The following is a 72,089-nucleotide window of genomic DNA, read 5'->3' as shown; positions in this document are numbered from 1 at the left end:
ATCAGAGGAAAGTAGAATTAAGAGAGGAAAAGAAAAAGCAAGTAACATAAAACCATCAGATTCAGTGAGTTTCTATATTCAGCCCCATTTCATCTTCCTAAACCATTAGAATGGTCAGCCACCTAAATTCAGATCATTCCTTTTCACTGAGTCCAGCTTAAGTTGAAATTTTGCTTTGAGCAACCAAAGTCCTTTAACTAGTTATACTCAATGCTGGGTAGAGAAAAGATGGCGGGGCAATTGTAAAGAGAGTAGTGCTATGTAGCCACTCCTTTCTTCTTCTCCAGATGACAAAGAAAACCCACTCTCTGATTGTCTTTTTGTCTGTGAACCCCAGTTGGGATGAGAAGTAGTTAAATGAATGTGATATTGCAAGTCTATCAATATTTGAAGTATTCTGCCTTAGGACATCAGAGAACAAGTCTTAGAGGTCAAGTCCAGACCAACTGCTGATCGATCATTGCTTCATTTTACTCATGATAAAGGGATCCCGAGTCAGGTTACCCCTGACCCATACACACACACAGCGCCCCCCTTGCTTGTGCCAGAAGAGGAAGTATGGAGCAGAGAGAGGCAACCGAGGCTGCCGTCCCCTCAAATCATGACCAGGACCCTGGGAAAGAGTTGGCTACAGAGATCAAAGAGAGCCTCCCCCTTTTTCTGATTTTTTTCCCCATATGATTTAGCATATAGCTACCAGACATGGTAATATTCACAATGGAAACAGTGCATGCTTGTCTTAGTCCTCCTTAGTCTAATCCTCATTTCCCACAGGTGGACACATTCAGATTATTTGGAACTCATCAGCATCCTTCTGGTGCTAGCTTTGAATTTTCCATTTTGATTATTTCCTATGAAATTCCAAGCATGGGTAAAATGTACCTCTCTTACCCCTTTCCATCATTCAGATCTTTTCCCATTATGGTCTTTCCAGCTTAGTTATATCATAAGTTGGGCTGAATTAACTTGTATGCCAGTGCATTGTACTCTTTCCTAATTTCTTTGCCTACCACTGCTGACTATTTATTTCCCTTGGTGTCTATTACATGCTTGCTTGGTTCATTTTTATATCAGGATTGGGAATAGTATAATTCAGACTCCCATGCAGAAATAATGGAAAAAATAATGTCAATTCTCGCCATCTTAGAAACAGAAGAGAAATTCTCCTTTTCTCTAAATTTACTTGGAATTTGGTGGGGGAAAACCAAGGGAAATTTAAGGGATAATAGTACATCTTTTCACAACTTATTTCTCTCTTTATTGTTTTAGATTCCAAGAAGGCATCTCCTATCACCAACATCTTTCTACTAGACACTTCTCACCCGTCCACATTGGGACATACATCCCCAAGAGTGTGTGAGAAAAGTGTCTAGTTTCATTTTCATTAAGAACCAGTTTGGGATGTGTTTTATTTTGTTGTCTGATCAAGTCCCAAGCTCCCTTTTGCAAAAGGATGTGCCCACTTGCAGAATGGCATTTTACACTGAGGCTTCCCCAATCTAGTTGATATTTCACTTTAAAGAGCATTTCCTCCCTTTCGTGTTAGTTATGACTTCAGCAAGAAAATATTGTATAAATAACCTCTGCTTTTAATTATGCAATAAAACAAAGTCAAAATCTCATCATCATGTAGGGTTAAAAAAATAAACATCAGGAGCTGGAGCAATAGCACAGCAGTAAGGTGTTTGCCTTGCATGCAACTGATCCAAGACAGACCTTGGTTCGATCCCCAGTGTCTCATATGGTCCCCCAAGCCAGGAGCGATTTCTGAGTTCATAGCCAGAAGTAACCCCTGAGCATCAACAGGTGTGGCCCAAAAAAAAAAAAAACAAAAAAATAAATAGATAGATAAGTAAGCAATCATTAGTAGATCTTGGCTCTAAGCCTATACCAGATGACTTTATTAGGAATGATCAATAATGAGCACTGGATTTTTTCTCTCTGGCACAGCTATCCCATGTAGATTGATGGGGACATCAAGTGGAATAATAAACATTTAGACATTATGCCAGATACAAGATAAGTAGTTCAAAAATTAAAAAAGAATATATGACAATTTTCAACTATACAGTTACTACTTTTATGACATAATAGCAGTTCCTTTTCCAGAAAATATATAATCTCTGAAACAATGTGTTTCTCCCATGATGACTATTCACTTGCAAGAAATTGTTTTTCTTTACAACAAAGTATGAAGACCTATATCCAGAGAGGGAATGGTGAAATCCAAAGGGAAAAGAGAGAGAAGCAAGAAACAGCAGTTGTATTAGCTCCCTACACTTTGTTTATAAAGGAATTCTGGTTTTCTTGGTGGTCATAGAGGTATTGAGATGATGTTTTCAAACAATATGAAGATTACTCTTATGTAGGTTGTAATTTTATAGCAGGAGACCAAGAGTTTGATCCCAGCATTGTCCATATGCTGAGTCATCTCAGTGTCATTTTAGAGATATTGCTGTTTACCAGACTCTGTTCCTAACTGGTTACCATATGTGTGAACATTGCCAGCAAGTGTGTGATCCCCTGGTCATGGGTAAAAAAAAAAAAAAAATCCAAAGGAAAAAAAGGATCCCAATAGACTTCTAGTAATCTTGATTTTATCAAGATAAAATTATTTGGGGGAAAAAAAAAAACATTTGCCTGGAATGCAGCAAATCCAGGACAGATGGTGGTTTAAATCCTGGCACCCCAAATGAACCCCCAGCCTCCCGGGGGTGATTTCTGAGTGCAGAGCCAGGAGTTATTCCTGAGTGTTGCTAGGCATGACTCAACATCCCCCCAAAAAAAGAACAAAAGAAAGAAAATATCGCTGCTTCAGAGGTGGTTCAGGACGTACACACACTGATTCCTGCTGGTTTCTGCTGGGAGTCAGAAGGGTGCAGAAGCCATCTTGGGCCATGTGGTTTCCAGCTGCCTGAGACTGGATTTCATCAGCGTTCCTGCCAGTGATCCTGCCTCCTTCAGAGTGAGAGACAGAATTGAGGAACTCTGCTGGAACTCAGATGCCAGCACCTCTATCTGCCTGTTTTCTGTGCTGTGCTCCATTTTCGGCCTGATTTCATCCTGTGTGTGGCTCATCTGTGGATGGCTCGCCTTCCCTGAAGCCATCCCTGGAGGTGAGCTTACACGCCCAGAAAGGGGAAGCCGCTGAACTCTGCTGGAACTTGGATGCCAGCACCCCTATATGCCTGTCTTCTGTGCTGTGCTCCATTTTTGGCCTGGTTTCATCCTGTGTGTGGCTAATCTGCGGACAGCTCACCATCCCTGGAGCCTACCTTGGAGGTGAGCTTACACGCACAGAAAGGAGAAGCCACTGAACTCTGCTGGAACTCAGATGCCAGCACCCCTATCTGCCTGTCTTCTGTGCTGTGCTCCATTTTCGGCCTGATTTTATCCCGTGTGTGGCTCATCTGTGGAGGGATCGCCTTTGGATGGCTCTCCTTCCCTGGAGCCTTCCCTGGAGGTGAATTTACAAGCACAGAAAGGGTGGAGCCAGAGAATCACGCCGCTCCACTTCCCTTCCCGGTCATGCACATCATTTAGCCAATGAATACAACCACAGCATGGAGAATAACCCACAATACAAGTGTGACAATGGGGAAACAACACAGACCAGCACCAGACATAGAGAATGACGATGGCAACTCTGATGATTTGAACATGACCAACCAACTAGTCAGTCTCTCAGATAAGGAGTTTACAGTCACAATATGGAAGATGTTCAAAGAACTCAAAGAACGTATAGAAGAGAACACTACTAAGAATCAAGAGAATATGAAGATAGAAATCAGAAAACTCCAAACTGAAATTCCAGGTCAAATAACAGGTCTGAAAAACTCAGTAGATGAAGAAAAACATGGTTGAGCTTTCTCATGGGTTAACAGCAGCTGAGGATAGAATTAGTACACTAGAAGATGAGATGAATAACAATTCCATACAGCAGAAGAAATTTTTAAAAAAAGCCTTAAAGCAAATGATCAAACAATGGAAAAATTACTCAAAGAATGGGAACAAATGAAAATAGAAGTCGATGATAAGCTCAACAGAAATAACTTAAAAATCATTGGAGTCCCAGAGACCCAGGAAGAAAATCTCCAGGAAAAATCAACGGTCAAGAACATCATTAAAGAGAAACTACCAGAGCAAATGAAAACTTGCGATCAAATCCTGCATGCCTGAAGAGTACCACCTAAAAGAGACCCCAGAAAAAACACCCCAAGACACATCCTAGTCACAATGATGAATCCCACAGATAGAGAGAGAATTCTGAAAGCAGCAAGATCGAAAAGAGAAATTACATTTAAAGGAACATCCTTGAGATTTACTGCAGACCTGTCACCAGAAACACTCAAGGCCAGAAGGCAGTGGTGGGACATAGTGACAAAACTCAATGAAATAAATGCTTTGCCTAGAATACTGCACCCAGCAAAACTCACTTTCAGGTTTGAAGAAACAATAAATACATGGTTTCACAGACAAACAACAGCTCAGAAACTTTACAGACTCAAAACCATTCTTAAAAGAAAAACTGAACGGCCTACTTTAAGACAAGACTGACCAACAGACACACCAAACTTCGATATAAAGATGGCACCAAACCCAGGACAATTCTTTCTCTCAAAGTCAATGTACTAAATGCACCATCAGTGGGAAAAGCCATCCCCCGCCTGCTCAAAAACCCCTGCCGCCGCTCCCTTCTCCTACGCCTGCACCCACCACTGGCCCTCGTACCCGGGGCAGGGCGCGGCGCGAGGGAGAAGCACAAGCCGCTGCAGGCGCTATTGATGCTGCGGACCAGCTCGCTGCGGCCGGTTCTGCCTCCGCCGCTACGGTCCCACTTCCAGAATCGAGCTCTGATTCAGAGGGGGAAGAAGCTCAACCCAGCGGCGCTGGATCGACCAGGGGTGAGGCACTGCAGGAATTGCTCCTGCGTTACGAATCCATAAATAGAAAAGATCTTACTGAACTGCTTCAAGCAGTCAGAACCTATGGCACTCAGGCTCCCTATACTATCTCTTGTGCCATGTGCAAAATCAGGCCTCCCCTTGTCATTACTGTGGGAGGCAAGCCTTTTTCAGGCCTTCTTGACTCTGGTTCAGATACTACCTGCTTCTCCCCTACTGACTGGCCCCCGGATTGGCCCACCACAGCTTCCTATGACTCCATCTCTGGAGTTGCAGGCACCGTCAAACAAGTCCTCGTCAGCGCCAATAAATTGGTGTGGCAGGACGAGGATGGAGACACTGGCCTTGTTTGCCCCTATATTATCCCTGATCTGCCCATTAACTTGTGGGCAGAGACATCATGGGGCAAATGGGTGTTTTTATCATTAAGTGCAAAAGTGGCCACTGCCAAGTCAGTAGCCAACACATCAGAGTGAATATGGATCAAGAAACTCAATCCAACCCTCTGCTGCCTACAAGAAATGCACCTGAATAGTCAGAACAAACATAGACTCAAAATAAAGGGCTGGAGGAAAATCATCCAAGCAAACAACACCCACAAAAAAGCTGGAGTGGCCATACAAATATCAGATGATGCAAACTTTATACTTAGGAAAGTTATAAGGGACAAAGATGGACATTTTGTATTAATCAAGGGATATGCACAGCAGGAAGAAATCACTCTCCTGAACATATATGCACTGAATGAGGGAGGGGCCAGCAAAATATTTAATAAAATTGTTGACAAATCTGAAAAATAATATCAATAACAACACAATAATTGTGGGAAACGTCAACACGGCATTGTCAACACTTGACAGGTCAACCAGACTGAAACCCAACAAGAATATACTAGACCTGAAAAGAGAAATGGAAGAAAGAGGCCTAGTAGATATATACAGGACATTCCACCCCCAGAAGCCTGGATACACATTCTTCTCTAATGTACATGGGACATTCTCCAGGATAGACTACATGCTAGCACACAAAACATACCTCCATAATATCAAGAGGATAAACATTCTTCAGGCTACCTTCACTGACCACAAGGCTCTAAAATTATATGTGAACTACAAAGGGGCACAGAAGAAAAAATTTAATACCTGGAAGTTAAATAGCCTAATATTGAATAACCAGTGGGTTTGTGATGAAATCAAAGAGGAAATCAAAACTTTTTTTTACAAACAAATGACAATGGAGACACAAACTATCAGAACCAATGGGACATAGCAAAAGCAGTACTGAGAGGAAAATTTATAGCTTTGCAAGCACACATCAGGAAAGAAGAAGGGGCATACCTGAATAGCTTAATGACGCAGCTCATAGAATTAGAAAGCACTCAACGAAAGGACCCAAAAATAGGGAGACAGAAGGAAATAACAAAGCTGAGAGCAGAAATCAATAAAGTGGAAACCCAAAAAACAATCCAAAAGATCAACAAAAGCAGAAGTCGGTTCTTTGAAAAAATAAACAAGCTTGATAGACCACTGGCAAAACTAACAAAGAAAGAGAAAGAAACTTGATAACTTGTATTAGGAATGAAAAAGGAGAGATCACTACTGATATGGCAAAGATCCAAAGGGTAATCAGTAACTACTTTGAGAAACTCTATGCCATTAAAAATGAAAACCTGGAAGAAATGGATAGATTTTTGGACTCTTATAATCTTCCATGGTTGAATGAAGAGGATGTAGCATATCGAAACACACCCATCACTATTGAGGAAATTAAGACAGTAATCAAATGTCTGCTCAAAAACAAAAGTCGAGGCCCAGATGAATTTACTAATCAATTCTTTCAAACCTTTCAAGAGGAACTTCTACCAGTCCTGGCAAGACTCTTTCATGAAATCGAAAAAACAGAAACACTTCCAAATAGTTTTTATGAAGCCAACATCACCTTGATACCTAAACCAGACAGAAATGCTACGAAAAAAGAAAATTACAGACAAATATCGCTGATGAATACAGATGCAAAGATCCTCAACAAAATCCTGGTAAATAGGATTCAATGCCTCATTAAGAAGATCATCCACTACAATCAAGTAGGTTTCATCCCAGGAATGCTAGGCTGGTTTAACATCCGTAAATCTATCAACATAATACACAACATCAACAACAAGAAAAATAGAAATCACATGATCATATCAATAGACGCAGAGAACACATTTGATAAGGTCCAACACCCATTCTTGATCAAAACTCTCAGCAAGATGGGAATGGAAGGAAGCTTTCTAAATATAGTTAAGACCATCTACCACAAGCCAAAGGCAAATATTGTCCTCAATGGAGAAGAACTGAAAGTCTTTCCTCTAAATTCTGGCACAAGACAAGACTCTCCTCTCTCACCACTCCTATTCGACATAGCACTGGAAGTACTTGCTATAGTGATTAGGCAAGAAAAAGATATCAAAGGAATCCAGATAGGAAAGGAAGAAGTCAAGCTTTCATCGTTTGCAGATGACATGATACTCTACCTAGAAAACCCTAAAGTCTCTACGAAAAAGCTTCTAGAAACAATAGACTCATATAGCAAGGTGGAAGGCTACAAAATTAACACACAAAAATCAATGGCCTTTCTATACATCAATAGTAATAAGGAAGAAATGGACATTAAGAAAACAACCCCATTCACAATAGTGCCACAGAAACTCAAATATCTTGGAATCAACTTGACTGAAAAGGTAAAGAACCTATACAAAGAAAACTATAAAACTCTGCTCCAAGAAATAAGAGAGGACATGCGGAAATGGAAGCACATACCCTGCTCATGGGTTGGCAGAATTAACATCATTAAAATGGCAGTACTCCCCAAAGCATTGTACAGATTTAATGTGATCCCTCTAAAGATACACATGACATTCTTCAAAAAAGTGGATCAGGCACTTTTGAAATTCATTTGGAACAATAAACACCCTAGAACAGCTAAAGCAATCATTGGTAAAAAGAATATGGGAGGAATTACTTTCCCCAACTTTAAGCTGTACTACAAAGCAATAGTTATCAAAACAGCATGGCATTGGAATAAAGACAGGCCCTCAGATCAGTGGAATAGGCTTGAATACTCAGAGAATGTTCCCCAGACATACAATCACCTAATTTTTTATAAATGAGCAAGAAATGCTAAATGGAGCAAGGAAAGCCTATTCAATAAGTGGTGTTAGCACAACTGGCTAGCCACTTGCAAAAAATTGAACATAGACCCCCAGCTAACATCATGTACAAATGTTAAATTCAAATGGATGAAAGACCTCGATATCAGACCTGAAACCATAAGATATATAGAATAACACGTAGGTAAAACACTCCAGGACATTAAGACTAAAGGCATCTTCAAAGAGGAGACTGCACTCTCCAAGCAAGTGAAAGCAGAGATTAACAGATGGGAATATATTAAACTGAGAAGCTTCTTCGTCTCTAAAGAAATAGCGCCCAGGATACAAGAGCCCCCCACTGAGTGGGAGAAACTATTCACCCAATACCCATCAGATAAGGGGCTAATCTCCAAAATATACAAGGCACTGACAGAAATTTACAAGAAAAAAACATCTAATCCCATCAAAAAATGGGGAGAAGAAATGGACAGACACTTTGACAAAGAAGAAATACAAATGGCCAAAAGACACATGAAAAAATGCTCCACATCACTAATCATCAGGGAGATGCAAATCAAAACAACTATGAGGTACCACCTCACACCTCAGAGATTGGCACACATCACAAAGAATGAGAACAAGCAGTGTTGGCGGGATGTGGAGAGAAAGAAACTCTTATCCACTGCTGGTGGGAATGCCATCTAGTTCAACCTTTATGGAAAGCAATATGGAGATTCCTCCGAAAACTGGAAATCGAGCTCCCATATGATCCAGCTATACCACTCCTAGGAATATACCCTAGGAACACAAAAATACAATACAAAAATCCCTTCCTTACACCTATATTCATTGCAGCACTATTTACCATAGCATGACTCTGGAAACAGCCAAGATACCCTTCAACAGATGAATGGCTAAAGAAACAGTGGTACATATACACAATGGAATATTATGCAGCTGTCAGGAGAGGTGAGGTCATGAAATTTTCCTATACATGGATGTACATGGAATCTATTATGCTGAGTGAAATAAGTCAGAGAGAGAGAAAGACGCAGAATGGTCTCACTCATCTATGGGTATTAAGAGAAATGAAAGACATTCTTGCAATAATAACTTTCAGACACAAAAGAGAAAAGAGCTAGAAGTTATAGCTCACCTCATGAAGTTCACTAGAAACAGGATGAGTTTAGTTAGATAAATGACTATGTTTTGAACTATCCTAATAATGAGAATGTACGTGGGAAATAGAAAACCTGTCTAGAGTACAGGCAGGGGTTGGGTGGGGAGGAGGCAAATTTGGGACATTGGTGATGGGATTGTTGCACTGGTGATGGGTGGTGGTGTTCTTTACATGACTGAAACCCAAACACAATCATGTATGTAATAAAGTTGTTTAAATAAAAAAAGGAAAAAATAATGTATGTATACATTCAACTGATATACAAATGTGAATGATTTAATGAATAAATGGAAAATGGAGGTCAGTTATCTCCACAGAAGACAAAAAAAGAAAGAAAGAAAATATCTATAAGAATGTGGGGCATGGGATATGACTTAGCACCTCCGTAGAGTGTTTGCCTTGCATGTTGAAGACCTTGGAATCCAAGAAAGCAAAGAGAAAGAAAGAGAATGAAAGGAAAGAAAGAGAATAAAAGAGGAAATAACGAAAGAAAGAAAGAAAGAAAGAAAGAAAGAAAGGAAGGAAGGAAGGAAGGAAGGAAGGAAGGAAGGAAGGAAGGAAGGAAGGAAGGAAGGAAGGAAGGAAGGAAGGAAGGAAGGAAGGAAGGAAGGAAGGAAGGAAGAAAGAAAGAAAGAAAGAAAGAAAGAAAGAAAGAAAGAAAGAAAGAAAGAAAGAAAGAAAGAAAGAAAGAAAGAAAGAAAGAAAGAAAGAAAGAAAGAAAGGGAGGGAGGAAGGAAGGCAGGCCAACATATCAGAAAAAGTTTGCTAAATTGTGTTCAATAATTACAATTATTGAACTAGCTAACAGAAAGTGACTATAAACTATTACATTGTTATGTAATAATTAATAAAAATAAAAGCATTCTATCTCCTAAGCACTGTGCTAAGTACATAATTTTGTTTTCTTTTCTTTCCCTTTGTTTCTGACGAGATTAGGGATTACACAGCATACCATTAGGATTGCACTTGAGACATCTAGCAATTCTGAGGATTGAACTTGTTATGTCAAGCCTCAAGGCAAGCACTCTTAACATTAAACCAGCCCTGCACACCAATGCATTTTACCTACTTTTTGTGTATTGTTTAATTTCTAGTACTTTATGAAGGAAAGAATTGTATTTAGCTGAAGAACTTTAGGCAAACAAGGGATTCTCCCAGGAAATCTAAACAGAGCACAGATATCAATGAATTCTCCTGGAGAAACACAGCTGCTGGCCATTACCTGAGCATATCAAGCCCTCTGCTCTTTGGATGTTGGTGGGAAAAGAGGCAGAGGAGATGGGGTAGGCTGATATTTTCCTTTTCTTTGCATTGGAAAACCCAAATTCAGACCTTTTCACCCTAGCATTTTCCCAAGCATCACCAGAAATGATCTCTGAGCACAGAACCAGAAATAATCCCTGAGTATTGGTGGACCCCAAAGCCACAAAAATAAAAGTTTTAATTATCATTTTACAAAGGAAATGTAGTGGGGCCAGACCTGTGTTTGATCCCCAGCATTCCATATGGTCCCCCAAGCCAGGAGCAATTTCTGAGCACAGAGCCAAGAGTAGCCCCTGAGCGTCACCAGTTATAGCCCAACTCCCCACCCTCCAAAAAAGGAAATGTAGAGTTTCCAGGAAAGTTGAGACATACTGCTTTAAATAGTTTGTGTTCTCTGGTGGACACATGCTTACAGGCTAGAGTACATGCTTTGCTTGTGGGAAGCCAGTCATTGCCTGGTTCCCAGAGCCCACAAACAAACCACTTAACACACATCCAGGCTAGCCCCTGAGCACCTCCTGGAACTGCCAAAAATACAATTAAAAATAAAGAGCTTGTAATGTGGTCCTGAAGACATAGTCTTTCATCATGGAACTTCTCTCCAATTATAGAATAAGAGAATTTAATCTTAAAATATCACCTGTAAGACAACATCCAGCTATTAACCCAAAACAAAGGCATTCCCCAATCTTCCTCTTTCCTTTGATATGTAAAAGTTCACCTGGATTGCTCTTCCCTGCCCTGCCTTGGTGGATTTTGTTCTAGAAGAGTAAAGAAAGAGCAATTTTGGCTTGGCTCATACAGGCTGTCCACAAGGTGAATATCAAACTGACTCCATGATTTTCTTCTGACTGGCTTGGTTTATTAATCCTTCACCACTAACCTGCTTCTTCAGACACATTTGTCTGGGAATAAAAATATGGTGCATGGGGTGATCTCACAAAACATTGGGATTTATTTTACAATCATCAAGTCCAGAAAGTCTTAGATGATCCAGGCAGTCGTCTAAGAAAGCAGAGGGAGGCCCTGGAAATTAAAAGGGAAACATTAACAAGGAGGCAGGTCTGAGGCTCAGAATAAAGGAGAGGACCATTATCCCTCACACCCAAAAAAAAGAATTGGAAAAACAAAGATGTGTCAGGCTAAGAGTCGTAGTGTTCAACAATTTTCTCTCACTGAGAAACTGGCTGGAACTTTGGGAGGAAATAGCCAGCAGTTGAAATGCAGCTGTTGATTTTTCAGCCCAAGAGGGACAGGTGTATTTGAACGTAATTTAAGCCACATCAACTAGAAGTATTGCTCAGGATCTCGATTTTATGTTCATTGCTTTCAGTAGGATGCGTGCTTTGAGCCACCAGGAGAGATTTGCCCTGGGTTGAAAATTCTTGCTTTAAAAAGCCATTTTGTTCCATTTTGAAATAAAGTGGGAGTGAAAGCCAGACCTCATGATGCTGGATAGTTCATCAAACTGCAAAGGCATCACTGCCTGGGCCCAAAGGATTATTTTAAGCATCAGCTACCATGCTCTGCGGTTACTAAGGGAATCCTGCCTCAGCTTGGTGGTGCAGGCAAGCCAGTTGCCATGACAATCGGGGCTCGGTTTGAGACTAAATGCCCACATAGCTATTGCAGGAAGGACTCCTACAAAGCCCGGTCCCCATGTAGCTTTGCCACTCATCCTCCTGAACCCCCTCCACTGCCCCAGTCCTCGCCACAAGCTGTGTGGGGTGGGAATTTAGGGTGTCCTGGAATCAATGGCTCAGACCTGTTTGATGGCCAATCTTCTGTCTCTGAAGGTGGTGTTCCTACTGAACCATGGATGGCTTTTCTTGGTGTGCATAGTCCCCCAAGCCTTCCTTGGATCTCTGAACTAAGGGAATTCTAGGTATGCTAACTATACCCAGAAGTAGCACTAGAAACAGAAAAACATCTGGAATCAATCTTATTTCATTTCCCATTAACCAACCAGACATAATGTTTAACTCTTTCCACGATGGCTGTAATTTTTCTATTCCCACAGTTACATAGATGTAATTCCGTCTTTTAACATCCACATATACTTGATGTTTGTGGCAGATTCTTCCCACACCTTCTCCTCACTCTGTCTGAGACCAGGCAGGCAAAACATGAGCCATACTGATGAAGCACCTCCCTGGCCTCATCTGACTGGAAATTTGTCTTATTCTTCCTCTGCTTTTCTTACAATGAGGCTTTGCCACATTCACAGTGACAAATGGGGCTCTAATTCTCTATCTGGGGTTAGGTCGGATATGAAATGGACTCATCAAAAGCAATTTCTGACATGAGATGATCAAAGTGGACACTGCTTGCTGGTGTTCTTGTAGAGGTTGCTCTTATTTCCCTGATCCTGTGTGATGAGGAAGACCAGGCAGACATCTGGAATGACCACATCTGGGTATTGTAGCAAACAGCCTTATGATGGTCCTGGATGGCAAACAACATCAGCCACAAGGTCTGATATGAATTAGTCTATAAATGAGTGGTGGGCCTCAGCTGCCATCAATTCTGATCTATGAGTCATCTCCACTGAGACCTCAAAGATCACAAAACAGAAATACATCACCTGCACTGTACCTTTCTGAGTTCCTAACCAATAGAATTCATCCAAATAATAAAATAAAAATAATAATATGGTACCTTGTGTCTGGAAAAATGTTATAGTTGGCCTATTCTGCAGCAATAGTCACTGAAAGCTGTGATTAGTATATTCTTTAAACTTACAATATGCTTTTCACTACTCTGCTCTTTGACATTTACTCTTCTCTCAAGGAATAATTCAGATGTTACTTCCTTTATGTGACTCTGCCACCAGGCACTTAGTGCAAACACCCTCAGACTCTAGCATTTAAAATTTGGGCTGTTTACTTCCTCTGTCTTGCCTGCTATGTCAGTGGAAGCTCCTCAAAATTTGGTTTGTCCTGTTACTTTTCAATGGAATCAAAGCTTAATTGAGTATGTGGGAAACAGGCCTAGTTTTGAATTATAACGGGGTTATTAGCTAAGTGGGAAAGATACTCAACTTTTCATTTCATTGCATATGTATAATGGTGAATGCATCAATCAGTGGTATCAGGTACAACATTAGTGTTATCCATTCTAAGTTCGGTATTTAGCATATGAAATGCTTAAAATAGCCATTTTATTATTTTAATTATCTTGTATTTTATATAATATCATTAACTTATTCACCCTATATTTGTTATCTATTCTCTGCCAAGAATTAGTTATTTCTTGGTGCTCACTTGCATGGTCTCAACAGGTTGGAAAATAATGCAGTTGGCAGTGACTATGAATTGTCCATGAATCTGAACCACATTACCAAAAATTCTTTTTCTCAGAACCCAAGGTAGACTTGAAGACTGGAGCAATAGTACAGTAAGTAGGGCACTTTCCTTGCATGTGGCTGACCTGGGTTTGGTCCCTGACATACAACAAGTCCCTGAGCCTACCAGGAATGATCCCTGAGCTCAGAGCCAGGAGTAAGCCCTGTTCTCTGCTGGAATATGGCCCCAAATTAAATCCCCAACAAAGTAGATTTGAAAAAGGAGTGGTGATTTTATTTATCTAATGACTCAGCTCAAAATGCCAATATTTAAAGCTCTGAACTTAAGGTTTATATTAGTTTTCAACTGTTTCCATAACAAATTACCCTAAGTATGTTATCTAAAAATGATACACATTTATTATCTTACAGTTACATGGGAAAGAAGTTTAGAGTGATCTTGTTGGGTAAATATACAGGTGCTGGCAATGTTACACCTACTTTAGGAGGCTCTGAGGAAGGATCCATTCCTTGACTTTTGCATCTTCTGCTGGCCACCCATGTTCCTTGACATATGAACCTCTTCTTCATTGTCCAATCCATCAGTGACAAATTGAATCTTTTCTTCATTAGAGTTATCTTCACTTCTTCTATCGTGATGGCCAAGAAAGTTGTTTTGTTTTAGGAGCCCATATGATTACATGATTACATGCCCACCCAGATAATACAGATTAATTTCCACATCTCAAATTCCTAACCTTAATCACAGCTGAAAAGTTTCTTCTACCCTGTAGCAGAATATACTCACAGCTACTAGAGAGGAATTGGGGTGTGAATATCTTAATGTGGAGACCAATATTCTGCCTTCCACAGAGAATGTTAGTAAAAATGTCTAAAAGGACCAGACTAGAAGCAAATCTGCTCCCTGGTCATCTCCTTAATGAAGAGATGGTTAAAATCAAGCTTTCCTCAAACTAAATCTCTTGGTCATTTATTGGAACCCAAGTATAGTGGACTGATGTAGAAATAGAAGCATTATATTGAAGTTGAAACTTACAACCTGAATTCATCTTGTAACTGAACAAGTCATTTGTGGATTGTGCAATATGGCTTTTAAAGTACCTCTTCTGGCTAGCCACGAAATCTCAATGTTCAAAACTTCTTAGAGTGTATTATACCTATGCTCCCTTAGATTCTCAATTTACATTTATAATATCTAGGCTATTTTAAAATATGCTAAATTCTCACAACTTTAGAAAACTAAAGGCCAGGGGAAGTTAATGGAAAGTCTGGAATGATTTTTGTTGATTCTTTGAGGCCTTCCAAGCCATTCTCAAGAGGCCCAAGGACTCCTCTCTAGAACAATAAGTCCTGCAGTGCTCTGGAAGCACATCTGGCAGCACCAGGAGACCATGCAGAATCAAGACTCAAACCCAAGGCCTTCACATACAAAACCTGTACTCCATCCCTTTGAGAACTCTCCCCAGGTTTCTAATAACTCTCATTAAAGATTTTGTTTCTGTACATCAAATTGAGAGTTTCACATTTCCAAGATATATGCTCAAAGTCTGCATCAAATTTCCAGCCTTTTTAAAGTCATTAAATTTCAAACACAAGGATTGTTATTATATGCCATCAATAAATATAAAATGCAGGGGCCGGCGAGGTGGCGCTAGAGGTAAGGCATCTGCCTTGCAAGTGCTAGCCAAGGAAGGACCGCGGTTCCATCCCCCAGCATCCCATATGGTCCTCCCAAGCCAGGGGCAATTTCTGAGCGCTTAGCCAGGAATAACCCCTGAGCATCAAATGGGTGTGGCCCAAAAAACCAAATATATATATATATAATGCAAAATAGCCAACAACAAAAAATTGATCATTCTGTTAAGTAGTCAACTCATACAGAATGTATCACAAAATAGTTTAATAACTAACTGACTGACCTAAAGGCAAGAAAACATTGAAAAGATATTCCAGTTAAAGGATTTTAAACTTGCTTTTCTGAAGTCTTCTTTAATGAATTCGACTTTAAGATATTCAGAAGAGAAGCTAGCCTGATGTTCTGGCGGTGTCCTTTGGCCACCGGGTCTCGTCCTTGTTAACTGGCAGCATGCTGCAGTGACTAAGTAGAGTATAATGAAACCTGACAGTCCTATCTTGTAATCAGGAGCTGAGTGTGTGTAGCAGCACCAAAGCAAAATTTTCTTTGAATTACTTGAGCAGCAGTTTCTGGTAAGGATTTCATTGAGTCAAGCCACCATTCTGCTTTAGGAGAGATTTGTCATCAGAGTAAAAATTGAGACTGAATGGCTCTCGTTACAATCTTCATGGACCATTGTGTACAAAATGTTTACTTATCACGTTTCATTTTGAGTCACAGAGGAATTCTAACATTTCAGAGAAGTCAAAGAAATTAAACGGTTAAAAGCATATGCTCCAAGGTAGCATGGCTAAGATTTGAATCTTAGTTCTACTATTTGCCAGCTGACTGACCTTATATTAGATATGTAATCTTTCTGCGTTTACTTTCTAAAACGTAAAACAGAGATACTTAGAATATTACTTTATGGGGTTGTTATAAAGATTGAGAAAATATACTGAAAAGTGAAAAAGCAAAATTATTAATTGGACTGCAGTGATGTTTATGATGTCATGTGTGATTTATACTTCAATAAAATTATAATTAAAATTGTTAATATAAGTTAAATTTAATAAAAATATAATAGAACATCTACACAACACATTGCCAATGCCACACTACTACTTCAAATGACTAGTGATTTCTTCTCTTTTGGTATTCTAGTCTTCTAGATAAAAATTGTCACAACCAAATATTCCATGGAGTGGCACCATCTGAGTGTAAAAAAAATTGTTGATATGTGCACTCTCTAAATAATCCTAGCTTCTAGATCACATCTATTTAATAATAATTCCCTGTTTTCCTAACTAAATCTTAAACCCCAGCATATCCCTAAATCCTATAACATGGCTTTCCTAACTCATTTATATAAATATATACTTCAGGATATGCTCTTATAACCTGCATCAAACTAACTAAATGCAACTTTGTTTGGGTTCAAGTGTGTTTCTGGTGATGGAATTCCTTCTGGTGGAATTTTCCCATACACAGAATATATGATAGTACATCAAATGTACAAGAAATGGAATCTATTGGTAAGAAAGACTTTATTTCCTGATTCTTACATCTATCATACCTCAAGACATATTTGTTCAATGAAACATGTTTTTCCATTGTTACTAGGCAACAACCCAGAGAGTTAAAAGCTTTACTGATAACCAACTCAGAATATTCAGTGCACAATGTTAAGTAGTTTATTTTTCTGAGTCCCAAGGTGGCCAGAACAGGAATGCTTTTCTAGAGAGACTTGGGAATGAAAAGAGACCAGAAAATGAAACAGAGAAGCAAACTATTCTTCTGAACCCGCTAAAGTCCAGAGAGTAGTCAGGAATTAATTATTATTTGGCTAGCCACAGCTTTAAGAAAAATGGGATATTAACACTTTTTAACATTTTTAAACATTTTTACTTTCTAATTTAACATTTTTTACTTTAACATTTTTACTTTCTAATTTCCACAAAAACCCATTCAACAAATAAGCAAACATACATTTGAAGTAGCAGAATGAGAGTGAAAAGGCAAACACACAATATTCCAAGGGGTTCTGTCTGCAACCCAGGACAAACATTTGTGCAGAAAGTGTGTGAAGTATTGACTGATGAGTCACAAATAACCCTGTATTTTCTGGCTCAAAAAAGAAGTGACCATATTCATTCTCTCTGGCAAGTTTTTCTTTTAAGAAGCCCTTATTTCTCTGGCTTGATTATTCAAACTCAACATCTTTTTATGTGTTTTCTCCATCTGAAAGGTTGCCTGAGAAGGACACATATCCTAGACAGATGTCCATTGGCTGGAGAGTTAGTTCTTCATTTGAGTTTCTACAGAGCTATTTGTAGAATAACTGGCTTTCTCCTTTGGGAAAATAGAAGGAGGCCCAGAAGAGCACTATCTTTCCAGGTGCATTTCATCTAGCTATATTAACACAAGTCGACCCCTTCTCAAGGCAGGCTCTGCCCATCTGCTTATAAGCCTTTTTGCACTGGCAACTACAATTATGCTCTTACTAATATTATAGGAATATCTTCTTTTCAGAGCATATTGATAATAACTAAATATAAGAATAACAATATCACTGTTTAGTATAGTTAACTGTTCCACTGTGGCATTATCTTTAATAGCTTTACTTAAGTACCATGGTTACAAAATTGCTCACTGTAGTTGGATTTAAGTCATACAATGTACACTACCCTTCACTGGTGCACCCTTCCCACCCACCAATGTCCCTGTTTCCCTTCTATTCCCTCCCCTGTCTCTAGGGCAGACAATTTGTGCTTTCTCTTTTTTCCCTCTCATTTTCTCTCTTTCTCACTCTCTATCTCTCTCTGTTAGTTTCTCCACTTTCAGCACCTGAATTTTTGTCCAGAGTGATCAATCCTACCATTGTCCTAGTAGATGCTTCTCTACTCTAGCTACATTTAGCACTCTTTATGTCTAGCTTTCTACCTTGGGTTGGACCTTCTGACCTATGTCTCTATTATCTATGGTATTATTGCCATACTATCTCTTGTTTTTCTTATATCCCACAACTAAGTAAGATTATTCTATGTCTATCCCCTTCCCTCTGGCTCATTTTACTCAGTATAGTAATTTCTGTGTCCATCCATGTATAGGCAAATTTTATCTCTTCATGTTTGCTAATGGCTACATAGTATTCCATTTTGCAAATGTACCACAGTTTCTTTAAACACTCATCTGTTGTTAGGCACCTAGGTTGTTTCCAGATTCTAACTATTATAAATAGGGCTGTGCTGAACATAGAGGTGCAGAGGGGTGCAGAGGTGTATCATGTTTTTGTGTTTCTGGAGTGTATTCCTAGGAGCTGTGATGTTGGGTCATATGAAAGCTCAATTTCTAGTTCTTTGAGGAATATCCATATTGTTTTCCAAAAATAGGGCCAATCTGCATTCTCATAGCAGTGAATGAGAGTTCCTTTCTCCCCGCACCCATACCAGCACTGGTAGATCTTGGTTGATTTTTATTTTTTATGTGTTTGCTTGTTTGGTGATGTGTGACATTATTTGTAATTTCCCTTCCTCAGGATGTCTATTGTTATTTTGTTTTCTTTTCTAAATCTTAAGCTCTGGCCATTTACCCTTTCTCCCCATATTTGTTTGTTTGTTTTTTCTTACAAACCTGCCTGTGTGAACCAGAGAGGTGCCTTTATATAATTTGGGCCTGAACCTAGGAAAACAAAACAAAACAGAGATCAGGCCACCCAGTAGGAAAATTTTCCCTGGGTCTCTGGGAGGGCAGGGACCAATGAAAACAAATATATAAAAATATATTTATAAATATGTATTATATAACATAAAATTTATATTCTTATATTTATAAATATATAAAAGCAAATATGTAAATATAAAAGATATATATCTGCTTTGCTTATATGTGCCTTGAACGAATATGAACATATGCCTTGAATACAACTGCTAAAAATGTATAAATCCTGTGCCTACCCCATGCTAGGGATTCCAAGGTCTCTCTGACATGCAGGCCCTCAACTCTGAGTCCTAAAAAAAAAAAACAAAACAACTATTTCTGTCCTTTCCACTTTATTTCTTCAAATTTGGGGGGCGACGGGGCATTTAACAACCTCCACTCCTCTAGAGATGAGTCAGTTCTCACCAAAGTAAGGGACTATTCAAAAGACGGAACTCCGATTCTGGAGACCGGCTGCGGTACCCGGAGCACTCTGTTGGTAGGACCGGAAAAAAAGTGGTCCCCTACCGGAAGTAGACTCTTCCATCCTCTCGGGGCAGCGGCACTTCCGGTCGGGCCCGTGGCTGATCTCCTGTGCGGTCGCGGGCCTCCCTCTTCGGCCACTTCATGCCAGGGTGGAGATTCCTGGCTCAGGCCGGCGCCCGGGTGCTGGGCCGCGGCGTAGGGGGCCCGGGGAACAGGTGGGTGTAGGCGCGGGCCTGCAGATGGGGGTCTTGGTCCTTCGACCTTGGTGGCAAGGTTAGAGGACCCAGGGCCTGGATGCAGACTGGAATAATAGAGGAATCTGGAGGCTCATTGCTTGCCCTTTGGGGGTGGGTTTTGGGGGGTTGGTTGGTTTTCATGCACCTGGGCCAGCTACTGGGAGTGAGCATCACCAATGATAGGCATGACTGCACTAGTGGATATTTCCTCCAAAGTAGATCATCTCCAGTAGGTACCTGGTATGAGAACCCTTTTTGCAGAATCGTTGCATTTTTGCAGAGACTTACAAAGGAGAAATGTCTCCCCTCAAGGTCCTTTAACTGTGCTTGGGAAGTCCAGACTGTAATGATCAAGCTTCCCAAGGTTGACACCCCATTTTGCTGACTTACACACACACACACACACACACACACACACACACACACACACACACACACACACGGCTTGCAAGAGTGACACCCCATTTTCCTGACTTTCACACACACACACACACAGACACACACACACACACACACACACACACACACACACACACACACACCTTTCTCGGTGCGTTGGTCTGAAGTCCTGTCTTCAAGCTCTATATTTTTGCACACCCACTTCCTTCACCCCCCAGGTTATCAGACTATGTCATTACAGAAAAAAAGGGGAATTGCTTAGAAGGCCATCAGCAACAAGTTCTGCCCCTTCCACTTGAGACTAGTGACCAGTTGATACGGAGGTTCCCCTACTTGGTTTTTAGGGTGGAGAGATAGTAATAGGGTTTAAGGTACTTACTTTGCATGCAAACCTCAGTCTGATCCCAATCCCCAAATATAGTCCTCCTACCCCTTCCAGGAGTATCCCTGTACATCACCTGGTGAGGCCTAACACCCATTCTGTCTGTCTTCCCTCATATAAAATAAAATTGGTATCTCAGAGACAATGAGGTGCTTTGTCCCCAGTATATCTCTTAACTGTTAAAATGTGAGTCCTTCGATATTATAAAGATTATCAGAAAAAATAAATGCATAGAACCCAGTCTCTTCCTAAAATGTAGACATACTATCTCAACCCTTGGGCCCTCTCTTTCCTAAACCAACTTGGAAGATCTTAATATCTCTTTCCTAATGTTTTTTCTTACAGAACAGACATCTGCCTTATAGTTAGAGGTTTGCATGAGAAGAGTGCTACGTGGTGGGATGAGCATCTCTCTGAAGAAAATGTCTCGTTTGTGAAGCAACTGGTCTCTGATGAAGATAAAGCCCAGTTAGCGAGTAAACTGTGTCCTCTGAAAGATGAACCATGGCCTATACACCCTTGGGAACCAGGTAGCTATTTTGAACTTGATGTAATCATATCTTCTAATTTCTGTGACTAACATATTCAAAATCGTAGGGACTCATGATAAGTGTAACATCTTTTGAGTTTAATTTTCATATTGGGGTTAGAAAATAGCTGGTGTTCTCTGTGATTCTTGGCCAACTGGGCTGGCAGTTAAGTGCAAGGGCCCAAGAATGCATATGGTACCAGGAATCAAACCAGGGACTGCGCATACAAGGCATGCTCCTACCCCCATACAATCTCTCTTGCCCTATTTTTCATGTGTTAGTGTCTGTCTTCTTGTGTGGTTTGTAAGTGCTACCTCCAGGACCCTAGTTTGTTGTTTTTGTCTAACAAATGAAGATTTAAGGTTTGTTCTCCACACACATTAAAGGAAAAAAAAAGGAGAATAAGACTATAAAGTCAGTTGGAATGAAAGAGAAAGGGTTTTGCATGTGTTTCAGGTTGGATTGCTCTAGCACTCAAGGTTTGCTAAGCATAGCTTCAGATTCAGGTCTTTGTTAAGAGTGCTGAACCCCCAGTGGTCCAGAACAAGAAGAATAAGGTCTTCCTGTTAAATTATTTGGTCTCTGGTCAGGTCTTATTGTGATAGTCAACTCAAACTTTGGAAAGAAGGTCTCAGTGCAATGCTTTATTGATTCATGCAGCAAATCTAACTGTCATAATGGCTACAGATGTGTTATAGCAACTGACCATTTATATCATCTCCATAGCCCAAGCTGACCTCTTAGGTTGAGAGATAAATGATCCCTAGTCAATAATGTTGGATAGGAATTAATGCCAAGAAAGCAAAGCATAGTGGTGGAATAACGTGCCCTCTATTTGTGCTATTATTTTAAAACCAAAAATTTCCAGTTTTCTTAGAGGGTTCTCTGATTTATCTTGTTTATTATTGTTTTTTGGTTTGGGACCACACCCAATGGTACTTGCATTGCTCCTAATACTGCACCCAGGAATTACTTCTGGAGGGCTTGGAGGACCATATAGGGGACCAGGGATCAAATCTAGTTTGGCTTCATGCAAGGCAAGCACCCTGCTCACAGTGTTCTCTCTCCGCCCTATCCTGGTTTTTGTTTATTTGTTTTGTTTTGGGGCCACACCCAGAGGTGCTCAGGATTTGCTCCTGGGTCTGTGCTTAGAAATTACTTGAATCTGGAAACATCCCACGTGCCCAAGAACAAATGAGTGGCTAAAGAAACTGGTACAGCTACACAATGGAATACTGCACAGCTGTTAGGAAAATGAAGTAATGAAATTTGCTTATACATGGGTGGATATGGAGATTATTATGCTGAGTGAAATGAGTCAGAGGGCGAGGGAGAGAAATAGAATAATGTTACTCATTTTGGGAGTATAAAAAATAATAGATATTATGGTAATAATACCCAAGACGATACAGATGAGGATCAGGAGAATCAATCCATTGTAGGAGGCTTGCCACAAAAAGTGGTGAATGCAATTAAGGTAGTGAATGGTCCTCACTGATAGTGATGATGGTTGGAACTGATGGCTCTGGACAAGATCTGTATGCTAAGGAGTTAAATTGATATATATGGAGCCCCTCTAATAAACTGCAGTATCAAAAAAATAAAAAAGAGAGAACCAAAAAGAGAAGTAAAATGACTGCTCCAGAGGCAGGCGGAAGAGGGAGGCTGGGAGGTACAAGAGAAACTGGGGACATTGGTGGTGGGAAATGTGCACTGGTGAAAGTTGTACATTGTATGACTGTAACTCAATCATAAGCAACTTTATCTGTGGATGGAGGGAAACTATATTATGAACAACCTAGTAACCATAGCGTTAAAAGACAAGAAATAATAAAATTATAAAACAAACCAAAAAAAACACTTGGGGTCAGTCACACACAAGGTAAATGCCCTACCCGTTGTAATATTTCTGCCCCCATCCTGTTTATTTTGACCAAGATTTTTGAATGTCAGTATATAGTAGGCTGGGAATTGTTGAAGACCTGCACATCTATAAGATGCAGTTGTGTTTCACTACTTCATGAATATTTTAGCATGTTTTTCTCTGCCTGCTCCTCACACTAAAAATCACAGTTTCATAAGTATTCACTAATGTTGATGAATACCATACAACTTTGTGTGTACAATGACTTGTTTTTCATTGCCAGGTTCCTCCAGAGTAGGGCTCATTGCTCTGAAACTGGGCATGATACCTTTGTGGACCAAAGATGGCCAGAGGCATGTGGCTACATTGCTTCAGGTAAGAAAGAAATCGAATGCCTAATTCTTGTGCATACTTGTTAGCAGTTTGTACAATCTAAACTGGCAATATTTATATCATAAAATGCAACAGTCTGATGGAAATTCGGGGAGCTTCAGGCAGGAAAGATGATCAGGAGGTATAAGTGTGGCAACTTTGGCTACAACCCTGATTCAATTTTTGGCACCACATTCGTTGAACATAGGCCCAAAGTCAGTTCTGAACACTACCGCTTGTGGCTGAAAACCCACACGAGAATAGGGTAGCTTGAAGCATAAATACTTTGTAAGAAGTTAAGTTCACCCAAAAACAAAAACGGGAGGAGGGGCTGAAGTAATAGTGATAGCACAGTAGTAGGGCCTTTGCCTTGCATGCTGCTGACCCAAGACAGACCCGAGTTTGATCCCTGCCATCCTATATGATCCCCTTAGCCTGCCAGGAGCAATTTCTGAGCACAGAGCCAGGAGTAGCCCCTGAACAGTGCCGGGTGTGACCCAAAAACCAGGGAAAAAAAAGTTAAGTTAATGTGATTTTAATGAATATTCTCATTCTAACCTGAATAGTGAATATCATAATACTGGCGTTAGGATAACCAGAGAATTAAAAAAAAAAAAAAAGGCTTTGGGGCCGGAGCCGTGGCACAAGTGGTAAGGCATCTGCTTTGCCCGCGCTAACCTAGGACTGACCACCTTTCGATCCCCCGGCATCCCATATGGTCCCCCAAGCCAGGAGTGATTTCTGAGCACATAGCTAAGAGCAACCCCTGAGCGTCACTGGGTGTGGCCCAAAAGCAAAAAAAAAAAAAAAGAAGAAGAAGAAAAAGAAAAGGCTTTTTGAGAGATAGTATGAAGGTAAAGCACTTACCTTTGCCTGCAGTCCATCCATCACAATAAAGAGCTCAATAATGAGTTTATCCTGAGCACTGCCAGGGTTCACTCCTGAGCACAGAGCCAGAAAAAAACTATTGCTCGCCTCTGGGTGTGATCCCCAACTTCCCTTCCACCTCCTTCCCCCCCCAAAATGAAAAATATTGTGATCTCACTTATCAAACAACTAATTCAAATCATAATTGGTAATAAAAATCTCATTTTTTGTTCGTGAAGTTCTTTCAACTTCAAATTATAATGATCTCTTTACTAACTCTGAATTTAGCTCTCTTGTCCGCAGGAGGTGCATTTTCATCTGTGAAATAAAGTACACTTAATGTGAGCTCTAAAAATAAGACCACACTTGATGACCTGGTTCTGCCTCTTCCTACTTGTGGAGAACAGGGAATGGGTACCTCCTCTATAAAGGAGAAAATTATGGTTTATAAATAATTAATGACATACCTTGGGGGGTTATTGCTAGGATTGAAATGGAGCATAGCTACCAAGCACTTAAAACCTAAAACAGTGTGACATGTTCAATAAATATTAACTGCTATTGTCTTTATCATTATTATCATAGGAAAATCATTGATAAAGGTTTGGAGACCATCATTCCTTGAGAATCACTTTTCACAGCTTGTTTTTTTTCCTCTGAGCCCTAATCTTAAACAGGTGATGCTAACTACATAGATATAGTCCAGGTTCTAAACCAAGAGGCTCTGTAGGCCTAGGCCTTCAAATAAGTGTCTAGTATATTTTTATTGCTCTGATTTGAATAAACCAAGATAGAGTTATAGTTTCAAAAACTCAGAGGAACTCTGAGATCCCTCTGACGTCGTTAGTGAGACTATAAATTAGTACCACCGCTTTGGCACTAAAGTTGAGACAAGTGGACTTTGTAGTCAAGCTCAGTGTTTCTAAGCCTTTTTCTGATTGTGTCCCCTTCTTATCTGTTTCCATTTTTCAGTTCTCTCCTCCTTCCCCCTGTCCTACTGATTGGCCCTCTAGCTGGTGATGTGGCCCCCTCTTCTGATGATTTTAACCTATGGCTCCCTTAGAATACCCAGAGGGTTGGAGGAAATACGTTGTGATCCTTTACTCAGAACACTGTTCTATCTTTTTGGGTTTTTTTTTTTTTTTGGGGGGGGGGGTGTTTGCAGGCAGGGGAATTGTTGCACCTGGCGGCCCTGAGGTTATTCATGGCTCTCTGCTCAGAAATCACCCTTGGCAGGGTCTGGCGACCATATGGGATGCTGAGAATTGAATCTCCATCCTTCCTGGGTTGGCCAAGCGCAAGGCAAATGCCCTACTGCTATCTCCAGCCCCAGACAACTGCTCTAGCACTTAAGTTGTAGTGTTGTCCAAACAGCTGATCATCCATCCCTAGGACATCTGTGTAACTGTATAACTTAATTACTCTCAGTTCTCAAAAATTTGGAAAAACCCAAATGTCCATTAGTAAATGGGTTAGATGGGGAAATGTATCATAGTCTCACCTAATGGAATGCTGAATGCAGCAAAAATGAACAGAGTTGAGCAACACAGCAATATGAAGGCACTCTCTAAAGGGGAATTTAAGAAGATACAAGAGAGTGTACAATGTGATTATGGGAAGTTTAAAGCAGGCTACATTAAACTATAGTCATAGACAATACTTTCAATGGAGGTACTTATAAAGAAAAGTATCATGAGCCTTGGCACAAGCAGTAAGGCATCTATGCCTTGCACGCGCTAGCCTAGGACAGACCACAGGAACGAAGTTCAATCCCCAGGCATCCCATATGGTCCCCCAAGCCAGGAGCGATTTCTGAGCACATAGCCAAGAGTAACCCCTGAGTGTCACGAGATGTGGCCAAAAAACTAAAAAAGAAAAAAGAAAAGGATCATGAGTTTTTTTAGTACAGTGCTCCTTTAGTAATAAGTTCACTAAGCCTCAGATTCATAGGTGGGGAGAGCTTTATAGAACCTAGATTTCCATTGACTAAATCTCAAATGGAACATTTCACCAAGTTCCCAAGTGAAGCGAACACCACCTATCTCTGTTCTTCCCTGGAAAAATGGCTGCTATAGGGCTGTAGGAACTGTAGGGGTGATTGGAAAGAAACCCCAAGGCTTCTTCTAAACATGGGCAGGGGGTATGTGCATATTTTCCATACTAGTACTCATTTTGTGACATAGTTGGGAGCACTTACTGCATGTTACCTCTGTGTTCTAGACATGCCCCTGAAAGGTTATTTCTGGAGTTGTGGTCTTCCAGAAACAATGAGATATTTTCTTTAGGCAATCCCTACTTATCTTACAACCTCTGTGTGACTGGTATGTAACGATATGATATAGCTTGGCACATACTTAGTATTTTATTGTTGCTTTTTGCAGGTGCAAGACTGTCATGTCCTTAAGTACACACCAAAGGAAGACAGCGATGGAAAAATGGCGACCTTAACCGTGGGAGGAAAAACTGTCTCACGTTTTTATGTAAGAATGTATTTTTGTTGCTAGAACAACAAAAATTAGTTTTAAATCATATTTAATTTGGGAGGGATATACCCTAACTATAGCGTTATATTTGTCCACGAGGTAAATTGCGGCTATTTTTTAAATTCTCTCAACACTTGGCATCAACAGTACCGAGATCCATTTTGTATATGCCAGAAGGCGCTTTTAGCACTTGGGCAAAGCTGTTTGTGAAGCCACATCAGGTTTTTTAAATAAAGTACTTTGTTTCCCCCCAAATAGAGTATTAATAGAATTCTGAGTCTATAGTTTAAATTTGAAAAATTTGTGCCACTGGTATATGTTATGGATTACTAAAAACAGTGAATACCTTCCTAGAAATGGGGATGGATTTTGCTAGTGGGTAAGTAAACATCTGTAGGTTTACTAAAACATTCTCTCCAAGACAAACACTTTCTCAGCTTGCTCTTCAAGCATGTGTTCTTCCTTGAACACACCTTTCTTTGCTTGCTTATTTATGTTTTGGAGAAGGCTATTTTCTCTCTTGAGAATGTATTGCCCTTTTCTCTCCTCTCACACCTTTCTGAGTAAAATTACTTTCTAAGTAATTTTCCCCTTTCTTTAAAAAGAAAGATAAACACTTTCCACTGTAAATTGTTTGTGAAATGAACATGGATGGAAATTAGGCTATAACTCATTGGAGGCAACTGTAAAAATTAGTAAGTGTTCTCATAAGCCTCTTTCCTTGTCATTAACTTTTATAGGGAAGTAGCACATGCCTGGTACATATTTATTAGGCCTCTTGCAGTTACCTTGGTGTAACCTTTCAGCTTCTGAGATGTAGGAAATGAAATGACACTTGTTCTCAAAGGCTGCCTACCCCTTAAGGGCAATAGCTTAAGAGGCAGCTGAACTGTGGGGTCTCCCAGGTATTGTTTTCTCTTAACTGTGTCTGGATATTCACCCTCTCAAAGGTTAGGGGGAAAGTTGTGAGGTAAAACCACCATCCCAGAGCAGTGTGAGAGTTGGAAAAAGCTGTTGAGGGTTATTATTTCTGCTTGGGGAAATCCTGACCTAGGAGGTATTCTCACCAGGAAGGAGAGGGTGATGGAGGATTGCAGAGGGAGTAGTCTCTGCAAAAGCTGAAACAGTGGGCGAGAGTGTGCTGGAAAAGATAGCAGGGGTCTGTGTATTTGCGATATTGAGGATAGGGCTGGTGGCAGGGTGGGGAAGGCATCTATGGTAAAGTGGTAAAGAGGTGCAGTTCTCTGGGGCATTTAATGACGAAGAATTTAAACTTGGTCCTGCAGACTCCTGGGAACTTTCTGAATTCTTTAACCAGGGCAAATAAGGTTAAACAATTAAATAGTTTTTTGGGGTTAACTGTATCCTGATGAAAAATATTTGGATACAGATTGGTTCTTTAAATACTGAAGAAGAATTGATTTAAAAGCATCCTTTTCACTTGGGCCTGGAATGAACAGGGATTTGTAACACTGATGGGTGTTAGGGTTATTAGAGGACCAGGATATGGGGTGTTCTGTAACCTCAGCAACTGGGTCCAAACACAAGTTATAACCTAGAATGGGGGTAAAAAAAGGAGTTTGGGCCGGAGAGATAGCATGGAGGTGGGGCGTTTGCCTTTCATAACAGAAGGACAGCAGTTCGAATCCCGGCATTCCATATGGTCCCCTGTGCCTGCCAGGGGCGATTTCTGAGCATAGAACCAGGAGGAACCCCTGAGCTGCCGGGTGTGACCCAAAAAACAAAAGAAACAAAAAAAAAAAAAAAAAAGAAAAAAGAAAAGAGGAGTTTGGGAGGAAAGGTATAGATGAAAGTTCTTCACAGATATCTGGGTAGAATCGTCCTGTAAATGATGGGATATGTGAATTGCCAGAGACCTGTAATTCAATATAAGGCATTAAGGTGTTTCTATTATTAAAAATAACTAGCATTTCAGGTGGTATTATGGTAGTTAGAAAAGGTTACATTGAAGGATAGTTACAATTGCCTATTTGTATTAAACTCTAGTAATATCTGTCCTACTTTTAGTAACGGACAGTTCACTTTATTGGCTAAGAAAATCAGAGTTCAGGTAATTTCACAGTAATTAAAAGCACAGTGAAATAGTTTGGGAATCATTTTTAAAATGTGAAATGTCTGAGTTTTTAAAATATGTAAATGATGTACCAGACTTCATGTGAATAATTATTTGATTTGACAGACACCGCTGTTTTCTAATTAATTGTATGCCTGTGTTTTTGTTATAATTGGAACCATTATCTGGATTTTCATTACCAATATTGTAAATGCATGATTTTATTGCTTGGTATTTGTAAACCAAGCATCAGGTTGGAGTGATCTATTCAGCTCCTACAAAATTTGAATCTTGATCCCTCAAACTGGAAAAGCAAGTAGATGTGGACCCAGGCGAACTGAGTTCTAATACTGTTTTTTACCCTTGGCTCCTTTCCCTTCAACTTTGTTGAAGATTAGTTTTCTCACCCATAAATCTTGATAGCCTATGCATGCTACTGGTGGCTGACACTTGGATGTGATTTAATTAGCACAGACTACAGTGCCAGCACCAACATATTCAATTCTCTCTCAGTTCTAGAAGTCTTACTGGTTCTGAAGAGGAAACCCCCCCCCCAATGTACTTAGCATTTCAATTTATTCTGGTTTACTTAGTGGTAAAGATGCCTTCCAGTTAATGTTTTATAGTAGTCAAATCAATATATTACAGAAATTACTACTCCATTTATAAGTCTGTACATGTCTTAAGTTGTATCCTCTTTAACGAATACAGAGCACAATTGCATAATTTGGGTGCGATAGTCTGTGTTGTAGTAGGTTTTGACCCATTTAAACTTACATAAACTTCAAAAAATAATTTAAAATAAGTTATCAAAAATAGAAATAAAACCCTTTTGGGACTAGAGAAATAGTTCAGCAGTTATGGCATCTGCCTTGCCTATGATTATTAACGCTGGTTGAGGTCCCCAGCACCCTACGTGTTTTCCCCAAGCCCTGTCAGGAGTGAGTACAGAGCGAGGAGTAAACCCTGTGCACTTCCAGGTGTGGCCCAAAAACAAAAACTTATTTTTTACATAAAAAAATGCTTTACCTTCCTAATATGCCAAGTTTTATAAAGACCCTCTTTATTTCTCCAAATATAAATTTCCTAAGTCTAGTAGATACTATAATAAAGTGAAAAGGCCTTTTCCTTGCCTTTTGTTCAGAATGGGCTATGAAAATGAAGTTTTAGAATTCTTTTTTTTTGGGGGGGGGGGGTTTTGGGCCACACCCGGCGTTGCTCAGGGGTTCCTCCTGACTGTCTGCTCAGAAATAGCTCCTGGCAGGCACGGGGGACCATATGGGACACTGGGATTCGAACCAACTACCTTAGGTCCTGGATCAGCTGCTTGCAAGGCAAACACCGCGGTGCTATATCTCCGGGCCCAAGTTTTAGAATTCTTAAGGAAAGTATTCTATCTCTCTACCAACTTCCTTTCACATGTTGTGACCCTTTGAGAAATCACACATAGTTAATATAGGGTTTAGAAAACACAAAAGCCAAAACCTCTGGCTATAAAATATCAAATTAAGGTTTCTAAAATAAATTGATTAAATTAATATTATTCATGGTGGGGCTAGAATTGTTTTTTTTTTTCTTTAATTTGGAAAGAATTTATGTCTCCAAGAAATTAGACCAGTTGTCAGTTGCTGTTTTTGTACCTTATTATTAAAAAAAAAAAAACCACCTGATTGTGGTACATAGTGCTTTTCAATAGGGAAGCTAAGTGGCCTTAAAAGTTGATTAAATCAATTCATCTTCGGAGCCGAGAAGCATTTTCATTGTGGGAAGGATAATTGCAGGCAACTTTAAAGGGGGTTAGAATGCAGCTTCATAAATGGGATTATTCGAGTGTGACCTTGCTGTCAGTCTTTTAAATTGCCTTTTAGAATGTGGAAAGTTGAGAAAGGGGCCTCCGTTACACCACTGGTCTTGAGCGCTCGGGTTTCCTCATTTGTGGGACATAATTAGTTCTCTTATTTGTTTATTCAGGTGAGGAGGTCTCCTAAGTGATACTGAGGGGTGTAGGGCACTTCCGGCAATACTGGGACACTGGGATAGATGAGGAGGTGCAGGGTTCCTTAGTGCCAGGAGCCAGGAGTCTCCAAGGCCACACGAGGCAATGCTGGGAACTATTTCTATTTTACAAAGAATAACAAAGTTTTTAATGTTAGTGAAACTGAAAGATAGCAAGTACTTGTTCTTTCATTTGTCTTAGTCTGCAGTTACTTGGATCAAGTATTTTGTTGTTTATATAAATTATAGATTTAGTCTTATAAATTTGTTTATAAAATTATTCTAACAAAATGTAAAATAAAACATTTGGTACCAGGGAATATAATATAATTATGAAAAATCTGAGTTCTGGCATTGACAGATGATCATTATCCGCATCATTTTCAGATGTTATTTTAGACCAAAGTCTGGATTTGATGTTATACTCAAGGAGTTAAACTCAGAGTAGATTAGTAGACGCATATTTTTATTGATGTGCATAATGTTTTTAATTGCAGTGTCAGTTTATAATAGTCCTGAAGTAGCTTGCATGCTTGTTACTGTACCAGCCCCTTGTATTCTTTTGGGTAGTTACCCACGAATGGAATTTCAGGGTCCTAGGCAAGCTCTATGCATAATGTTTTAAGAAGCCTCTAAATCATTTTTCAAAGAGGATGGGCCATAAACAGTGAGTCATTTTTTTGTTGTTGGTTTTGGGGGATTTTTTTGTTTGTTTGTTTGTTTTGTATTTTACTTTTTCGGTTACACCCGGTGAGGCTCAGGGATTACTCCTGGCTATGTACTCAGAAATCTCTTATGGCTTGGGGGACCATATGGGATGCCAGGAATTAAACCAAGGTTTCCCATCCTGGGTCAGTCATGTGCAAGGCAAACGCCCTACCATTGCACTATCACTCCAGCCCCTGAGTCAATATTTTATCTTGTCCATTTTGTACTGAACATGTATTTTCTCAAATGTTTCATAAAATGGATACTGATAAAATATAGATGTAATAATTACTAGAATTATGTAATGTGGATTATGTGGATATCAAAAGTAAAATTAAGTACAGGAGTGCTAGCTCAGTAACCTAGAAGTATGGTTTGCATACAGGTGATCTAGATTTGATGCCCTGTACTGCATGACCCCCTCCCCCCAAACACCAAGTTGGGAGTGGCCCCCAAGCACTGCTGAACATAACAAAAAACACTAGTAATGATAATTAAAATAGGGGCTAGAGGGGTCCTCAAACTTTTTAAACAGGGGGCCAGTTCACTGTCCCTCAGACCATTGGAGGGTCTGACTATAGTAAAAACAAAACTTATGAACGAATTCTTATGCACACTGCATATATCTTATTTTGCAATGAAGAAACAAAACAGATACAAATACAATATGTGGCCCGCGGGCCATAGTTTGAGGACCACTGGATAGTAGTATAGAGGGTAAGGTGTTTGCCTTGCATGCAGCCAATGTGGATTCGATACCCAGCATCCTATATGGTCCCCCAAACCTGCCAGGAGTAATTTCTGAGCACAAGAGCCAGGAGTAACCCCTGAGTGCCACCAGGTGTGATCCAAAAACAAACCAAAGGAAGTGATTAAAAATAAAAAAAATTAATTCTGACATAACATTTAATAAATTAGCTTGTATCTGATACATTGGAAAATAATTTCAATGGGATACATTTTTATATGGAGGGGCCGGAATGGACCTTCCAGGCAGTTCTCAGGAAGGCTGGTGGTTCTTGGCCTGCCAAACTAGTTGCTCAATGCGTAAGAGGATGTGGTATTGCTCAGGCCTTGTACCCCATTTATTACCCAGCCTGTACCTCATCCCTCTGTAGGCAATGTTCTTAGGCCTCCAAAACTATACCTGAGAGTGCTTTAGGAAACAACATGTGGTAGTAAGAGATTGAATCTTAATATGTGCCCTACTTACTTTTCTATCACCTGGCCTGGACACATTTTATTTATTTTTTGTTTGGAAGCCATACCCAACTATGCCAGGATTTATTCTTGGCTCTGCACTCAGGGATCCCTCCTGGTGGGTTTGAATGACTAGCCATATGTGGTGCCAGAGATCAAATCCCGGATAAACTGCATGCAAGTCAAATGCCCTACCCTTCGTAAACCTTCTCTCTAGCCCTTGAGAAACCATTTTTTAAAGGAAAAGTTGGTTGGCTTTTGTTGCAGAAGAAGTCCATTTAATTGTAGAGGTAAATCCAGGGTCTTTGTTGGAATCACAATGAATATTAATCTTAGGTTTCAACACTTGGGAAGTAAAATCATAAAGAATGACTAAAAGGAATATAGATTCCCACTCTTGGAGGACAGTATAGCTTGGGTCAGGACAGGGACTCTGGGGAAGAGTAGTCTTTCATTGGTAGACCCCCATAGATATTCCCAGGGGTTGCAGGCTGATCCAGAAATTTAGGTTCTGTGCTTCAGCAAGTGCTATCAGAGGAAATCTAAATCATGACCTGTTACTGTGCTTTATTCTAAAGTAAGGCACTAGTGAATTAAACAACCCTGCTGGACTCGAAAGAATACAGCTGGTAAGGTGCATGCTTTGCATGTGGAGACCCAAGTTTAATCTTTGGCACCCCATATGGCCCCTTTAGCTTGCTAGGAGTGACCCCTGAGCACAGAACCAGGAGTAAGCTCTGAGCATAATTGGGTGTTAGCCAAAAACAAACAAAATACCAACAGCAACAGCAAAACTCAAACCCTGCCATCCAGATTTTCACAAACCAGCAAACGGACATGTAGTTTAGTTCATAGTATAAAGTAGTACAAACACTGAGCTATAGGCACAGTCTAGGGATGGCTTAGGCAGAGACCTAACATATGGCAAGAAAGTGTTATGCAAAGGATTTTAAGCTGGTTTAGATGTGTTGTTGGGTCCCTGAGTAACCCAACATGTGTTGTACATGAAACAGGGTACAAGTAGGAGATATGGTCAATTTATATAGTTTATTAGAGGTAAGGCATCAGCCTTGCGAGTGCTAGCCTAGGACAGACCACGGTTCAATCACTTTGGTGTCCCTCCAAGCCAGGAGCAATTTCTGAGGGCATAGCCAAGAGTAACCCCTGAGTGTCAATGGGTGTGGCCCAAAAACAGACAAACAAAAAAAATAAAATTCTGTAGATGATAAGACTCTCTTTTTGGATTACATCTCTGCAGCATAGTAGAAAACTGTTGATAGATTTGCTGGTGCAGATATTTTGCTTGATGATTTGGTGATAGAATAGGTAATGAGGAGGTACTCTTTCTAAATGGTTTTTTATGGGGTTTTTTTGTTTGTTTGTTTGTTTGTTTGTTTGTTTTTTACTAGGCTCTGGGTTGCTCTGAGTTGTCAGGGGTCAAAGAAAGAGCTCCTACAAACAAAGCTTGTGCTCCATTCTGGTGAGCTGTTTTTCTGATCAGGAATTGCCCTTAGCTTTCCTGTTTTAGTGAAATAAGAGATGGTGTAATGGACACAGATGAGGAGCAGAAGGGAGCAGTGCTGGATGACTTATAAAAGGGATATGACATGGATGATTTATAAAAGGGATGTGACGCAGGTGCCTTGAGGAGTGTGAGGTGGTTATAATCTGGAAACTAAGTTGGCCAGAGCATTTTAGGGACTCGATAAACATCATTCCCTTTGTTTACTTTGTGATGCCTGGAATTGAGTACATTGTAAAGAAGAGTTGTCTTTCCCAGGATTAAGGTTCTATCTAGATACCTGCAGGTGACACTGAGAATTTAATTATGAGAACAACTCTTGTTTATTGTCCTACGAAACAAAGATCTTTCTTCCTACTTATTCACAAGGTTGTCCATTTTATAGCTGGATCCTAATTTAGTGGGTTTGTGTAAAGGGGGAATTAGGGTCCTCTTTGAAAGGGGTGCAGGATGTTCTTTATTTTCTGGAATACTAATAACTTGATTTAGGTCTCTATACACTAGACTTAACCTTTAGTATTGAACATATATCATTTATGCATGCTGTTTTTCCTCTAGAAATCTCCATCTATATTGAAATTTTACGAAGAGCTTGGATTGCCACCAAAGCAGAAAATAAAAATCTTTCGTGTAACAGATAATGCTGCAATTAAGCCAGGTAATCTGAGGGCAGGGAGAGGAGGGCAATAAAAATACCCAAATATGTGATTTGCTTAATGCCAGCCTTGTTGATAAAGCTGGATCCAAAATACAAAGTCCCAAACATTTATTTTTAAATATAAAAACTTGAGTTTGATTTAATCACTAGGGACAAAACAAGCACTTTTCTTTTTTAGAGAACTGTAAAGAACTCTCTTGTTTTCAATAAGAGAGGAGGAACACTTTTGTTGTTAATGTGGAAAGAGTTTCACATCTACATAAATACACCAACTTCTAAGATAGGCTTGTGTTCCATTAAATGAAGAATAGCTAGATTTCTCACTGAGAGAGAAAATTCTGAGAAAATATTATCTGAAATGGGAGCATAACATCTCAGGGTCAATATTCTAACTTAAGTTTCATAGTATGGGGGCTGGAAGGTAGTACAGTGGATAAAACATTGCCTTGCACAATGGCCAACCCAGGTTCAATCACCAGCACCCCATATGGTCCCCTGGGCCCCGCCCAGGGTGTAGCCTGCCCCATGCAAAAATTCAAAATAGTTTACCTAATCCAGTTTTTGAATGCCAAAATGAAATTTGATATATAAGCATGTAGTAATACTGATCGAAATAGTTAATAATGTTTTGATATATTTATCCTTCAGAAAAGTTCCCTGCACATTTACTTGAGCTTGCATTCATTCAAAGTAGTGCAGTGTTAAAATTTGGCATTTTGTCATCTGCATTGAATACGGTTGCAATAGGCCTTTTTAACTGACAATGGTCAGACATGATGACAGCTAGAACAGAAGGATTTTTGAAGTGCAAGTTTTGCAACTTTAAAACAAACTTAGCATCGTAGAAATTAAAGTCCATCTACATAATTGTTGTTGTATCTCAAAAACACTCTGAAACTAATATGGATGAAAATGGTCAAATATCAGTGGTTTCTTTAACCTCAGAAATTGTCGCTTTTAACCTTTACTAATTTTTTTCTTTTATTTAGGATTGGTTCTCCCCACCCCCCATTTAAAATCCTATAGCACTGTACTGCTATTTAAAACAAAAGAAAAAGAACTTCAGTTGTGTTCTCTGACCATATTAGTTTTTATTTTGTTTGAGTTTTTGTATACGTATATGTGTCTGTTTTGGTATGGGGGTTGTACCTGCTGGACTCAGAGACTATTTCTGGCTCTACACCGATCTTATGCGGTGCCAAAGATTTAAACCAGGATTAGTGGGGTGCAGGGAAAGTACCTTAGTTGTCTTACCACACACGGAACAGTAAGAACAATGTGTTGCTATGGGAATTCTGTTTACTCAGCGTCCCTTTGGGACTCCAAGAAGGCACCAGCTCAAGCCTCATCACATCTGGACCAATGGGCTCACTCTAGCACCATACATGTTCTTGGGCACCATACAAGCTCTTCAGCCTGTGTTTAGTCAGTTCAGGAGTAGATTTGTTGAACAGTTTTATTATTCACGTTTCTAGTAACTATAATTATTTGAGAAAATTTTCTACTGTTATTGAAATGTGATAGTTGACAGGGGCTTCTTGAGTGTAGTCTGTGCTGAGTACAGCTGTTTGTGGACTAATTTTATACTGACTTTTATTGTCTTATCACATAGGAACTCCGCTTTATGCTGCTCACTTTCGCCCAGGACAATATGTGGATGTCACTGCCAAAACGTAAGTCACAGATTTTTTTGCCTTTTCTTTTTTCTTGTATTTAACTAAAGACGAAGAGCGAGTAAGAGAACTGTTTAGTTTTGTTTGGTTTTCAAGCAGTAAAGGAGACAGTAGCCATTAATACTATTCTAATCTTGACTACCACTGACTGTCGGCCAGTCTTAAATGGTACTGAATCTGTCGTGTGTGAACCATCCCATCGACATCAGATTCTAGTTTTTTTTTTTTTTTTTTGGTTTTTGGGCCACACCCATTTGACGCTCAGGGGTTACTCCTGGCTATGTGCTCAGAAATCGCCCCTGGCTTGGGGGGACCATATGGGACACCGGGGGATCGAACCGCGGTCCGTTCCTTGGCTAGCGCTTGTAAGGCAGACACCTTACCTCTAGCGCCACCTTCCCGGCCCCAGATTCTAGTTTTAATTGAAGTTTGAAATGGGATTAAGAGAAAGGTCTCAGTGTCATGGATTCTGGTGAACTGCACCCACTTCTGTTTTGAAGATTAGAGACTACAACAAAAGGTGGAGAGATTTAAACAAAGTGACAGTCATAAGTGCAGCTAGAATTCTTTTCTTGCTATATAGCCTAAAAATGAGCCATTGTATTGACATCTTAGAAAAGTTTTTTTGTTTGTTTGTGTTAGTGGCCTGTTATAGTGCTTAATGTACCCCTCGGCAGCATTTGCTTAGTTGTTAAAACCTGTTCCAGAGGTTGGAAAGAGTTCATTGGGCTGGAACAATTTCTCTACAGGTGAGAGTCTTGAATTCCAGACTCCAAATACTGAATCAGAAGTAGTTCCTGAACACTTTCAGATGTGACCCATCGCCCCCCCCCCCCCACCATTGGCCAATCCACTCCCCCAAAAAAAGCCTGCCTGAAGCTAGAAAAAAATAGTATTGCTGTATTTCTTAGATCTCTTTAATAAAATGACTGTCAATACTTGGTGAGACTTCTTCCTAAAATTCAGTATATTCTTTTTATCCTTCATGTTTGTCTTTAAATTGGGTGGAAATCAGTACTTAATTATAATTCTAACAGAAATGTCAAATCAGTGGACATCTTGCTCTGGAATGAAGTAACTGAATCTTTATGTCTATCTATTTAAAAATTGTTTGATATATTGGGACCGGAGCAATAGCGCAGTGGTAGGGTGTTTGCCTTACATATGGCTGACTCAGGACGGACCTGGGTTCAATCCCCAGCATCCCATATGGTCTCCCAAGCCAAGAGCAATTTCTGAGTGCAAGCCAGGAGTAACCCCTGTGTGTCACCAGGTGTGGCCCAAACCCCCCCCAAAAATTTTGTTTGATAAAGGTTATTAGAATCCATGTGACCAAGCTAAATTTTAAATAACTCTTGTCCATTTCTGAATCTTGTCCTGTCACTATAGATGATCATTTCACATTTTCATATGTCTTTGTTTCTGTAGCCTATGTTTCACAAATGTTCTGGCTAGGAACCCTCTGAAGAGAGAGGAATAGTGTTCCACAGGTGCTGGCATGGTCTTACAATGAGTCACAGCCAAAAGTGACTTTGACCCAAGAAGTCAGTTAAGAGGGAGCCTCAATTTCCTTAAAGCAGCCTTCTTTTCCACACTGTTGCATTATTTCGATTATGGGCCCATACAAGACTGGTGGGGACCTTTTCTCGTTGTGGAGCTATTTAAAAGTGGTGGAAGACAGATTGACAGTAAGATGGGTTCTTTTTTTCAGAGAGTTTTGAACCTCTGCCCCCACCTCCACCCCCTTCATGGTACAGATTCATTAATTACTGAGGCTCTAAAATTGCTAAAATTCTGCCTTCCCTGATCCAGTACTCAGAATATCAGTGTAGTTTGCTTAGTTGAAGAGAGAGGTTTTTGTGTCATGAATGAGAGGATTTGAATTTTTTAATTTAGTTTTAAAAAAGGCATTTACTAACATGCTTCATAGTGTTTCTGTTAATTAACACAGAGTTAATAGTCTGTGAAGCCCATTCCTTCTTACACAGGCTAGATGCAGTATTGTGAGAAGCCCAGCAAAGCATGGGCCTTGTTAGCAGATGCTTCTTAGTTAAACATGTTTCAATTTCAGTTAGAAAGAGACTAGCTTTTCTGGTGCCGGTATTTCAGATACAACATTTTTTTTTCTTGTAAGTTATTTTTAAAACGTTAGTCATCTTTGGGCTAGAAAGATAGTACAGGGGTAAGACCTTTCTGCCTTGTACTCATTCTACCCTGAGCTCCGTTCCCAATATATCAAACAATTTTTAAATAAATAAACATAAAGATTCAGTTACTTCGTTCCAGAGCAAGATGTCCACTGATTTGACATTTCTGTTAGAATTATAATTAAGTACTGATTTCCACCCAATTTAAAGATAAACGTGAAGACACAAAACTGAAAAGCTTGTGTTATCTTATAGTTCTAAAGCACGTGGGGGAGTGTTTTTGTTTTTCTGTTGTTGTTGGGTTTTTTGTTTGTTTTGTATTTTGTTTTGTTATTTTTGCATCCTGTGGTTAGGAAACAAGGTTGTGTTACAACTCTGATGACAAGCTAGTAAGAACTAGAGACTAAGAGCTGGAATATACAGTGACTCGTGCTCAGCCCTGGAGAAGGGGTGCTGTATTTGAGAAGACTTTGGCTGGTGCTGAGATTGTAGCCATTTTCTTCTCAGCAGCAGCTCGCATTGGAGTGCTATATCTCCAGTGAGCAAGGCTTTGGGCTTTCTCTTAACCTTTCGCTAAGTGCTTCTTATGACTATCGTCCTTGTAACTGGACTGTCATTATGTCCTCAGGATGTATGTTAGTGCTGGTAAGTCTATAAGACTCCTTATCCTAGTAAAGTTGATCTGAATTCCTTCCTAGGCCAATAGCAGACCTGGGGACACCTAATCCTTGATATGGGGTCCCTTTCCCCACATGCCTCTTTTCCTGCCATTGCCTTCCTCATTGTGAGATCAGGGTTGATTGTCTTTCCTTAATATTGTCTCCCAGGGCCTGAAAGATAGCACAGCAATTAGAGCATAAGTGTAGCATGGCTCTGACTGAGTCTGATCTCTTAAGATTATGGGTGTAGGGCCCGGAGAGATAGCACAGTGGCGTTTGCCTTGCAAGCAGCCGATCCAGGACCAAAGGTGGTTGGTTCGAATCCAGTGTCCCATATGGTCCCCCGTGCCTGCCAGGAGCTATTTCTGAGCAGACAGCCAGGAGTAACCCCTGAGCACTGCCAGGTGTGGCCCAAAAAACAAAACAAAAAAAAAAAACAAAGATTATGGGTGTATCCCTTAAGTCCCACCAAGCATTGCCTGAATGGCCCCTGAGTTCCCAGGTATCAAAGGGCCTGTATAGCACCACATCATCAGGTCCTAGCATTGAACCACTTGGCCCTGATGACCAAGTATTCACTGGCTAAGTATCAGTCAGGAGTGGCCCTTCAACCCTCTGCCCCCTTGAGTACTATTTGAGTGCCCTTCCCACACACACACACACCCAAAAGAGAAATTTTTTTCTGTCCTTTTCCTGCTTGATGCTCAAGTCCTTCATAGCTAGTGAGAATGTGATAAGTGGAGCCAATTATCTTGGGGATACAGGTTTGAATCTACATAGTCCCTTCCTGTAATTTTCTTATGACCAGAGACTTGCTGCCTTATCTTCCATACTCAGTCCCTGTTATAAAAGTTTGGAATTATCTGAGATTTCTTTGTTTGGATTATTGATCCTGTATGTAGACCATTGCAGACATTAGAGAAAAAAACAGCAACCTAATTAGAAGAGATGATGGAGGAGATGGATTCCCAGGTTGGAGGTGGTTCCGATACTGTATTGGCTTCAGAATCTCCAGGAAGACTTGTGAAGCAGAGATTTCAAAGGGGGCTGGCTCAATCCGTCAGGGTTCAGCACTTATTTAGCTAAGACCGACCTTTGGGACCCATGAACTAGCAGGAGTTCAACAGGTGTGCTTCTGCCTTTTCTCCATTCAGAATCTTCACCCCAGCCTTCTCCACTCTACACAGATTAACACATACAGGTTTTTGTTTCATTCAGTTCAGTTTCAGGTAATTTGTTTAAAAAATTACTGTTTGCTCAGCAAATTAATAGATAGCACCACTAGGAATTGAAGTAAGGTATATGCTGTAACTGCAGACCAGTGTTGTTTTTGGTATTTGTTTGTTTCTGGTCCACACCTCACAATATTCAGGTTACTCCTGCCTCTGTGCTCAGAAATCACTCCTAGCAGGCTTGGGGAACCATATGGGATGCTGAGGATCAAACCTGGGTCGGCCATGTGCAAGGCAAATGCCCTACCTGCTGCCTCAGACCAGTGTTTTTTTAACCTGGAGACCAGCATTGAGCCATGGACCAGTTGGTAAAAATCACTGTTTCATACTCATTTTTGTATAACAAAGTAATGACTTTCCAAGTACTCTACGTAAGGTTCATATGATCAACTTTCTTCTACATGGAGAATTTATGGTCTTAAGTATGTCCTTGAAGTACATGCCTCTGTAGTTGGCTGAATATTTTGTATTTTTTATAATAATCTCTACCTCAGCAGTCGGTATGGCCTGTGTTGAAAATGTGGCCAGATGCTTCTGTTGACCAGGAATTTTGCTTTTGGTCAAGTGGCTTAACACCTGTGGATATAATGTCGATTTTATTATCTTTAACACAAGGGCAGGAAACTAAATCGTTTTCAAAGCTCTTTTCAATTCTAAAATTTTGTTTTAAATAATAATCTGAGTTTTCCAAGTGACATCTCACTGATCTACATTAATGAATAAGCAAATGTAATCAAAGATTTGCAGCACATGGCAGTATTGTCACCTGATCACTTGAAGGAAGTGCTGAGTCCAAAGACCTTCAGAGAGGCTAGAGCAATTAGCACAGTGGATAGGGTGTTTGCCTTGCACACAGCCAACCTGGGTTCTATCTCCAGCATCCCAGCATTCCCTGAGTCTGCCAGGAGTGACCCCTGAGTGCCGCTAGGTATGGCCCAAAAACGAAAAGAAACCAAAACAGAAAGACCTTCAGAAAACTCATCGGACTTTTCATGACATTGCAAAACTGGTTATTTGAGGGGTTTTGTTTGTTTGTTTGTTTGTTTGTTTTAAGAAAGCAAACTGAACCCAAGACAGCAAATATGGCTTTCTGGTTTTATTTAAGATAGCCAGAAAATGCTCTGCAGGAACCATTGTACATTTGGCTGTTTGTGCTGTTGAGTAAGCTATATTTAATGTCAGAAAAGCCATTTTAAAGCCATACACTCTTAGCAGTCACTTGTTAATAAAAATGGTCCGAGTTATCAATGGTAGGTGCTTGGGGTTATTTTCATTGTTGTTGTTGTTTTAAGAAAGAAATAGAAGTCCTGCATTTCAGGTTACACTGTCATTAATGCTGCCTACAAAGTTACAGATATATTGGCATGGCAGATTCCAGGCCAGCTTTTAACTATACATGATGAAACATAAAGCAGCTTGAAAGTTTCGCCATGAAAGGCTTGAGCCCAAGAGCTGTGAACCACTAATCAAGCATGTTTTAGACAATAATACAGAATTTTGCAGAAGTTCACTCTAAAGCTACATGCCTTCAACAAGGTGCTGTATATTTTGAAATGTGTGAACATTAAAGTAGATAACATTCGTGGAAAAGAGGGGAGTATATAATAAAACTGAATTTTCATAATTATATATTATGTATTTTATTATAATGATGATCAAAACACTAGTTCATCATGAATTAAAACTGATGGAGATATTAAAGCCTTTTATATATTATATTTATATATATATACATGTAATTTAGTAAAAAAAATTCTTTTTTACTTATTGGAATTAAAATTAAAGCATTTTCAGGGATAGTAGAGAAGGCAGAACACTTGCCTTGTACACGGCTGACCAAGGTTCAATCCATGGACACTTTATATGTCCCCAAGCTCACCAGGAAAAATCCTTTAGAATAGATCTAAAATATTCCCTGGGGGGCCTGGAGAGATAGCACAGCGGTGTTTGCCTTGCAAGCAGTCGATCCGGGACCAAAGGTGGTTGGTTCGAATCCCGGTGTCCCATATGGCCCCCCGTGCCTGCCAGGAGCTATTTCTGACCAAACAGCCAGGAGTAACCCCTGAGCATCGCCGGGTGTGGCCCAAAAAAAAAAAAAAAATATATATATATATATATATATATATATATATATTCCCTGGGGTCTAGTGGGTGTGGCCCAAGAAAGCAAAAAAAAAAAAAAAACATTTTGGACAGTTTGGCTCTCCTCAAAAAAAAAAAAAATAGCAAAGTGTTGTTAAGTTAAAACCTATGAAAAAATGTTCCTGTTTGCTTTTGGCTACCACCTACCTGTGTTTGAGGGTCATTCTTAGAGGGCTTGTTTGATCCCTGGAAGTTTTCTTAGCCCGTGTACAGTGTCTCTCCAACCAAGAAATTATTTTGATTATTGATTGTGATCATCAGTTTTTATCAACTAGTCTAGTCTATGAGTTAGTTTGAATAGACAGACACCTAATCTTGATTTTGGATGGAAAATAATAAGCATTTTTATTGCCCTGTATTTTGATATTATGTCTAATCATGCAGAGACTTTATTTTTAATAATGGTTCCTATACAGTCTACCACCTCTACTATGTATTAAATTACAAAATATAGCCTGGAGCCATAGAGATAGTACAGCAGTACAGCGTGTAAGATGCTTGCCTTGCATGTCGTGACCCTAGCCCCATGTATGGTCCCCTAACACAGAGCCAGGAGCAAGCCTGAAGCACCACCAGGTGTGATCTAAGAAACAAGGAAGAAAAGCACAGCCTGACGGTGAATGTCCTTAGAGAAGTCAAGGGTCCTCTATTCCATTTAGTACTGAATTTCTGAATTTTCTAAGAGGTTATATACAAATCACTTAAAATTTCACAGCATAAGTCAGCTGAAGAGGCAAATATTAAAGCTTAATTTAGAAACAGTTCTGATTTTAAAAAACAACATGCAGTATAGACTTTTATGTTCTTAAATAGAGAAGATTATTTTGTAGCTAATATAACACTTGATAACAGACTTCTGATTCTTATTAATAGCAGACTGAGAGTAGTAAGGTTGAGGCAGGGTCACAAAATGAGTGAATTTCTAAAAAGTAATGTATTTTGGGATTTATGGGAGAATCCACTTTGACAAGAATTTGTGGCAGGCAGCGTTTGAAAGATTGGCGGGCCTATATTCCCTGAGCTACAGGAGATCATTTTAAAGTTGTGACTTATTTGGTTTGCTTTTGTTGCTGTTGTTACTGCCATTTTTGCTTTTAAAAACGGGGGCAGCTTGCGTGATATAATGGTTAACTCGGGGATTTCACTAGTGGCCCTGTGGACGGTGGCTTCCACAGACCAAGGCTCAGTTTCTGTCCTGAAGCATAATCTAATGGCTGAAGTGTTTCTGGTTGGATCTGGTCAATATACCTGTAGAATGGGTTAGTGTGATTCTTGCCTGAGGGAAAAGATTTAGGGAACACCAACTGTTTAGTAAGAGCTTCTGAGGTCTGCAGACTTCACTCAGAGGGCCAGATAACTAAGGTAATAAATAAGAGCATGCATCTATTTGACAGACCTGTAGCAGTTGCTTATCTGCTGCCTTGGTTTTCACCACAGATGCAAGAACAAGAAATCCTCGCGCTTTCTGCCTGTCTGATGTGGCAGCCCAGATTGAATGGGGGGCTACAGGTGAAAAAACCCAAAAGTAAAGCATTGTGGACTCGGCTACAATTAAGCTCTGCTGTTAAAAGCTCAAAAGCAATCATAGGACATATGTTTAAAAGAAAATGACAAAAATGAGTGGCCAATGCAGGTGATAGTTCACCAGCCCTTTGAATTTGAATTATAGTGAGAAGAGGGTCAAGTAGGTTTACATGCATGAAGGGTGAAGGAACTTGTCAATGAATGCTAGGGAAAAGGGAAATGGGAGGAAATGATTGGAGTGGGGTGGTGGCAAGGTTTGATTCCCAGCACCATCAGGCATGGGCTCCCATTTTTTTTCTTCTTTCTGGTTTTTATTATAACACCATGATTTACCAAGTTGTTCATAATACAGTCATTTTAGACGTTAAACATTCAAACACCAGTCCCGCCATCAGTGTGACGTTTCCTTCATCAGTGTTCCCAATCTCCACCCACCACCATAACCTGCCTCCTTGCAGGCACACACAAATTTACTTCATATTGTTTATTGCAACACAAAGACATGGAAATATCAGATTTTAGATCAACAAAGTCTAATTTGAAATGATGGTTTTACTAATGTCTCAATGATGTTCTAAGGATTTGCTGAGCTGTGGTTTATGCTAGTTGAGACCTTTGTGTTATGGCCTCCATTTCTGAAAAAGGCATAGAGAACAACTCTTACAGGGATCCATAGAAATTTGAACATCAACAGGAATATATTATGAATCAGTAATTTATTAAGTGTGATAGTGGTGGTGTGGTTTTGTTATTTGAGAGAGAGAAAGCAGCAGCTAAAGAAGGCACTTGCTTGCTGCTGAGCTGGGTTCAGCCTCTGGCACAATCTATGGCCTTCAGTGTCTCCTCAGGGGTTATCCTTGAGCCTGAGCCAGGTATACCCTGAACACTGTATGGTCTAGCACCAAAACAAAACTAAACATCCTAATCTTTAGCAGCCCTTGTTGAAGTAGGGTAAAATTCTGTATCTGAGGTTTTCTGCTTCTTAAAAATGGGAGTTGCAGGAGAGAGGAGTAGATGAAACAGAAGGCCTTGAGCCGTTGTTTGAATAAGTGATGAATACGTAAGGATACTGTACTAGTCTATTTGCTTTGGGCTATTTTCTAAAATTTTAGAAATAGTTCCTTTAGAGACTGAAGCAAGAGTGAGTAGCAAGTAAGGTGCTCATCTCTGATACTGCATCACCACTAGGGGTGAACTTGAACACAGCCACGTGTTCTAACCCCTCTCTCCCTACACATATGCACAACGTTGTTTTAAGAACAAGCTGAGAATGATTGGAGGAAAATGATGGGTTGTATTGTATGTTCATGGCGGATGAGAGAGAAAGAAGCAGTTCGCTTCCCAAGAAAGAAATTAAGAAGGCTGGTGAGGATGGTGTCAAGCAAAAGTCAGGGATGGGAATTCTGGTGAAAGTTCTCAGAGGACTGAGCACAGTTGGACTTAAACACATCTCATTCTTGGACTTGTGGCTTTCTCTGCACTCACAGGAAAGGCACTTTCTCACAGGCTGGGGAGATACATGTGGGTTTGGAATCAAACCTGTGCGTCTGCTGGTGGACATTTGACAGGGGTAGGGGGCTGGGGGTATGAGCATAGTCATCTCTGGAGATTGATAAAATCCCCAGGAAAGTGTTAACCAGGCATTGTCTTCTGCAGGAGTCTTTAAGTCATGCCTCTATACCCCTTACCTTGACACAGTCTCCTTAAACTTTTTTAAAAGGCCCATCTACTAGACCTTTGGAAATAAAGCTCAGATGTAGTCAGAACATTTCTCCACCATCTCTGGGTAAAGTACTAGAAAAATAAGGCACAGTAGCTGCCACCCTTCGCAAACTTTGGGTTGTACAATGGTGTGAATGGAGAATCAAAGTCTCCTAACTTTGTTACTATCTCTGTGTTTTGATTTTTGACTTAACACATGATTTGACACATGCATAGCCCCCTGAAAAGACTTATTTTTCTTATGTTTTCCTAATTTTCAGATCTGTCCATTTTTGGAATTTCTCACATTGTGGCCTTTCTAACTTGAGATATTAGGATGTTTGTTTTTTTATCTTCATTGCAGCCACTAAAAATTGCACCCAGGAAAAAAAAACATGGTAGGCTGGGCAAGAGAAAGCTTGTGTTATGTAGAATGTGTCATTTTTAGTAAAGTGGAGGTTTTAATTGGCTGTGACCTGTGGAAACCTTGTATTTGAAGCACGCCTAGGTATGCTAAGTATAGATGAGTTCATTTTCTTGCTTTTGTTTTTTTGTTCTTGGGTGACAGCTGAGAGAAGCAGTAGAAGAGCTACCTGTACCACCCCTGGATCAACAAGTACCCTGGTCTCCATAATGTGAATTAAGCCAATAATTTGTCCTGTCATTGGTTTCTTATCCTTTTGTTTAAAGGTTATTTGTTGAAGAGGTCCCTATTGTATGCGTAGAACAACATGATGTATTCTAGATCTGGAGTGAAAAACAGTGTAATTAGCCAACAGATAATTAGCACTTTTAGGATTCCACTTTCATCGTATTATCTTTTACTCTTAAAATGAACTCACTTGTCTTCTGCAATTTACCTGGCATGTGCTTTAGTCACACATAGACTCACTCCCTTTCTTTTTAAGTAACAGATGGATCAGTCTGGAAATGTAGATGGTACAGCAAACTTTATAGAATGGCCAGTCCAGTGTGCAGTGTGTTACTTTTAGAACATGTATATTTTATATTAGTGATATGAGTACCCTTTTTTTTTTTAGAATGTTGTTTGCCAAACAATATTCTGTGTTCAAATGACTCTTTAGGTGCATTTAAAATTAGTTTTTAAATTTTCAAGCTTTTAATTTTTCAATTGTGTTTCAAAATTTAGCCTTAATAGAAGTGTTTTAAATCCTCTGAAGCAAAACTTTAGTAAATATCATTGTAAATTTTATAGTGGTTTTCCTATTTAATACATATTCAACTTTATTTTAGTTCTTTATGGGGATAAACATTTGGACTGTTTGAAGCAAAAATAAAAGAACTTAAGTCATGTGTTCAATTGATTACTGTGAAGAGATTATGTGACCTACTTTTAAATTGTTCATATACAAATAAGCCATGTTTAATTATAATCAGCTGTCACTCGTATTGGTTTTATGTTGCATTCTTTACAAAGCAAGTCTTAAAGATTTTATTTCAACCTGTTATTGAGATAAAATTTGTCAAGTGAATACTTGTGAAAATTACATGGTTTTCATAAACTTTCTGCTTTCAGTCTATTTTATAAGTAGCCTGAGCCGTGTGGTATCTAACAATAACTAGCTTTGTTGAGATGAGGAAACACTTTATTTAAAATGTTGACATATTATCTAGTAAGGCGGAAAGAAAAACTTCATTTTTTAAGAGTCTATAATAAGATATCTTTTACAGAATTTATTCTGGTCTCTCATTGATAGACTTGGCAGTGATAAATTTTAGTAAAGCATGAATCTTCCTATTTGTTTTTTGTCTGCATCACTACTCTTTCTCTAGTTGAATTTAAAAAAGATTTTGTTTCATTTAGAATTCGAATTACTCCACTGGTGGGAAAGGGCCCAGTGACCCCTCCTGAGGACACTCAGCCAATTGGGTTGGAAATCTCAAAGCTGGACCCCAGCCCTGTGCTGCTGGAACCCACAATATGGGGGTCCAGAGCCATACAAGGATGGTGCTTGGGAGGAGGGGAGGATGGCCACTCTGTGGTGTCAGGGATAGAACAAGGGTTTCCATCTACTGTTTCCTGAGTCCAGGAATATTATAAATAAATTTTTTTCCTCTGCTTTTAATTTTCTATTAGTTTCATACCCCGCCTTGATCCCAACATCCACCTCATTTTTTAATTAGTCTGCATTTAGTCATTCTGGTTGTTTTTTCTAGTGGTCTCTTATATTAGTTATCTATTTACCAAGTTACCTGTTACCTTGCAGTTTCTGTGGTCTCTCCTAAGGCTGCAACTAAGCCATCAGCCATCTCAAGTGTGGATTAGGGGAGAATCACTTTCTTGGTCACTGCATTGCTCCTGACGAGCTGCAAGTTCAGCGCTGTTGGTTGGAGATGACAGCAAAATAGATTACATGGCTATTAAGGTTTTCTGAACCTAGCAAACCAGAGAATGAATGCCAGGATGGTGGATGGTGGCCTCGACCTCTCTATAACTTCAAGTCCCATGACAGCTGTCAATATTGCAGTAGTATTTAGAAGTGAGTCTCTAGATTACCCCAGACTCAAGGGGAAGTGATTACACAGGGGCCTGACTACTAGGAATAGGAGCTTAATTGATGCTTCCAACTCTTCTAAGTGCGTGGGAGCTTCTAGAAACATGCCACTTTGGCTGTGTTAACAGGACTATGGTGATAACGGCTCCCTGTTTAAACAGAACTCTTTTTGCTTAACTTGCTGTTGTCTCCTGATCTTGAATTAATCATTTTATACAGAATGAGACTCCAGGAAGGAGGAGGATAGACCGAGGCAGTGATAAAGAGCTGTTCATTTGCAGTATTGCTTGTATAGCTTTTTTTTTTAATTATTTAGATAAGGAGCTTTGTTAAAACTCCAAGGTACCATCAAAAACTGTACAAGTGGAAATATCTTATGTGCTGCACATTATGTAAATCCTAATTTTTTATTGTTCAGGATTGGTAAAGGTTTCCAAGGCGTCATGAAAAGATGGGGATTTAAAGGCCAGCCTGCTACTCATGGCCAGACAAAAACCCACAGGAGACCTGGAGCTATTGCAACTGGTGTAAGTATAACTTGGTTATATGCTTTTTGTTCCTAAAATTTTACCTACTAAAAAGATCATTCTTCTGCTGTCCTTGAGACTAACCTACATAATTTTCATTTGACTGTAGGAAGGTACTGTTACTGGTCATACTTTTATGAGTTCTGGGATCGTTTTCTTTCCAGAAACAGATCTCGATCATGTAGTTATATTCCATGTACTTCTCAATTCTTTTCGCCTCCTTCTTACTCAGCTATAGGGGATAAAGAATGCCCTTCTATATGACCCCACTGGTTCCTTTACAGATTTGTTTTTGCCTTAAGCAAAACAATTCTTAGAAGAATTGCCAAGAACAATATCCTGGTACAAGGGAAAGAAGAAATGGAGAAATAATAGAATTGCAGGAAATAGAGAAGGACTTTCATGTCCTTATGCACCCAGAGTTATAAAATCTGTGGGAGAGTTTTATACTCTGGAGCATTAACATAATACATCATTGGTCTTTAAAAGTTGCCTGTATGCAGTTGATCCAGGTTCAGTCCCCAGCATCTTATATGATCCCCCAGGCCCACCAATTCCTGAGCACAGAGCCAGGAATAGCCCCCAAGCATGACAGACAGGACCCAAAAACAAATGTCTATGAAGTCTAATATTCATGATATGAGAAATATAGAATACAGTTGCTATAAACTGATTTCTAGCCTGACACACTGTGTTGTCTAACTCTTGAATTTTTGCTCATATGTTAGCAATAGCATAAGGTAACAGGCACTCATATTATGTTGGTGTAGAACATTCTTAGTAGAGGGAAATATGGCAGCATGCACTAGAACTACCTGTGCCTAACTTACCTTTGGCCTAGCTATCTTTTCCTAACTTTACCTGAAGATATTCTCTCCCAAAAATGAAAATGCTCTTGTCATTGTATTATTTGAATTGCAAACACAGATGTCCACAACAGAGTTTGCATGAATAAACTATGATTCTTCCTGAATATGTACCCCTCAAAAAGAATTGAGATCATTTTGAACAATGAGCAGTTTCTATAAAATGAAGAAATATACATGGTATTTCTGCTTAGTTTTCCAAAAAGGTAGACCAGAAAAATAAACTAGACCAATCAAGATTGTTTCTCTGCAAGAAATGTGAAAGAACTTAGGAATGGCAGAAATGATACATCTCTGAATGTACTTTTTGTTTATATTATTTTACTTGTGCAATCATGCTAAAGTAGTGCATATTCAAAATCAGACAAGGTTGCATATTCAAAAGGAATATAATTAGAAAATAAACCAAACGGTTCCCCGTGGATAATGTAGATAACACTAAAAATTAAGGAAGAAGGAGTGGACTAGGTCAGATAATTTTTGACATAGCAGTTGCATTATGACTGAGTCTAAATTAAAATGAATTTTATATAGTACTGGGGAAGATAGTACCTTCATACCACTCTATAGAAAGATAGAACTAATGGCAAAGCAAATTAGTATCATTGTAAACTGGTAAATTTGGGTACGGAGTATGAGAGGTTTTTTTCATTACTTAAGCAACTATTTTATAAATATAAATTTATGTAGTTATGAATTAAAGTTACAATATGAAATAAATGTAGAAATGTAAGAGCTAAAACAATATAAAACTTTTTGAAAAACACTGTACCAATCTTCCTGATCATGGCTTAGGCAAAGCCTTAGGTACTGCAACAATTAAGTAACAAGAGAATACATTAGAGCCATATAGACATTTGCCTTGTATGAGGCCAACCTGAGTTCAATCCTTGGCATCCTAGATGGTCCTCCAATTCCACCAGGAGTAATTCCTGAGTCCAGAGCCAGAAGTAAACCTGACCACTCTCAGATGTGGCCCAAAACAAACTTTACTGTTTGTTTTTAGGCTTCACTGGGATTAAGAATTTTACTTGTGCTGCAAATAATATCATCAAAAAACCAAGACCATTTGCTAGATGGAAGAAAATAAATATTAAAAATTAAATCACACATAGAAAGCCTCATCCATGGATTTGGATGGCAAAACATAGCCCAAATGTTTATTAGTTGTGAGTAGATAATTAAAATGTGGCATATTCAGATCACTTATTTAGCAGTAAAATGAAATGATGTGTTGATCCATGCTGCTTCAAGGATTAGACCATGAGAACATTCCAAGGGAAACAACAGAGTGTATAGTGTCAGACTCCATAGTATAAGATTCCGTTTATAGCAAATATATGTAGAAGGTAAATCTGTGGAGGTGAAGGTAAACTTGTGATTGTCTAGGGTTGGAGAAAATGATTACTTGTACTTAGGAAATGTATTGACTGTGTACATGTAATTGAAAAAGACAGTTCTTTTTTCATAGTGTCATGGTAAACATACTTACCACAAAGTGGATTTGTAGAATAAATGAGTGATGCTTAATAATACCCAGAGATGTTTTTCAAGGCGTATTAGTTTCATAACTGTATGTGATAAGCTACTTCCACTGGGAGGTTCACAAACCTGTTCATGCAAAAGCAGTGATGCAAATGTTTGTATTCCAAGGATTTGTGTGTCATGAGCTTTTTCATTCTAGATCTAATTCCGATTTGCTTCCTCAGATGTAGAATTATTATCCATTATCAAAGCCACAATCAGAGAAACCCATGAAAGCTGTTTGATTTATATGAATCAGAAACAACCAGGGCAAGACGAGCAAATACAGTATTCTGATAGCTAACTCTGTCCTTTAATCATTCGAGTGAAGGAAAATAACATCAGAGGGCCTTGTAGGAAGCAGTGCCATCCTCGAAGTTGGAGTAGAGGAGTCCGTGATGTCAGCTATTACCACAGATTAGTGAGAACAGACCAGCCAGGCCTCTATTGTTGTCTTTGAACAATGAAAGGCTCTTTTACATGGCCTTTGCTTTTCTTTATCCTTCTCAACCAGTCTTTGCTCACTGACTGAATTCGTGAGTTACTCTTCTAACAAATTTTCTCCTAAACCACTCTTAGTCTTATTTTGTTGTTCTAATCTCATGTGCTTAAATTAGTATTTAGTTCTTTGTTGGGCAAGAAAAATAAAACACTCCTGTCTTAGTTTTCATTTCAGTACTGCCAAATGCTAATATTGGTTCTCTCATTTTAGGATATTGCCAGAGTCTGGCCTGGAACCAAAATGCCTGGACAAACAGGCAATATCGATAGGACAGCGTTTGGGTTGAAAGTAAGTTTCTACTGTGACTTTTAAAAAAGTTAATACAAGTGCGAATTCCCCAGAGTATGTACATAGTTTTTCATTTGTTTAAAATATATAAATTATTAAAAAATGTGCATCTGTAGTAGTTTTAATATACAGTTATTATAAATGGTAGTTTTAATATACAGTTATTGAGTGGTAGTAGATGAGTAAAGAATGAGTGTGCATGTGAGTTGAATAGTAGTGATATTTTGTTCATTTAATATTCAAGTCATAGAATGTGCAGCTATTAAAAAGAAAAATATAGCACAAGACTAGTACTTACCTTGCATGAAGCCAGTCCTGTTTGGATCGAAGCACTGCATAGAGTCTTCAAAGCCCTGCCCAGAAGTGACCACTGAGTACAGAACCAGCAGTAAGGCAGAGCACAGCTGGTGTGGCCAAAAAAAGGGGGAGGGGGGCAGCTTAATGATTGATCTAGAATATTTCTATAAGATATGGATACATGACTTAAAAATAATTGTAATTTAGAGCAAAACTCTCCTTATCTCAAAAAAAAAAGTGAATCGAAGGGCAAAGGATGTAACTCAAGTGGTAAAAAATTATGCCTAGCCTAGCCTCTGTGAGGCTCTGAGTTAGATCCCAAACCTATAAAGAAATTTCAAGTGAACCTAAACTCCCCACATACATATAATACATGGAAATGCTTTTGTCAAAATCTGCGTGTTGGGGCCAGAGCGGTGGCATGGAGCGGTTAAGGCATCTGCCTTGCTGGCACTAGCCTAGGACGGACCACGGTTCGATCCTCTGCATCCTATATGGTCCCCCAAGCCAGGAGCGAAAAACTAGGAGTAACCACAAAAAAATCCATGTGTTATATGAGCATAGAAAAGTAGGAGGTTATATCCAGATTATTTTGGATTAGATGTCCGATGTATAAGTAAATGGAGCAGGTGCAGTAGGGAAGCAGTAGGACTTTAAGCATATAAGGGTCATGTGAGGAGATGAGCTCAGTGAAAGGAGCTGCATGTATTGTATATTCTTTGCTCTAAAATATATAAGGAGGTGAAGTTCAGCCTCCTGATGTGAAGAATATGTATATAATATTTAAATGAAAAATGAGTTGTACTGGAATGGGTGTCATCTGTTTTTTTATTAAAACATGTAGTAAGAGTTTATAGTCCAAAAAGTATGGAAGTATAGAGAAGAATATAAGCTACCCAAAAAATGACACCAAAAATAACTACTGGTGGGCCCGGAGAGATAGCACAGCGGCGTTTGCCTTGCAAGCAGCCGATCCAGGACCAAAGGTGGTTGGTTCGAATCCCAGTGTCCCATATGGTCCCCCGTGCCTGCCAGGAGCTATTTCTGAGCAGACAGCCAGGAGTAACCCCTTAGCACTGCCCGGTGTGGCCCAAAAACCAAAAAAAAAAAAAAAAAAAAATACTGCTAATATTTTGGTGCATGTTTTTCCAGTCTCTTCTAGGTATGATTTATTTTTAGCTTTTTGAGAAGAAATTTTTTTTTGATTTTTTTAATTGAACAGAATAACACCCCATTTTACTTTTATGCTTACTATAGATGTATGTTTGGCTTCATTTTCTTACTGTTGTATGTGTAAACATGTGAAATATTTCAGATTCTATAGTATTTGGTATCTAGCCATTCTTAAATACGAGCTCTGGATCAAGATTGGTTTTTATGTGCCCCTGCATATATTTGTCCTCAGTAGTGTTTCCTTTACCAGTCACTTATGTAACTGTGTCAGAATACTTGAAAACCATCTGTTTCATCACATTTAACATTAAGATACAAAGACATGTGTAGTTTTCCCAGTTTCTAGTGGAGCAAACCTAGTATCAATTAAAACTAAAATAAGATTGAATTTCTGCTTGTTTTTGATGGTGCCAACAAATATGTAGTATCTAAGTAGTCTTGATCACTTTGTCACATATTTAAGAGTTTTCTCACTTGCCTAGAATATAGGAAGTACAGTCATATATATTTCATTTAAATCGTTTTCATTTTCATCAACATTTAGAAGTGCGTGCATTATATTATATTAAATTCAGAATACTTAAAAGTCTTAGCATTTTGTTACATTTTAATTGCATATTCTCAGGGATCATAGAGATAGTACAGTGGGGGGGGGGGGCACTTGCCTTGCACCTGGCACCCCATATTGCTCCCCACAACACCACCAGAGTAATCTCTGAGCTTTGTCCTCCATACCCAACCCCCCCAAAAAGCAGCTTTTTCATTCGGAGTTTTAACTCAGATGTTTATTTTATTTCTTTAGGTTTGGAGAATCAATACAAAGCACAATATCATCTATGTAAATGGCTCTGTGCCTGGACATAAAAATTGTTTAGTAAAGGTATGTAGCACTGTTTTCATTTTGCAACATTGAGACATGTGTGGGTGTGTCTCATAAATCACCTAATCCAGGAATGTGGCTTGAAAAGAAGTGTTTTGTTTTTTTTTCTACATGTACTTTGCTAAATCTTTTTGCTCCTTAGCATCTGAGTGGGGAAAATCGTACAAAATAATAGTCAATGTCTGCACAGCCATGAAGCTGCAGGAAGGGTAGAAACCATCACTCAGAACTCTATGAAATGCCAGTACATCTTTTCCAAAAGATGCCTTGGCCTTTTATAAGAGTCCTTTGACCAGGAACCTAAAATGTCTGAGATAGAATTTTTGTTTGTTTGTTTGTTTGTTTTTGGTTTTTGGTTCACCCCCGGCAGCGCTCAGGGGTTACTCCTGGCTATACGCTCAGAAATCACTCCTGGCAGGCTCGGGGGACCATATGTGATGCCAGGATTTGAACCACCATCCTTCTGCATGCAAGGCAAACACTTTACCTCCATGCTATCTCTCCGGCTCCTGAGATAGAAATTAAAAAAGACAGTCACCGTGAAAGGTGATTGGGAGCAATCGTAAAGGACTGAGTGATAGCAGCTGACCCGGGATTATATATTATTGTTGTTCTGACTACTAACAGGAAAGGAGGGAGGGATAGATGCTTTTATTATTATTACTACTAGCACTGCTCTCCTTATACTTTTAAGAAATATAAAGGTGGAAAAGAAAACAAGTAATGTACAGGATTTGAAAACTTAAAAATCTCAGAACCTTATTTTCAGCAAACACAAAATAGATATTAACCTGTAATTTAGCCCAACATGATAGAAAGTGAGAACTGACTGATTCTATTCTGGAAATAACTTTGTGGTAGAAGCAGTATTGGTTATTTCCAGAAGTAGATTCCTCATTAATTTTTCAGTAATACAAAAATAGGTTTGTACTTGGGCTTCAGATTTTTCAGAGTGGGTATTTAGGTATTCCTAAATATTGGATGTTTAGTTTTTAAGTTGGTTTTACTAATAACATAGTATTTGTGTGATTAGCTCTCTTTCAGTTGATTGTGGATTTTTTTCCCCAACTGATTTTTGGGGCACACCTGACAGTGCTGAGGCTTAGCATTCAGGGATCAGGCCTGGCCAGATCCAGGGGCCAAAGCAAGTGTCCTGCTTACTATACTATCACTCCAGCTCTAAATTCTGTTTTTGGAATTCTTTTACTCTTACACTAAGGGTACTGTCCTACCTATTTCTCCTTACTTCAAAATGTTTTAACTGGTTTGGCAATATAGATGGTGGAACAAGTCTTGGAGATTGCAGGAGGATCATAAATCCCAGGAAAATTTATGTGCACAAAAATATCCCAACTTCAAGTCAAAAACTTAATAAAACTAGGTAAATTTAAATAGTGAAATCAGTACTTCTTTTAAAAAGATAGGTGACCAGGCAGGAGAGATAGCACAGTGGTAAGGCCTTTGCCTGGCAAACAGCCGATCTAGAACGATGGTGGTTCAAATCCTGGCATCCCATATGGTCCCCCATGCCTGCCAGGGAGCGATGTCTGAGCTCAGAGCCAGGAGTAACCTGAGCGTCGCCAGATGTGACCCCACCACCCCTCCTGAAAAAAATGATAGGTGACCAGAGAGAGAGTACAGTAGGTAAAGCTGTGCCTTGTATGCAGTAGTGAGCACCTTGCCTGAATACCATCAGGAGTGACCCCTGAGCACCATGAGGGATGGCCCAAACCACCTGCCTCCAAATAAAGGGCAGATATCGTTCAGATATATTGTTAGGTCTTAATACTTTAAAACTCAATTTGGGTATACTTGATATATATGTAATAATTGTAAAATATAAATTAAGTATTGTTTCTAAAATATATATTTTATGATATATAATGTATATATACATGTTTTATGTATATGTAAATTATACGTAAGATCTGCATTATGATTGGTCTCAATAAAAATTTTTTAAAAAGATATACGCTATGAAGTCACTGATAAACTTAAATATTTCTATCATGGATTAAACTTACTGGAATAAAATAATGCATATAGGGGCTGGAGTGATAGTATTGCTACTGGTAAGGTGCTTGCCTTACATACGGTCAACCCAGGCACCCCATATGATTTCCCAAGCCTGCCAGAGGTGATCCCTGACTACAGAGCCCGCAGTTAGCCCTGAACACTGTTGGGTGTGACCAAAAAAACATTAATAATGGGGGCCGGAGAGATAGCATGGAGGTAAGGTGTTTGCCTTTCATGCAGGAGGTCATCAGTTCGAATCCCGGCGTCCCATATGGTCCCCGTGCCTGCTAGGAGCAATTTCTGAGCGTGAAGCCAGGAATAACCCCTGAGCACTGCGGGGTGTGACCCAAAAAAAAAATACACACACAAAAAAAACAAAACATTAATAATGATCATAATAAGGCATTCAGTTCCTGTTACATTTTTATCATGTTATTCTTATTTTAAAATGTAGGAACAATCTTGATTATGAATTATAGATAAGGTCAACAGTCACTAGTCATTGCTAATTTTCTAATATGGTCTTTGTTTTCACTCCCCACCTTCCATTCTCCAGATTAAAGATTCTAAGCTGCCTGCATATAAGAATTTCTCTAAAGACCTACCATTCCCTACCTATTTCCCCGATGGTGATGAAGAACTACTTCCGGAAGATTTGTATGATGAAGATGTGTGCCAGCCCAGTGCACCTTCTATCACCTTTGCCTAACCCGGTGGACAGGCAGAACTTGGATGGATAGAATCAAGAATTCTATTTCCCTTACTAAGCTACAGCTCAGCCTTTACCCTTCACTGAATTTTGTTGGGAAAATTACATCAAACCAACCAGCTAAATAGAATGGATATGCCGAATGTAGAGGCACTGACAGTTTTCTTATTGACAGACATTTTACAGTATATGAAAAGAGTGCTTCTCTACTCTCTATTTCCAGATCATCACGTTTATAAATACAATTTTCTTAATTAAAGATCTCTCTGTGTGAATGGGGTGGTTGTGGAGCAGTGGCAAACTACTTGAGAACTCTGGGACCAGAGAGAGTGTACAGTGGGCCAGGCCACTTGCAATGCAACCCTGGCATGAGTGATCCCTATGCAGAAAGCCATGAGTAGGCTCTGAGCATTGCCGGATGTGGGCCAAAAAATAACAAACCAAAACCTATCCAAGAATTCTCATTTATCTCAAGAACTTTTCTGTTGAAACAGAAGCCATTCCCTAAGGTTTGTTTTTAATATTTTTGTCATTCTTTTGTACTTTAGAACCTAAAAGAATAAATGGGAGAGAGATTTTAACTTTTAAATTATAGGAATTATATGGCATAGTTAAAGGAAAATGACAGAAAGTTTAGATTCTGGTATCCAATGTTTAGAAGGTGGGTATAATTTCATGACTCAACGCTCAGATAGGAGTGGCCAAATTCTCTTCCAAAAGGACTTGAAATGACTTGGCATAGTATTATATACAACATACTTTTATTAATCAACAATTACACAGATTATTAAATCTTAGTCTCTTTAATATATGAAAAGAATATGTATTCTCTAGTGGCTATGATAAAACAAATAAACTTAACAGAAGATTATAAATGACCACAGCTGCACAGATAGAACAAGAGGTAAAGCAATTGCCTTTGTGGCAGCCAACCCCAGTTCAAACCCCAATGCAACTCCTCAAGTACTGCTTGGTGTGACCAAAAATAAATAAACAAACAAGCCTCATTTTTCTGGACAAGATTACAAAGGACACACCAAATCCTGTCCTTTTTTGCAGTGGAGGGAGGCCTCCAAAACATTGCTCAGGCAACCTGGAAGTTATTCACCATGATAGTTTTCAGGCTGAACTATTCAGTAATCAAGACCAGCAGTTCTGGAAGCCACCAGAACCACACCTGGTAGAAAATGGTGCAAGAACTTTAACTTGGGTCCTCAGATATGCCAGACATGTACACCTAACACCTGAGCTGTCTCCCCAGCTCCCAAGGCAAATACTTGCAACTCTAGATGTTTCTTAAGGCTTGATTCATTCAATTGACTTGTTATGTCTACATGATTTCCTGTAATGAACAGATTTGTTGCTAAAACATCCAATAATATTTTAATGCCCATAGAGCATTCCTCTCATGCTTAAAATAATACTGTAACTATCACAGTTCTACTCAGTTTGACTGTCAGAGTAAGACAACTAATATTATTGATCTGTGATATATTTCTCTTTAGTCTTGAGTTCCTTAAAAATGAATCCTTTTAGACAGGAGCAGATCTGTTATACCACGTTTGATTCTAAACAAAAATAAACTTGTTTATTCAGTAACCTGAACCTGTTAAAAGTCAAACACGAATGGAGAGATAGAGCACAATAAACTGGGATATTTTGCATGCAGGGAGCCCTGGTTTAATCCCAGTGAGCATTAGTGGGAGTGACCCTCAAACACTGAATTAGGAATGGCTTCCAAACACCACTGGGTGTAGTTCAAAAAGTAAATAAGAGATGTGTCGGGCAAGAAGTGATCATTTTAGCTTTACACATCCTCAGAAGGGCAATAAGAAAGACTAGTGACAAAATATTATTAAAACCAAATCTCATGAGTTGTACACAGGTAAGGTTCTTAACTAACCTGGGTTCTCTCCCCAGCATCTTGTATAGACTGCAGGCCCTGGGCATAGAGCCAAGAGTAAACCTTGAGTACCACCAGGGGTGGCACAAAAACAAATGAATCTCATTTGTAGGATATGACCTACCTAGAAAGCAAAAACAACCACAAAAATTAGAACCAGTAAAGATGTTTCAGAAGGGGGACAGATTAATGCATAAAATATAGCAATGCTAGGGAAAAAAAATTTGATGGGAATGGATATCATTTATAGCAGTTCCCAACCCCCTCAGCTGTATTGATGTAATGAATAGGAATCAAGGGCACACACAGCCAGATGTGCTTATCCAAGGTCTCCATTGAGCTCACTGTGGAGTCACACATCTGGCCATGGGGCTGGTTGTCACACATCTTTTTGAGTTCTTGCTAGGGATCACATCTTTGTGGTATTTGCACACACCTGACTATGATGTAGCTGGAGCGAGGATGTTCAGAGACTGCAGAGCTGCTAGGGCCATGCTTGATAGTGCAGGTAACAGGGACTTGAATTTGATGCCTCATAGTCCAGATTATGATTACTCATAATCACTGAGTAAACTCCTAACCTCCACAGTAGCAATTTAATGAAAATAGGAGCCTGAGCAATAGTGGCATTTGCCCACGGTTCAATCCCCATCCCATGTGGTCCCCCAGCCTGCCTGGAGTAATTTCTGAGCGCAGAGCCAGAAGTAACTCCGAGCCCTGCCAAGTGTGACTCAAAAACCAAAATAAAATTTAAAAAATAATAATAATAATAACACTTACCTAGGAAATTAGCCTAAGCACTCCCCTTTAAAAATCTAAAACCAGGGCCCGGAGAGATAGCATGGCAGTGTTTGCCTTGCAAGCAGCTGATCCAGGACCTAAGGTGGTTGGTTCGAATCCCGGTGTCCCATATTGTCCCCCGTGCTTGCCAGGAGCTATTTCTGAGTAGACAGCTAGGAGGTTCAAATACAAGACAAAGCCATGCAACTTTGTGACCCCTGCCCTCCATGCTGTTGCCATATCCAGGTGTGTGTAAGCACCACAAAATAAAGGGGTGCTGCCATACATTGCAACTAAGATGAGAGAGCAGTGTGGCTGAGATGTGCATCCATATCCAGCATGGAGCTGTGTGAGGCCCCCCAGGGACCCGACAGCTAGTACCACCATATAGGAAGTACCATCACTACCAATAGATTGTAAACCCCAGGAGCACTGAAGCCATGCAAGGTTATCACACCCAGATATATGAGCAACCTCTAGACAGTTGGACAATGCAACAAGACAACAGCAGAGGGAAGAGAAAATTGAAAAAACAAAGCTATGGTTCCTTGTTGCTCTGAACCTGTGAGGTCGTCTTGCTTTATATAGGTCTTTTATCAGTCACCTGGTTGTTGGCTTTTCCAGAACGGATTTACTTTTTGGGAGGGTCAGGGACTGTTACTCTCTAAATACCCACCACTGCCTAAAGTTTATTACTTTGGTATTCCTCTCCACTTTTGCAGCTGTCCAGCAAAGAATGGATTTGAGCTGCTTCTCTGGTTTTTAGAGTGGTAGTGGATTATTTCAGTGAACTCTGGCTTTACCAACAAGGCAAAGAAACTACTAACCTGGCCAAAGTCTTTTCTTGGCATAACCAGTACATGTGGTTGGTCCTTCCCAGGACTGAGCTAAGAGAATGGCCATCTCATTTCTGAGGTAATAGACTTTGTATTAGTTGTCAGGTTATCTGAAAAGTGCTGTTGGGACTGAAGTAGGGTGTTTGCATTGCATGTGGCTGACTGGTCTAATGCCAGCATCCCATATGCCCCCCCCCCCCACTTCACAGGAGTGATTCTTGAGTGCAGAGCCTGAAGGAAAGCCTGAATGCACCTGGGTGTGGCAAAAAAAAAAAAAGCTGTGTACCCAGCAAGTGCAAATATTGCATTGAATATGCTTTATTTATGTGGGAGACCAACACTCTTGCCAATATCCTGACAAAGATGCATGCATTAGTAGGACTGCATCCAAAAAGAGAGTAAATAAATGGCTTTCTCGGGCATTCAGCAGAAATTACCTTATCTAAATGGGTGTGTTAAAATGATGGAACAAAGAGAGCCTCCTGGCTGTAATCTGTCCAACCCTTTCTTTGTTAATAGCAGGGTTGTAGGAAGGGACTTGTCACCTGGCTGAGAAATCAGGTGCTTGGAAGCAGGGGCTCTTTCCCCCATCAAACGGAAAACTTTACATGCTGCCAACAACAGCCAGCCTGCTGCTGAAATAGCCCTGTAAATGACAGGCCTGAGGTGACATTATCTACAGAGGAAATGGATATGCAGAAAAGCTGGAATCAAAGCTAAGGAAATAGGCCAAGAAAAACAACATTAAAATAGAAAAGAAAACTGGGGCTGGAGAGAGAGTACAGTGGGGTAGAACTCTAGCACATGGCTGATCTGGGTTTGATCTCATGGTCCTGAGCCCCACCAGGAGGGAGGGAGGGAGAAGGGGAGGGGAGGGAAGGAAAAGGGAAGAGAAGGAAAAGGTAAGGGGAAGGGAGGGAAGGAAAAGGTAAGGGGAAGGGAGGGAAGGGGAGGGGAGGGGAGGGAAGGAAAAAGAGAAGGAAAAGGTAAGGGGAAGGGAGGGAAGGAAAAGGGAAGAGAAGGAAAAGGTAAGGGGAAGGGAGGGAAGGGAAGAGAAGGAAAAGGTAAGGGGAAGGGAGGGAAGGGGAGGGGAGGGGAGAAAGAATTGCAGCCTCTACCCTGTAACCACTGAAGATTTTAATGCCCAGGACTGTTTGCACTTTAGGCATCTAAAGCCCTTTGTTATAAAGGGCCCAAAGCCACTTGATGAGAAAGATTCACACAATTGAGTGGGTATCAGGGGAAGGGGTTTTAAGGAGGGGCTTTGGATCCTTAAGGGAGAAAGGTGTGTACACTGGTGATGGGTGTGATGCTGGAATTATATACTTGAGAAATCATCATAACAGTATCATAAAACCTCAGTAAAATCAAAACAAGGCCATTTATCAAGAACCATTTCTGGCAAAAAGGGATTTGGGGTTCTGTGGCCCAGGAGCTCTTTAGAGATCCATATTTAATGAGGTGCACCCAAAAGGGGTAGGGAGAGGAGAAGGATATCTGGACACCAAATACCACATAGGAAATTCTCAGCTTTGAAGGCAAGCAAATACTGCCTTCACCTCTCTCAGTGAGAGATACATGTGAACATCTCACAGACAGCTTTTAAAATGCAGTAACTAATTTCTGAATCTCTCAGGCTGGACAGTGGTTCATCTGGGATTCCCTAACAGCCATGTACAGTTGGCACCACTGACCTACCACTAATAGGAAGAATACCCTTAAGGGAGTTGTTGTAGAACTGTTAAGTCCAGAACTCAGGATCCACCTGCCCAAAACACCACCAGAGAGACAGGCAGTAATGTAAGTGCAAGGGAATTTATTCCAGCATGCTGGGGTTCAACATCTAAGAAATGAGGACCCGAAGAATGGCTCACATGTCAAATTTAAAGGAGCTCATTTTAGGGATCCCTGCTTCTGGGTATTATTGGTTCTTAGTACAAGATTGGGCAGGATTAGTTGTAGCTCAAATGTAGCATCAGACAGACAACTGGGTGAGTTGCAGACCCCAGACCCAGGGTGTAGTGTCATCTGGCTATCTATCCATTGCTGTTTATTATATGGATGTGTTTCCTGGCATTTACTTCTAAGGTCTGGCTCCAAGAACTGGACCTAGTCTTTATACTTTAAAACTGCAGCCTGTCATGGCTGCACTTAGGCTCACAGCAAAGCCAGGTTTACAGCAGTTAACTTCCTTAAGTAAGCAGAGTACAGAAGCCACAGCAATGTTATTTCTAAGCAAAGGAACACCATATTCTAACATCAGCATTTAGGTTACAGTTAATTCTAAATCTTCGATTCTAACAAATCCAGGCCAATTATTTGAGAACCTCCTCAAAGCAATTGAAGTTGAAGAATGTTTTATTAAAATGCAACAGTAATATTATGTCATGTGTGTTGAAAATTGTTTATTGTGGTTTGGAAGCCAAACCTGGTTGTTCTGTGGGGCCCTAAGTTCTGAACTAAGAAGGACACCATTTTGTAAAGGATCACATGTTGTAGACATCAATGGCTTTGTTTTCTCAAGCCTAAGTTTCCATTTACATCAACCGGAGATACTTGGCTATACCAGGTAGCCAATCTGAAAAGGACATGAGGAAGAAGTAGGAAGGTACCCTGGACAATAGCCAGTCATTTTAAAGATCATCCGAAGCTAGAACCTCCATCCCTTGTCTCTATAAACTGATTTGTGACCTTGATGGAGGTCAACTCCTCTGGGGCAGCTCTGGTTAGCTAGTTTGGGGCTTATGGCTGATGGAATAAAGTCTTGATTTGCTTTATTTCAATTGTGTGGTCTTGTTCTTTGACTTCGAACCTTGAGAGTTCTCAGGACTTAACCCCTGGCTCTGTGTTCAGGGATTATTTCTGGCAGGACTTGGGGGAATCATATAGGTTACTGAGCATCAAATCCATGCCAGCCACATTCAAGACAAGTTCCTTACCCATTGCATTATCTCTCCAGCCCCTCATTATTGACTTTTTTTATGGCTAGGAATCAGGACTTTTAAAGGGACTGAGAAATTCACCAAAGCTAAAGAAAGTTCTGAGCATCTCTTAAATCCCATTCACTCTCATTACCAGTGGTGTCTTGGATGATATCAGTGTATAGAGAACCAAGACTACCTATAAGGAAGCTTCTGAAAGGCCTGTCCTTAAGGGCAGGTTGGGGTGGAGGTGATGAAGTTCTTAAGAAGAATTTAGCGGGCCCGGAGAGATAGCACAGCGGCGTTTGCCTTGTAAGCAGCCGTTCCAGGACCAAAGGTGGTTGGTTCGAATCCCAGTGTCCCATAGGGTCCCCCGTGCCTGCCAGGAGCTATTTCTGAGCAGACAGCCAGGAGTAACCCCTGAGCAATGCCGGGTGTGGCCCAAAAACCAAAAAAAAAAAAAAAAAAAAAAAGAAGAAGAAGAAGAAGAAGAATTTAGTTCTTTCAAAGTTTCAGGTAGAAAATTCCATTTTCTCAATAAAAATTGCTGGCTACCCACCTCTTGCTTTGTTCTACCCCATATGCTCTTATTTGGTGTAGGTGCTATTTCCCCAGGCTGTACGTTAACACATCTGAATGAATAATTTAGAAATGTTTTGAAGGTCATCATCAAACTACTAATGATTTTCCAGGCAGTGCTTTCCCTGCCTGCTGTGTTAAGTAGGGCTTCCTATTATAGCTCGAAAACCACTTTCTTCTTGCTCCGTGGGACCGCTTTAAGGCCAAGATTTCTGAACTTGATAGCCAAGTTCACAATCATTCCATGACCATCTCCTTGCATGTTACAGGTCAGTCCTATCGATCTTTTGTTTTTCTGTGAAATCTTGGGGCAAGGTCTGTGTTTTACTCATACCTGTGTCCAGAAGATGACATGGGATAGGTTCAGAAAGGGGAAAGGAAAAGAGCATATTGGAGACTTGATTTTTCTTTCATTCACTTGATCTCATTTGCTTTCTCATGTCTGGTTCCCCCTCTCCATCCCCATGAGTTTCCAGATTTGGCTGGTTAAGTGAATAAAATAACATATTAAAGAATCTGCAGGGTGGTTTGTTTTTGTCTCTGTTTCCTTGGCTATTTGATTTGCTTTTCTCACTGTTAACTCTGGCACCATGGTGATACGCTATCGTAAACGTTTGAAGCCATGCTAAAACACCACAGAACAACAGCACTGAAATAAATAAATTAAATAAATGAAAAGCACCTGTGCTTAGAGATACTGAGTTACCCATCAGACTAAAACTTAAACACATGGAGAGATCTGTTTCCAATGCCAAGACATATTATGTAGTGCCAGTTACTCCTAATTTGTTTTATAAGCCTACTATAATTTCCAAAGAATCTTCAGTGGGGCCTGATCAGGGAAGGCAATGAGGAGAAAATGAATTGGGGATTTTATAATTTGTAAATATGGCTCTAAAATCTATATAGGATAATAAACCAGAAGCCATCTGAAAAAAAAATAATAGGGAAAGATACATATCACCAGACTCTAATTCAGTGTTTCTCAACATTTTGCTGACCCTGACTCAACCTTCTAACCTTGCTTTATTTTTTATACTTAATTTTACTTTTTTTTGGTTCTTTAGTGTATAAAGCTTTTTTAAACAGTGGTCTACAAGACTGTTATTAGTATGGTCTTATAAACATTCTAGTACCACACCCTCCACCAGTGTCACCTCCCTCACCATCATCCCAATGGCCTCTATGCTTTCTTCCTGTTAGCCCCATTCCCCATCATACTATGCTGGTTGAACCCCTAGTCTCTAAGCTATAGGGTGGTCTGTTGGTGTCAAAGCCTTCCAAGTAGGTCAAAACTGAGGGCAAGCCTGAAAAGTCAGCCATGGAAGATGAAGGCATGCTATCCAGATCAGAACAATGCCAAAAATAGTCCAAAGGCAGAATTTCTCAATGATTTAGTTTTGTTTGACAGAATCACTTATTAAAAACTCAGATGAACTCCAAGCCTAGCCATCATGTCTGAGAGATGGAAGAATCATCTCTCAGACATGTAAACGCTCCTTAGCTGAGAGTCCATTAAAGGTGCAAAGGAATCCACAGTGAAAATACTGAGGGTGGAAATACATTTTGGCAAAGAAAACTTTAGTAAATAAAAATATTATATGAGGGGCGGAAGAGATAGCCTAGAGGTAAGGTGTTTGCCTTGCATGCAGAAGGTCGGTCGTTCTAATCCCGGCATCCCATATGGTCCCCTGAGCCTGCCAGGAGTGATTTCTTAGTACAGAGTCAGGAGTAACCCCTGAGTGCTGTCGGTGTGACCCAAAAACAAACAAACAAACAAACAAAAAAGTTAAATGAGAGCACACTCTTTTGAACACTTCCCACTCCAAAACATAGCAGTAATTGATGGACTATGCAAAGAGGCATAATCAGTTTCTATAATCATGGAGTCAGAAAAGGGGGAAAAACATAAATCAGAGAAAAATTAAATCATACTTTTAAGACCTGTATGGAAGAAAATAAACCAGTGGGCTGAAAAGAGGTATGCTTGCCCCGAGAGGGACCCCAAAGTCAAATTTGTTACAAGAACAGGAAAAGAGCTTCCATACCCTGCTGTTCAGTCCAAAAAAAAAAGATCAGAAGGAAAAGTTAGGATTGCACATAATATGTGCTGACCAGAGGATGCAGCAGATTACAGTCTAAAATTTAAAACCAAGGATCAAAATGAGTTACCACTGACTTAGTAGCTATATTTCACCAATATCACCAGAAATCAGGAAGTTCTAAAATAACTATGAACTAAAAGTTCCAGTATAAGGTGGAAACAACTTCAAAACCTTGAGAGGAGGACAGATGATGCGGTAAAAAGAAAAATGGAGAAATGAATCATGGCTGAAGAGATAGTATTGGTGGATAAGACAGTTACAAATAGTCAATCCTAATTTGAGGCCTGGCGCAAAGCACTGCCAGGAGTGATCGCTGAGCACAGAGTCAGGAGTAAGCAGGTATGGCCCAAATACCAAAAGAAAAAAATACTGAATGAATAAAACTTCTCTCATTCAAAACAGATACCACCTCCCCAAGAATAAATCAAGTGTTGAGTCAAAATAATCAACAACCAATGGAGCTAGCTAGAGTGATAGAACAGTAGTTGGTGTGTTTGCCTTACATGCTATCAACCCAGGTCCTATCCTTGGCATCCCATTTGATCCCCCAAGCCTGCCAGGAGTGACTCCTGAGCATAAAGCCAGGAGTAGCCCCTGAGCACCAATGGGTCTTTCTCTCTGTCACGCTCTCTCAACTCTCTCACACACCCCAAAATTATAAAGACTAAAATTATAAATTTGCTTCAACATGGCAGAAAATCTTTTTAATTTAAAAATGGTTTAATTTTTTAATTTTTAAAATCTGGAAACATTAAAACAATAATGGTTTGTTCCTTCATGAAATGGTATGTTCCTATTTGACTTTAAAATATGTAAAGTCGGGGCCGACGCTAGAGGTAAGGTGTCTGCCTTGCAAGCGCTAACCAAGGAAAGATCGCGACCGCGGTTCGATCCCCCGGCGTCCCATATGGTCCCCTCAAGCCAGGGGCAATTTCTGAGCACTTAGCCAGGAGTAACCCCTGAGCATCAAACGGGTGTGGCCTGAAAAACCAAAAAAAAAAAAATGTAAAGTCTATATCAATATAATTACCAAGGGGAAATAATTCATACGTGATTATAGTAGAAAAACATAACATATTTTTCCATCTGGTGCATTAAGATAAACTGATAGGAGCAGCAGGCAAAAATCAATAAGGTACAGAAGATTTGAGCCACTAAATGAAAAAGGTTAATCTAATGGGTATTTATGAACCCAGTCCTTCTTGGCAATACAAAGCTCCCTCTGGACTCTTCTAGGCTTTAATTAATATTTTAATCTCTTCTGGAAATTCATTTTAGTCTTAATTATAGAAGAGGTAACTATCACATTTATTGCATCTATATTAATAATAATAGTAATAATGGTAACATGTATGAAGGCAGGTCCAGAGATGATTACATTTATTGTATTAATCTTCAAAGTAAGTCTTCAAAGCAGGAATTTTCAAAGATGTGTTTCTTGAACATTGGAAGTGTGGCTCCATCTTAAAGTATGATGTGACATAAATATAAAATATAACTTGTGGGGGCTGAAGAAATAGTATAAGGGTAAGATGTTACCCTTGCATGCTGTTAATCAATTTGGTCCCTGGCAGTGTATATGGTCTCTCAAGCATTTCCAGGAGAAATTTTAGCATTTCCTGAACACAGAACCAGGAAATGTCCCAGAGCATTGCTAGATGTGGCCCTCAGACTAGATGATAGATATAGAGAGAGAGAGAGAGAGAGAGAGAGATAGATAGATAGATAGATAGATAGATAGATAGATAGATAGATAGATAGATAGAGTATAGATAGAGTCATCTTGGTTTTCTGTAACAAAGTAGAGGGTGGGATATAGACACAATAAAAAATCACATCACACTAATTTCTTTTTATTTATTGCATGATGAACATGACAAATTCAAAAAGAAGATAAGGCTATACCAAGACCAGGAGGAAGCAAGACAAATTCAAGAACAGCCTGAAACTGTGATTGTGTCTGGGGAAAACATAAACACAGCCAGAACTACACATGAGTGAACAATTCCTCACTAGAGAATCCAAACATTCTCCAGTTGGACTGTTTTCTCTGCTTTGCTCTTCTCACCCTAGGTGACATAAGTCCCTGCAGCTAAAGAGTTAGTACAGCAGATGGGGCACTTGCCTGGCCTTGCATAGGACTGGCCCAAGTTCAATTTCTGGTAACTCATATGGGATCCCAAGCCTTCCAGGAGTAATTCCTGAGTGCAGAGCCGGAATAAGCCTTGAGTACTGCTGGGTGTGGCCCCCAAACAAAAATTTTCCCCAGGGACAGATACAAGATGGAGAAATGTAGGTTGACACTGAGAGAGTCTTTTTAACATGATGCCTAATGAAGACACTGCAATCTTCAGGACAAATCGCTCACCTTGCACATTGCCAGGAAGGAGTTAAGTCCTGAGATCACCAGATATGCCAAAACTCACTCCCCTCCCATAAAAAAGGGGGTGCATGTTTTTAACTTGTTTCTTAATTTACCAACAGTAGGTCCTGGGGAACCCCACAGGAAATGTCTGCCCATCAGAGTTCACTTTGGGTGCCTGAAAGTGAGAGGTATCACAATGTAAGATTAGTACTTTGATGCTGTCATCAGTCTGGTAAACTGAGGTCCTCAGGGTTGTCCCCAACACCCCTTTCCCAAACAACTTACCCCATTGTCAATGGTCTTTGTTTTGTTTTGTTTTGTTTTACCTCCAAGGGGTCAGTGTGGGGACCATCTAGTTCTAGGCACCTTCACTTGCTAAAAACAACCAGGAGCTAGTGATAACAGGGGATCCAAGTATATTCAAGGTTATGAAAATAGAAAAAACATTATTGTTTGGGAAAATTCACAGCCACCATAATGAAATGTAAAAGATTTCACATCCTGGAGCTAATTCTCCACAAGATGATCATCATTTTAAAGTAGGTCAGATTCTGGAGCTGTGTGTCTCAAGATAGTGCCGAGAATTAGTGAAATTCAAATATTGTTATTGTCCTTGCCTTTAAATGGTTTTGACATGAAATTTTAATTAGTTTTCAAAAGGCATCATCAGAGTGTGGCTGGTTGCTGAGGGAATTCTTTAACCCTGTCTTTGTGTTTCTCCTGAAGGTCAGAGCAGCAGAGCCAATTTATGGAAAGCTGAAATCTCCTTTTCTCTGAATACTTGGCTAGTGCAGGAGTTGAGAAGGAAGGACGACATGGAAGAAAACGGTCCCAGAAACCTGCACAGGAAGTAGATCACTTGCCTTGCATGCTGCTGACCCCAGTTTGATCTATGGCACCACATGTAGTACCCCTACTCCAACTACTGCCAGAAATGGTCCAAGCCTTCACCTCCCCTCCCCCCAAAAAAACCAAAAAGTAAAAATTCTTGACACCTGGCTCAGAGCCACTTATTGTCAAAAGACTGATGTAGAATATTTTCATGGTACATGATCACTGTCCCATCAAGTCTTAAGACAGACACAATCTTGTGTATACCCCCCAAATGACACACACCCTCTTCCAGCTCAGGTGAGCTCTTTATCAATTCCACAGTTATCCTCCAACTATTCTTTCTTTCTTCTAGTGTAAGGGCTGGAACACAATTCCAGGAAAGGAGCTTGATCTTTCTAAAAGACAGATGTGTGGAAACTCCCCCAGGGCAAGGTAGAAATTCCTGTAACGATGGCTCATTGTAGAGAACTTCCTGGTAGAACTATCATGTGATATCTTGTACTATTCCACTGCCTCAGAATGTCTTAGCAGATTTTATGCCCTTATAAGAAAATGTTAAGTCGTCCCCTACCCCCTCTCCCCTCCTTATGGTATATAAAGATTGACAAAGAAAGCCACAAGGTCCTTTTGCCTGAGCCTGGTTACAGCAAGGCACTGGACCCTGGCCAGTCAGAATAAACTGGAGCTTACTTGTGTGCCTTACAGAAGTGTCCGTCTCTTCACTTCCCCTTGCCAAGACCCTTTGTCATAGGCCTGACAAACCTAACATTTGGCGAGCCAGCCAGGAGGCCCACTTTGGTCCGTCTCTGCGGGTTGGTGAACCGGCAGCGCCTGGTAAGCTCCAACCTCTCTCTCTCTCTCTCTCTCTCTCTCTCTCTCTCTCTCTCTCTCTCTCTCTCTCTCTCTCTCTTCTTTTTGGTTTTCAGAGTCTTCCTCTTTGTCTTATTGCTGCTCTTGTTCTTTTATGTGATCAGACCGTGTTTTGCATGACTGAGGGCTCGAGTCCCCCTACTTGAAGAAGTTCCTAGTGGTAGCGAGTCGATGGACTCTAGTGCTATAGGTCATGGGGCCTGGAGGTGCCCCAGGTGCATAATAGGCAGTGGGAAGGCGTTCTCACCACCTGAGTGTGGACAGTGTAAAGGTTCGGGTCCAATTTTGGTTTCTTGCTTCTTCTTGTTGCCCATTATTTTTGTTGAGTCATTATGGGTCAACAACAGGCAACCCCTTTATCCCTTACTTTGGACCATTGATCTGAGGTCAAGAGCCTAGTGCAGAATCACTCATTGGTCGGAAAGTAAGAGCCCAGGAACTTTCCTTCCCGGTCAAGAAAGGGAAGTGGCAGATCCTCTGTGCAGCAGAGTGGCCCACTTTTAAGGTTGGATGGCCAGCTAAAGGGTCATTCCATCGTGACTTGATTCTAAAGGCTAAAAGTGTTAAGGGATGCATTCATTGGGAATGTTCCAGTGTGGCATCATTGTCAGTCTGTCATTGTCAGTCTGTCTGTTTTTTTGTCTGTGGTTCTGTGTTCCGTGTTTTCTTTGCCTGATTTAAACATGGAGGGAAACTCTAGGAAAAATGCTACCTCTCCTTAGGCCAAAAATTATGTGTTAAGCTGGCTTTGTTATTCTAGGGATATGGCAGAGGGTGTTGGAGATCGTAAACCCCAGATTTCTCAATGGCCATCGGGGATAAATTTTCCCTGGAGAATTTCTGGACTTTGCAATCACCCAGCTTTCTGCCATGTGTTAGTTAAGGCCAGAAAAAGATGAACAAGTGACTAGAGAAAGGATCAAGGCTAACTGGTCGCTTTTTGGCTGGAAGAAAAAAAAATTGAGCGTTTAAATTTCTGACTTACAAGTCTCTTAGAATGAACAATTGGGTGAAAAATGTTGCAAGTTATTGTGGTTGGCCTTTTTAAACAATATTGTTAATTTTGTGAATGCATGTTATTGTTAAAGTATCTCAATTCCATGTCGAATTTATCTCACCAAACTTAGTGGTGGGTTTTAAGGTAGCTTTAATGTAAAAATCTTGATGGTACTAGGTTGTAAATACCTAAAGAAAAAGGAGTCAATAGAATCTAGTCCCGCTAGGTACAAAAATATTCAGCAAAGTAATTCCAAATTGGGAGCAGACAATTTAAAACTCTGTTCCTAGGGCCCTAATGCTGGGTTCTAGGCTGTAAATTCGGAAGGCTGGTCCTTAAGAAAAGGCTGGCTCTGAGTTGGGTGAACATGGTGGTTTTTAGCAGCAAAACCACTCCTAAAGGATGAGTGGAGAAGAAGTTAAAAAGAGAAGGAGCCAGAGAAATAGCATAAAGGAAGGGCATTTGCCTTGCATGCAAAAGAAAGTTAGCTCAAATTCCGGCATGGTCTTAAGAACTGCCAGGCATGGTGGCACATGCCTATAGTCCCAGCTACTCTGGAGGCTGAGGCCGAAGGATTGCTTGAGTCCAGGAGTTCTGGGCTGCCAATTGGGTGTCCGCACTAAGTTTGGCATCAATATGGTGACCCCCC

The 72,089-nt window shown here is 39.9% G+C and overlaps 1 protein-coding gene and 1 non-coding gene across 2 annotated transcripts; both read left to right on the top strand.

Moving 5' to 3' along the window:
* The first annotated feature begins 19,658 nt into the window (after window positions 1-19,658).
* On the top strand, window positions 19,659-57,320 carry MRPL3 (mitochondrial ribosomal protein L3). Its single transcript, XM_049766543.1, has 10 exons — window positions 19,659-19,799; window positions 20,947-21,131; window positions 23,279-23,370; window positions 26,616-26,714; window positions 34,775-34,874; window positions 36,487-36,547; window positions 48,887-48,995; window positions 52,098-52,175; window positions 54,448-54,525; window positions 57,098-57,320. The coding sequence occupies exons 1-10, from the start codon at window positions 19,726-19,728 to the stop codon at window positions 57,248-57,250; spliced, it is 1,029 nt and encodes a 342-aa protein (XP_049622500.1). The 5' UTR covers window positions 19,659-19,725; the 3' UTR covers window positions 57,251-57,320.
* Window positions 44,105-44,238, top strand: LOC125998427 (small nucleolar RNA SNORA31). Its single transcript, XR_007491997.1, has one exon. It is a non-coding gene; the product is annotated as a small nucleolar RNA SNORA31 (small nucleolar RNA).
* Window positions 57,321-72,089: the final 14,769 nt, after the last annotated feature.

The sequence above is a fragment of the Suncus etruscus genome, chromosome 20 (genome assembly GCF_024139225.1).
Source record: "Suncus etruscus isolate mSunEtr1 chromosome 20, mSunEtr1.pri.cur, whole genome shotgun sequence".
Taxonomy (NCBI): Eukaryota; Metazoa; Chordata; class Mammalia; order Eulipotyphla; family Soricidae; genus Suncus; species Suncus etruscus.
This window is presented reverse-complemented; position numbering and strand designations above follow the sequence as displayed.

What these genes read in the sequence shown, in the direction of transcription:
- MRPL3 (XM_049766543.1), top strand. Translation starts at nt 19,726, where the DNA reads ATGCCAGGGTGGAGATTCCTGGCTCAGGCCGGCGCCCGGGTGCTGGGC. An exon ending in ATGTGGCTACATTGCTTCAG is followed by an intron (nt 23,371 to 26,615) that starts GTAAGAAAGAAA and finishes TGCTTTTTGCAG; the next exon opens with GTGCAAGACTGTCATGTCCT. An exon ending in TAATGCTGCAATTAAGCCAG is followed by an intron (nt 34,875 to 36,486) that starts GTAATCTGAGGG and finishes CTTATCACATAG; the next exon opens with GAACTCCGCTTTATGCTGCT.